Here is a 56,597-nt window from a genome sequence, read left to right as displayed (position 1 = left end):
TAATGTTAATAGCATCTGTAGTAGCTTCTTTACATGGGGGGGGGAGAGAGAGAGAAATGGGGTGAAAATAGGTAAAACAGGATGATTAAAAGATAGTACCTTTTTTGTTATTAAATAAAGGTGATGTTCCTATATTAAAGGGGGGAAATCATTGGTGCGTGTGTGTTTTATCAATGTTGAGTAACTGGGGGCGGGTAGAATTAAAATATTATCCAGGTCTTAAGAGTTATAACAACAATCAAGCACCAAACAAAACATATTCCTGAATAAAATTATGGTCCCTATATGTCAAAACAAACAAACATTGGCGTGTGGCTGGGTGTTATTAATCTTCAGTAATAGGAAAAGGGAGGGGGAAATTAAAGCACGATTCCCAAAGACCCAGCTCTCGAGATAAATTATTTACCATTAAATTCGCCGCGAAGCACAAAACCAGAACAAAGCAGATGACTTTTCACAGCATTTGTGGTAGCTACTCCCCACCCCCACCATTTTTTTAAAAAAATAAGTAATTACCAATAAAATGTCCTTAACTATACTTATTGTGCCAAACACACAAAAACAAAACGAAGCAAGAGATGATGTTTAGAAGAGTGGGTTGTCGTTTTTTGCTAGCTTGCCAGGTTTTTTCAAAATAAATATAGCTGCATCCACTCTTAAGGGTGCCAAACACACAAAAACTGGACAAAAAGCAGATGTATTAACCAGGAATTATAAATGCTTGGGGGGGGGGGATGACACGTGCGTGTGTCAATCGCGGGAAGGTGCCCATCCGTGAGGCAGCCTCAGAAGAGCCACAGAGATGGGAGAGGAGTTTTCGCTCTCTCTCTCTCTCTCCCCGCGAGGTTGCAGCAAGGCCCCGCCCCTTAGTTACCAGAAGCAGCAGAGGCGCCTTAGCAACACGGAGGGAGGGAGGGAGGGAGGCAGCCCGGCAGCCGTAGCCGCAGATACCTCGGCGCGGAAGTCTCGCGTGCTGCTGCTGCTGCTGTTCGTTTTAAATTACACATCTCGCGAGAGGCGAGGTTGGGCCGCTTTGGCGCCGGCGAAGTGAAGCGGCGCGAAGGTTCGGCATGGAGCGCGCGGCGGCGGCGGCGGCGGCGGCGCCTGCGGGGAGGACGGTGGCCGGGAGGAACGCGAACTTGCCCTGGTATAGCGCTATCAATCGATGAAGGGCGGGCGGGGAGTGTGCTGTTGTTGCTAGGAGGCTGCGTGATGGGGGCCATTAGTCCCCCCCCCCACTCCCACAGTTTCTTTTCCAGAGGGCAGGGGGCTTATATTCTGCGCCAGGACTCCGCTCCGGAACCTGTTTCCCAAGCTAGGATTTTTCCCTTGGGGGTGTTCTGTGTAAATCATGCCGAGAGTGTCCCAGAGCATGTGCAGAGTGTTCTCCTCGCTCACCTTGCTGTTCTCTTCATTCGTTCCGCTGCATCTTCATCCACGGAGCTCAGGGAAGCAATGAGCACGGTGCCATAGCTGTCAACGTTTCCCTTTTTTTTAAGGGAAATTCCCTTATTCCGAATAGGATTCCTCGCAAGAAAAGGGAAAAAGTTGACAGTAATGCAGGGTGCTCTCTTTCCACCACCCCCTCTTCCTGGTGATGGTGGTGGTCATAATAACAACAAGAATAAAAAAGTGTATTCCTGTGTTGTGTGAATACATAATAACTGCAGCCATATATTGTAGGATTCGTTTCGGTCCCACACTTGGGATCTTCTGTCGAAAGGTAGTAAAGGCATATGCGCAGTGCCAAAGAATGAGGGGGTAAGTGCCAGCCTCAAGGGATAAAATGACCCACTTTGATATGGCGGTAAGCGTCTGGGGTGGGGATTCTTGTTTGGGAGGTCTGTGCAGGGCCATTCTCTGCTGGGGTGAGTAGAAAGTGGTAAGCAAGCAAGGCAGCCTTTGAGCTCTTAGGCAGTTCTCGTCGTCAGGTATGGGGTACCTTTGGCCCTCTGGATGTGGTTGGACTAGAACTCCCATCATTCCTGACGATTGGCCACACTGCCTGGGACTGATGAGAGTCCAGCCACACCTGGAAGCCCACAGGTTTCCCATGTCTGTTTTGTGTGTCTGCGTCTTATAAGATCTCTGTCCCCACCCACGCAACAAGACAACCCTCACCTCCAAACTTAACTTGAAATCCGAAGTTGAGCAGTCCTGGATTCTATCACTCTGTGGCCCCTTCATTCTGGCATGGTCACTGTTAAAGGCAGTATGCCCCTGAATTCCATTTGCTGGGAATCGCTAGTTGTAGGGAGAGTTGTTGCCCTTGGGGGCATCCCATGGGCACCTCTACCTGGCCACTGTGAGAACAGGATGCTGAACTAGATAAGCCTTTGGTCTGATCCAGCAAATCCCTTCTCATGTTCTCCTGTATGTGTAGATCAAGCCTACACCACATGTAGACAGGATTTCATCTGCATTCTGTCTTTTACTGGCAGGGTAGAAAAATACCGACCTCAGACGCTGAGTGATCTGATTTCTCATCAAGACATTCTGAGTACCAGTAAGTATCAAATATTTCCAGTGCTTTTATATATAATCTCAAAGCCTTTGGGAAACACATAGTTTATTTTTAAAGCAGGTTTCCCTGATAGTGAGCCTCCCCAAGTCAAGCTGTCTCAAAAAGTAACAAAGGAAGGAAGGGCTGTTTAGCTTGTGATACACCTTGTGATAACAAGTGTGATGACAAGAAAGGAAGAGGACTATATGGCATAGATGAAGGGTCATAAGCTGTGAAAAAGCATGTAATATCCGTATTCCTTATTTGCAGTGCATTGACAAATGCAGTTGTTGCCTTTGGACATCACAACAAACCACAGTTTATTGTGACAGGAATGAGTCTTTGCAAGCGTCTCATCCTTTGGCACGGCCACGAAGAGATCTGACTTACCCATTTCAGATTAATCATATCTGATTAATCTCAGTGATGTTTCATTTGAACAAGTCAGCTTGATAACACATGGTTTGAACTTCGTTTATTTCAAACAAGCTGCAGTTAAGGTACAGCCACAGTTTTGATTTCAGATGATGCAACAAGCTCCATTAATAAAATAAAGCAGAAGCTTTTGCTCTCATAGCCAAAAGGAGGGAGAGTGGAGTGACTTGTACCAACAGCTGTTTGGCCTTTCACCATCTGGTCGTTTGGTAATTTCAACTTGATTTAAAGGTTGGAACCTGCTTATTTCTTCCCTCCCCGTCCCTTTTGCCTTTTGCGTCATGCCTATCAACTTGTAAAAATTAAATTCTTAAATTGTTACCTTGAGCATCAGAAATGTCCTTTCACCTCTCCTACCAGTTCAGAAGTTCATCAGTGAAGATCGACTGCCTCATCTCCTTCTCTATGGACCTCCAGGGACTGGCAAGACTTCCACCATTTTGGCCTGTGCTAAACAGCTTTACAAAGACAAAGCATTTGGCTCAATGGTCCTCGAGGTAAGGTAACCGAAAGAGCTCATCATCTTCTCTAGACTCTTGTGCCCATTCTCTGTGCAGAGGAAGTGAAGAAATCACGATGCACGATTTATATTTTGTTAGCCTGCCCTATCCCACTACTCAGGAGTGACAATACTTTTCTTTGTTGCTCATCTTCCAACAAACCTGTAAGGCAGTGCTTTTTTCTTTTAAAAAAATGTTTAGGGGTACTCTCATTTTCCTACTCATATTGAAATACTGCCCCTCAATGAAGCCAAACCTAGATTCACAAAATGTTTAGGGGTATGCGTACCCCTGCATCCCCCCCAGGAAAAAAGCACTGCTGTAAGGTATGCTGCTGACATTCCTGTCATAAAAAATGGGATGGAAAGTCAGAGTTTATAATGAGAAACCTACACGGGAGAGGTGGTGGAATAACAAGCTCTTGAACCAGCTTCACTAGGTGCCTGTTTGTCTCTGAGCTCTATGCATAGTGCTGGTTTTGACTTAAAGCTCTGTGTGACCTGGGAGCAAGAGTCTTTTTTTCTTTAAAAAAGAGTGTTGGCTTTACAGAGTTTTATTTTAGCAAGCTTCTGCAGATATGTGATCATAGGATAAGCCCTGCTGGATCAGTTCATCAAATCCAATATCGTACATCCCACAGTGGCCAAGCAGATGCCTCTCAGAAATTCATAAGTAGCTTGTGCAATATTTTATAGGCAGGGAGAATATACAGTGGTACCTTGGTTGTCAAACTTAATCCATTCTGAAAATCTGTTCAGCTCCTGGAACCATTCGAAAACCAAGGCACAGCTTCTGATTGGCTGCAGGAGCTTTCTGCATTCAGTTAGAAGCCGCGTCGGACATTCTGCTTCCGAAAAACATTCGTAAACCAGAACATTCACTTCCAGGTTTGCGGCGTTCGGGAGCCGATTTGTTCAGGAGTCAAACCATTCGACAACCAAGGTACCACTGTACATTTTGGTAAAAAGGAAATAGGAGTGCTGACAACATACTGTGTTAAGTGGTATATACATTGTTGAAGCAAATTTTTAAAATACTTGTATCTGAACTACAGGATAGGAGAGTGTAAGAGAAGAAACAGGTCAAATCTCTCCATCTTTTCTGGCAAGAGGAAGTCCTTTATAGCAGAGCTGCACTAATTAACTGATTTTAAAATAGCACTTTCCTTAACTGAAACGGGGTTTCCCCAGCCAAAATTCTTAGGAATGTAAATGCAATAAAGTCAAGAAATATATATCTATATATATTAAAAACATTTATTAATCATCAGTCATCATTACTAAGAATCACAAAATGTGAAAAAGGAGGAGGAAAAACAATAAAACAGCATGTTCTGAGAATACTATTGAATTGTGGAATTATTAGATATGGAAGTTTCTTGGTGGCAAGGGAGGGACATGCCCTTTATTTCTGAGACTCATAGCTCCTAATTATATTTCTCACACTGTACCTTACAAACTCCTCTCTGTCCCCAGGCCCTTTTTGACATGCCACCGCCCCCGGTCTTTATTCACCCACCTACACCTTCCCATTAATCCTGGGTTGGGGGGGTGAGGCAGTCAATACAGACCACATTGGGATACCCTGAACTAAAATGCAAAAACAGAAATGTCACCCACCCTCCATGAAAGAATTGCTGCATACCTGCATCATCTGAAAACAAATGATGGGTTGCTGTTTTTTGCTTTAGAACCACTGTTGTTTTTTTCTTGCCTACAAACCAGTTGACTAACACTCATATGATTTTAAATCCGCAAAGATTTCGTTAATTGGACGAGAGCCCTGCAGTTTAGCAGTTGGTTTCAATGGCGTCTATATGGTGTTCACATCTATTTAATTGTTTTGATATGATAATAAAACAGCCTCCTCCCTGTATCCTTACTTCTAGTTTGTTAAATCCCACTTTCCTCGCTTTTCAGCTCAATGCTTCAGACGACAGGGGAATTGACATTGTCCGAGGGCCTATCCTGAACTTTGCCAGCACGAGGAGCATCTTTAAGTAAGTGCCCAGGACCCTCCGAGCCCCTCCTGAAAGTTCTCTCTCCCCCCCCAAAAAAAAACCCCTTTTGAAATAGTGTGGTCAATCCACCCACAGCCTTAATAGCCAGCACATAGGGCTCCTTGCCACCATGCGCCTCAATTGAACATAGAATAGGTGCCCTGGGAGTGATGTGGGTTGGCGTTCTGTTGCTTCCTGATGGAACTGAACAGAAAAACATACTCAGACCACTTTGTAAGTAATGCTTTTAACTGGGTGCTTCCAGACTGGTTTTTAAGGATTTTCCATTCAAAAGCTTAGCCCTGTCCCATCTTAAAACCAGGACAGACCAGGTTTCATAATAAGCTCCTCCCTCCCTAATACCGTGTAAAATTACTTGCACAGTTGATAGAAATAACATTAATGTGAACTTTTACAAAGAAGAACGTTGAAGCATGGTTGTATAACCCAATACAGAGAATACTTCTTAAAAGGGCTCTAGTTCATCTTTCAATTATAACAGCAAAGTAGAAAAACCCATTCCTTGCCCTGAAAAGACTCGAATAAGCTAATCCAGTGGTCGCCAACGTGGTGCCCTCCAGATGTTTCCAGTCTGGTCATCCTTGAGCATTAGCTATGCTGACTGGGGTTGATGGGAACTGGAGTTAAGCAGCATCTGGAGGGAACTAGATTGGCTACTCCTGGGCTAATCTTCAAGGCCAGGGCAACCAATGTAATGCTCTGCATTGCTTGCTGGACTACAACACCCATCACTCTTAGTCGTCTTGGTTCGTGGCCAGGGATGATGGGATTTGTAGTCCACGAAGATCTGTGAAACACCATGTTGGCCCCTCCTGTCTTACACCCCAACCTGAGTCTTTGGTTTCCAGGTCTGTCACAGAAAGATTCTGAAAGGCGACATTTTGCATACCCTGTGCCGTGTTTTTTAACTTAACCTTGCCACATTGTCACCTAAGCTTGTCACTTTCAACCGTAGCCCGCAGTCATTGTCCCAGTCGCCTGCTGAAGGTTTAGCCAGGGCTATTCAAAAGATGTTGCTTGAAAGCTGAGGTGTATCCATAGAAAAACCTCTTTGCCAGGCTCGACTCCGCCTTTGTTTCTTGAAGATGGGTTGCATCTGTGTCTTTGTGGTTTGCTTGAAGTTCTGTGTCAAACGTCAGTCATCTTCTCCTTCCCTCCTGCTAGGAAAGGCTTTAAGCTGGTGATTCTGGATGAAGCAGATGCCATGACGCAGGATGCCCAGAATGCCCTCAGGCGTGGTAAGTTTACCTTGTGCTGGGGGGAGTAATAGTGTTGCAGGTACAGCGAGCTCACGAGGGTAGCAGTTCCTAAGGCTGTATCTGCAGCATCTCGAGGTTGCACTGAGAGAGACTCCTGCTTGGCCCCCTGAAGAGCCTCTGCCAGTAGTGTAGGGTTCTCCTAAACGTGGACCACCTGTGTTCAGTGTAACATGCAAAGAAGCCGGTTGGAGGGAAAGGGATGAGGAACATGCGACCCTCCAGAAGTTGTATGCCAACTCCTGTCTGCCCCAGTTGCCACGACCAGCAGTCAAGAATGATGGGAATCACAACTAAGCAGCAAAGGGGAAGGGCAGCAGTGCAGGGGTAGAGCATCCTTTGCATGCAGAAGGTCCCAGGTTCAGTCCCCAATGGTGTCTCCAGGTAGGGCTGGAAACATCCCATCTTGAACCCTGGAGAGCCACTGCCAGTCCGTGTAGACAGTACTGAGCTAGATGGACCAGTGGTCTGACTTTGGTGTAAGGCAGCTTCCTATGTTCTCAGCCTTAACTGCATTCAGTAGGCCTCTGTCCCTGCTTCAGCCTCACATGAGCTCATCTCTCTTCCCAATCCTTTGCACCACCTCTCCAGTGATAGAGAAGTTCACCGAGAACACCAGGTTTTGCCTAATCTGCAACTACCTCTCCAAGATCATCCCAGCCCTGCAGTCGAGGTGCACCAGATTCCGCTTTGGGCCCCTGACTCCTGAGCTCATGGTTCCTCGGCTGCAGCACGTCATCGAGGAGGAGGGGTGAGTAAAAAAGCGCAGCTGGGTGGCATCGTGGCATCGTGGCTCTTCCCCTCTGACTGCGCCTGGCAACCGTCTTCCTCCAATTTGTGCAAATGTTGGAACTGTCGATCTAGCATTGGGAATATCAGCCCTAGAGTAATTGATTACAGCTCCTATATCTCCTGTGTACTGATTGAGTTTTGAGGAACTGCGAGATTGGTGGGGACCAGAAAGCCCTTTCCTTCTCTGACCCTTGAGACTCCACACACACACACACACACACACTGCCGACCATACCTGCCTCTGCAGCCATGCCCCTTCCCAAACCTCCTTGAGAGTTTTTGCCTGTCTGGAATGTGTCCTTGAACTCTTGACAATGCCTCTCGCTTGCCCAGCTGGTGTGTTTGTAGAAATTAGCCTTCCGTACAAAGGTAGAATTCACATTAGTGGGCTGGGGGAAAAGTACATCTGGCGACCAATGTGCCACTTTGGTTTCAGATAGTACATGAATAGATGAGTCTAAAAAGCCTGGGACACAAATTTTCATGACCCTCTATCTGTCATGATGGCTCATTTGCCAGAAGTAATGTATTAAGCATTAACTCTGGAGATGTATAGTCGATTGTGACCACACTAAGCCTCTTATCTAAGCCTCCTAGGAGTTAACGCTAAATACATTACTTATGGTAAATGAGTAATAGCCACTAGAGGGCAGTGAAAATTTCTGTCCCATGATTTTTAGACTCATCTACTATCTGAAACCGAAGGGGTGCCTTGGTTGCCAGAAGTGAAATACCTTGGCATTTTTTTCAGCTCTCCCACTACATTGCTTGCTCCTTCTGCTTTTGCCTTTGGCCCTGCCCACCACCAGCATGTGGCCCTCAGAAAGTTGCCCAGAAAGCATTGTGGCCCTCAGGCTGGAAAAGGTTCCCTTCCCCCTGATTTATTCTGTCCTTTTTCTGTCTTTCAGAGTTGATGTAAGCGATGATGGGATGAAAGCCCTGGTGACGCTTTCCAATGGTGATATGCGCAGGTCTCTGAACATCTTACAGGTACGTATGGCTTCGGATTTCTGTAAAGAGCTAGCCATCAGATCAATTCCCTACTCTCACAAGAACGAGTCTTGCTGGATCGAGCCAAAGGTTTGCCAACTCCTGGTGTGTTTTCACCCAGTGACCAGACTAAAGGAGGATGTGAAGACAATGGCTGTGCTGTGCGTCCCCCTCCTATTGTTTGTCCCCAGCAATGGAATTTGGAGGTGGAGGACCTTCGCTTATTGTTAGAGCACCTGCTTTCCATGCAAAAGGTCCCAGGTTCAGTGTGTGGCCTCTCCAACTTTAGACTGGGTAAGACTCCATGTCTGAACAGCCTGCAGAGCAGCTAGCAGTCAATGGAGATGATACTGAGCTCGATGGAGCAATGTTATGGATGGTTAAAAGAGTTTTCTATGTTCCTACTTAATTCAACCCTTTATGGCTCTCTGAATTCAAAATACACACTGTCCTGTGACAGTATGTGAAGAGGAGTCAGCGAAAGGTGAAAATGGCCCTGAGGGTTTGCAGCTCAGTGCCTGCCCTGCAACCCCTCTGCATCTTTGCAGCAGCCTCTTCTGTTTTGTAGCAGCCTGTAGTAGAGGCTCATCATTTCTTCCTAGAGCCATGACTTCATCTGCAGCCACCTGTTTCCTCCTTCACCCCTTGGATGAAGCACCCGGTTGGTGCCTCTCCCCACCCTCCCAAGTAGCATCTAGCTCCCTCCTTCCCTCTCTCTCAACTGGAGTTGCCAGATTCCTCCTAATTCTTAACAGCATTTTGTATTGACACAGATTCACTAGCCCACCTAACTAACACACCTCCATAGTTGGAGGCAGTAAATGATTCTGAAGCCCCAGGAGGGGAGCGGCCTCTTGTGTTTGACTCCTGCTTGAGGATTCCCCCCAGGCATCTGGTTGGCCACCATGAGAACAGGATGCTGGACTAGATGGGTCATTGGCCTGATCCAGCAGTTTCTCCTTAGCTGTCAGTGTTCAGGAATGGTGGGAACTGGAGTGCAGAAGCTTCTGGAGGGCCACAGCTTCCCCTGCCCTTGTCTTAAAGCAGAGGCTGAATCAGCTTTGGTTGCTGGTGTCAATACCTTAGTTCCTTTGCTGCACAATGGTTTCTCTTCTCTTTCCCTGCCAGAGCACATCCATGGCCTTTGGAAAGGTGACCGAGGAGACAGTCTACACCTGCACGGGGCAGCCGCTCAAGTCTGACATTGCCAACATCCTTGATTGGATGCTGAACCAAGATTTCACCACTGCCTATCGCAGTATCCTTTGAACCCCATGCCGAGTGGAAATCCACCTGCAAAGCACTGGGCATAAATATTCCTGATATCGGCTGTTGTGTTTGTCTGCCCTTTCCTTCTCCAGCTGCACTGGTCTCTCCTTGGGGGCTTTCAGATCTGGGTTTTCCATGGGCACTCCAGTTCAGTAAGCAGGGATTCAGGTAGGGAATTGCATCCATTCTACAGAATGTACCCGTCGTGGACTTGCAGGTTGCAGAGGAGTGGTGAGAGACAGCAGCCGGGGAACCCCCTAGGGAAGAAGGCTGCGGGCCAGGGGATTGGGACGATGAGAGATCAGAGGGAGAAGCAGCAGCAGACTGGGAGATGTTAGAAGCTGAAGAGGCAACAGAGTTTAGTGAACAGGGAGAAGCTGAGGCAGAGAGCAGTTCAGACTCTGAGGCTGAGGTGGAGGGTGGCAGAGGCAGAGTGGAGGCAGGCTGCTGAAGAAGCCATAGGGCCTCCCCACTCCTGCTGCAAGCAGCTCGTGTCCCCTCTGGTCTCAAAGAACTCTGAGAAATGAAACTGGCAGAGCAGAAGTTAGTTGTGCGCAGACGCTGCCCGAGACCTTGGGAAAGACCCTGGAGAGGAGGAGTCTTAGTGGACACTGGGAAAGCAAGGACCTTCAATCCTCGCAAATGCTTCATTGGTGGAAGACCTAGAAAGAGTTGCTGAGACCTCTAGACCTGATCTGTGTTGTTTCCTTGAATAAAGGGTTAACTTCACCTGCTTCAGGTGAGCTACTGCTTTGTTGATGACTCCTACCCTGACAGTACCTCACCTTGACACTCTGCCCAGATATCATGGAGCTGAAAACGTTGAAGGGTTTAGCGCTTCAGGACATCCTGACAGACATCCACTTGTTTGTCCATCGAGGTAAAAAAAAGAAGAAAAACGCCTGGGGGTTGGAGGCTTTCTCTATGTTCTGACACAGATCAGAAAGGCTGATCCAAGAAAGCTGAGTGGTTCAGAGTTCTGAAATGACTGCTGAGCGTGCCCAGTAGCTCTGTTGTGGTATTTCAACTGTAGATCACGATAAAAGGGGGACATCTCTGCCTGTGACTGTGTGTCTTCACGTGTGCGCAGGTCCTGCATTTGGCAGAGAGGGACCTTAAGAAGATAGCACCTTTTCCCAGCAAAGTGGTCCTAAATGAGAACTTGGAACCCTTGTGGTGCAAAGCTCACAGAGTTTTCCAAACTGTGTCGCAACACGTTAGTGTGTCAGCTGCAGTGTGTAGGTGTGTTGTGTGAACGCTCCCTGCACTTCTCCCAGGGCTGGAAAGGGGTTGGCTTAACCTCTGGTTTACTAGTAAAACTGAATTACTGTGTCACGAAATGATATATGTCTAAAAAGCTTGTCACCAACATGAAAAGTTGGGAAAGCTGTGGGTTAGTGTGTTTGACTAGGAGCTGGGAGACCAGGGTTCGAATCCCCACTGAGGCATTGAAGCTCACTGAGTGACCTTGGGCCAGTCACTGCCTCTCAGCCTAGCCTACCTCCCAGGGCTGTTGTGAGGGTAAAATACAAAGTGGGGAAGATGCATGTACACCCACCTTGAGCTCCTTGGAGAAAAAAAAGTATATAAAAGTGAGAAAGAAATCAAATAACTGAGCGTTGAAAGCCATATTCGCAGGCCTGCATTCTCCTGTACGAGATTTAAATTATGATCACCAATAAATCAGCCTTGTGTTTAACCACTAGCCTAGTAGCTATAGGTGGCAAATAATAGCTCGCAGGCAAGTGAATGGGGTGGTGAAAGAATCATAGAGTTGGAAGAGACCACAAGGGCCATCGAGTCCAACCCCCTGCCAAGCAGGAAACACCATCAGAGCACTCCTGACATACAGTTGTCAAGCCTCTGCTTAAAGACCTCCAAAGAAGGAGACTCCACCACACTCCCTGGCAGCAAATTCCACTGTCGAACAGCTCTTACTGTCAGGAAGTTCTTCCTAATGTTTAGGTGGAATCTTCTTTCTTGTAGTTTGGAACCATTGCTCCGTGTCCGCTTCTCTGGAGCAGCAGAAAACAACATTTCTCCCTCCTCTATGTGACATCCTTTTATATATTTGAACATGGCTATCATATTACCCCTTAACCTCCTCTTCTCCAGGCTAAACATGCCCAGCTCCCTTAGCCGTTCCTCATAAGGCATCGTTTCCAGGCCTTTGACCATTTTGGTTGCCCTCCTCTGGACACGTTCCAGTTTGTCAGTGTCCTTCTTGAACTGTGGTGCCCAGAACTGGACACAGTACTCCAGGTGAGGTCTGACCAGAGCAGAATACAGTGGCACTATTACTTCCCTTGATCTAGATGCTATACTCCTATTGATGCAGCCCAGAATTGCATTGGCTTTTTTAGCTGCCGCATCACACTGTTGGCTCATGTCAAGTTTGTGGTCAACCAAGACTCCTAGATCCTTTTTACATGTACTGCTCTCAAGCCAGGTGTCACCCATCTTGTATTTGTGCCTCTCATTTTTTTTGCCCAAGTGCAATACTTTACATTTCTCCCTGTTAAAATTCATCTTGTTTGTTTTGGCCCAGTTCTCTAATCTGTCACGGTCGTTTTGAAGTGTGATCCTGTCCTCTGGGGTGTTAGCCACCCCTCCCAGTTTGGTGTCATCTGCAAATTTGATCAGGATGCCCTTGAGTCCATCATCCAAGTCGTTGATAAAGATGTTGAATAAGACCGGGCCCTGAACACGCAACATAGAAAACAAGAGGCCACCTAGAGGGGGGAACCCCCCACCACCATTCTTCCAAGTCCAGCACAGAAATACGGCCATCTTCTGCCAGCTCTCAGCAGGCTAGAGAACAACTTTGCAGGCTAGTGACTTTTGCAAGCTTCTTTGCAAGGTTGTAATTGACAAGCATGTCTTCCATGACCATTGTGGTAGAATAACAGGGATTGTTGCCTTTTGGAAAATGTCAGTGATGGCCTTTTCTTTTGCTCTACAGTTGACTTCCCATCATCTGTACGAATCCAGTTGCTGATCAAGATGGCGGATGTTGAGTGAGTGTCACTGGACCATAAAACCGTCGTCTCTGGCAGGCGGGGGTGGGGATAGCTGCTCTTGAGCAGTGACCCAGAATATTGCATACATTCCCCTTAGTGTTCAAAGCCCTAAACTCATTTTCCCCAAGCCCAGAACTCCGTTCCTTTCTTTCTTTTTAATAAAGTGTTTCAGGGTAAAATAGGCATAGCTCACTTAAACTTAAAGCACCAATTAACTGTTTTCCAGTTGTAAACTTAAGAGGTATATATAACCATGCAACATTAGCTGTGGGCAGTTTCTGGAAGACGGGGATAAAGTTGCATTTGTTAAATATTTTCCCTGCCCCATGAGGGCTAGAACCCTGCATGCTCTCTTCCTCACTGTAATGAAAGCCAAGATTGCCTGGTCTGCTGGGTGAAGGCTCATATGGGGTACGAATTGGCAAGGTCCTGGATGAGCTGCTATTAACAGGCTTGTCCTTAACCAGCTCCCCCTCCAACCAAAAGCTGCTTTAGTATCCACCTATTTTCTTGTACATGTCTGCTGCTTTAAAAATACAACTGACTGGTAGGAAGACTCATCCTCCATCCTCTCTTTTTCAGGCACCGCCTGGCTGCAGGGACAAGTGAGAAGATTCAGCTGGGGGCCCTTGTTGGTGCCTTCCAGGTCACCAGAGACCTGATCACAGCAGAGGCTTAGAAAAACCCCCTTCTCTCCAGCTTCTCGTCTGCTGTCCGGTCTACAACTTCCGCTTCTGCAGCTCCAAAAGACAGAACTCCTGTTTGGCTGTGCATCGGCGTTTTTGGCAGCTCTTTACTGAGCTCCCTCAGAATTTAGGGTCACCTTAAGGCAGGGGTGGGGAACCCCTACCCTGCAGGCCAGATTTAGCCTTGCAACACCATTCCTTGAAGCCATGCCCACCTGCGGCTCACCTGCCATCAAATGTGAGACAGGCACCCAAGCGGCTACAAAGGAGCAGTAAGGAGCTTGAAGTGAGTTTCAGGTTCTTCTTCCCTGGAGCAAGGCTGACTCCCCCCTCCCCCCTCCCCCCCCCCCCGCTTTTAGCAGCTGGTTTCCAGTGAAAACTTTCACCAAGTAGGCAGGACAACCCCACCAGTCAATCATATGATGTCACGACGACATCAGACGATTGACAGGTGGGTAGCCTCACCCACCTGCCATGGTTCATAAAACAAATGTGCTTTGGGGCAGAGGAAGGCGATTATTCAACATGGTCTCCAGGTCTAGATGGGTGCAGCAAGGTGCCATGCAGGAACAGAGGGTGAGCATCCTTGGCTTCCAGAGTGCGGCAAAAAGGAAAAAAGCACCTGCCCGTGTCAGGAGCCAGTAGCTCCCTGGATGCTTCCAGACCACTTAACTACCGTCAGCCCCAGCAAACAATCAGAAATAAGGGAAATCGGGGTCCAGTACCATATAGAGGGCCACAGGTTCCCCTAAGTTGCTTGAAAGCATCTCTTGAAAGATTCTTGAAGTGTTGCCTTCCTCCTATTGAAATGCAATAGTGGGTTTTTTGTGTGTGTATTGTAATAAAGCCTAATTTTATTAGCTCCTAGCCTAAGTGTCTTGGTTCAATACAGTTCTACATCCAGGGTGATAAGTAACCTCACCTAGTTTTTCTGCCTGGCGATCCAAGGCCAAACATGCTGCTAGTTGTGTGAATGGCAGGTAGCAGGCATGCTTTAACATCAGTAGAAGCTGCAGAGAGGCTTGAGCAGCAGGAGAGATGCAATCCAGGTGCTGGGAGCCAAAGTCACCTTGCCACCCACCGGCTTCTTGTGTGTTCCGGAGCAGGATCTGCTCCACCATGTCAGCCCTCCAGATATTTAACAATGTCATCTCTGTGCTAAACATGCTCCACTCTTCCAACCACTTCCTTATAGGACTTGATTTCTAGACTGGTCATCAGCCTCTAGCCACACTTTCTCTACTGTAGTTAGGCGTGGAAACCAATTGGCTTCATTTATTCTCCCCACGACAATACGTTCACTAGAAACCTTGATAAATTAACTCTCTTTCAGTCCAAAATTTATGTAGTGTACAGGAGTGGGGAGAGACATTTCTATGGGACACGCCTTGGAAGGTGGCTGCATAAGGAACGTGGCTTCCAGATTAATTGAGATCTGCTTTCGCTTTCAGCTCCTAAGCCAGCCACATACTTCCAACCAGCGTCCAGAACTCTGATCTCTTTGACAAGCACTCTGCCTAACACATCACATACATAAAGAGGCTAGAAGAGGAGAAAGCCCATACCAATGCCTTAAAACGTCTTGCACCATCATAGTGTCTCAAACTGAAGCTTTTAACACCTCTGCATCTTTAGGGGGACCTGCCACCCTGTTGGGCCTCTTACCCTTTCAAAATAATTTTATCCAGGGCTAGGAGCAGCTGGTGCAAATTGTATAGCAGCGACAATAAACCTGTGGCCCTCAGAGGCTCCATCTCTCCATCAGCCCTAAGTCCCACCGTTCCTCCAAGGAGCTCAAGCTAGTATAAACAGTTCTGCCTCTCCCTTTTATCCTCACAGCTGCCTTGTGAGGTACCCTGGGCTGAGAGATGGGTGATTAGAGCAGGGTCAGCCAGTAAGCTTGAGAACACAGCAAGAAATGGCTGGATCAGGCCATTGGCCCTTCTCATCCAGCATCCTGTTCTCAGAATGCCTAAGCAGATGCTTGTGGAGGCCATCATGGCTAGAAGCCATTGATAAGCCTTTGTGAATTTGTCTAATCTTTAGAAGCCATCTGAATTGCTGGCCATCACCGCCTCCATGGTTCAAATACATTCCATGACTGAGCAGAGATTTGAATCCTATCCCTTCTTCCAAACACGGTTGAAATAGTTTGTTCAGGGTCTTTACACAGAACAGCCAGGGAATGATGGGAGTTGTAGGCCAGGCTGCCTCCGGAGCGCCACAGTTTCCCCTGACCCTATTTATGCAAAATCTCTTTGACTGGATAGGTTGAACCTGGGATTTTCTGCATGCAAAGTCTGTGCCCTAAGCCTTGATCTCCCATAAACCTTGACCAGTATCCATGCTGACTGGAGCTCACAAGACCTGAAGTCAACAACAGCTGCTGAGTCAGATGTTCCTCACCCCTCTGCTATTTCTCCCTCTTCCATACACTGAATTCACTCAAATTATTACTTCAACTTCCTGCATGATTCTGTTGAAACTAGCATGAGGGAACCTCCTACCATATCTCAACCTCAATTCTTTAAGGGGGGGGCAGAAATGAACTATTAGCTTTGAAATACAGTGGTACCTCTGGTTAAGAACTTAATTCGTTCTGGAGGTCCATTCTTGACCTGAAACTGTTCTTAACCTGAGGTACACTTTAGCTAATGGGGCCTCCCGCTGCCGCTGCACGATTTCTGTTCTCATCCTGAGGTAAAGTTCTTAACCCGAGGTACTACTTCCAGGTTAGCGGAGTCTGTAACCTGAAGCATTTGTAACCCGAGGTACCACTGTAGTCCTCTACAGCCATAGCACCTGTGTTGAGGACATTCTTCCAAACCTGTTCCTCCCCATCCTAAACCAAGAGACGTTCAAAACATCACTTTTTGTCCATAACAGGACAAAAAGGTTAATCTCCCTCCAGGGTATAGCAAGACCCCCTGCCTCCTGGCTTCACCATTAATGTTGAAGGCTGTGATCCAGATCCAAAGAACAGCAGCCAGATCCAGGCCTGAGATACCTTAGTCGGTAGCGCATGAGACTCTTAGTCTTAAGGGTCATGGGTTCAAGCACCATGTTGGGCAAAAGATCCCTGCATTGCAGGGGGTTGAACTAGATGACCCCCCATGGTCCCTTACAATTCCATGATTTGCAGACTAACACCTGCAGGCAACAGTTCTTTCCTGGAGGGTCCCGTGTAAGGTTTCAGCTCCCGATGTCCAAAAGGGAGCAGCTGCATTTAAATCCTACAGGACTGCAGCAGTCAAATCTCTGTAGGGCTGACACACAGAAGAGATTCTTCCTACAGCCCATCTGTGCTTGTCCAGATATAAAAGTCACTTTAACCACGTAAACCCACACAAATGGAGCAGGGGGGAACCAGACGGTTTGGGCCTCCCTGCACCGCAAAACACCAAAGCTTATCGCACGAGCGATTGGCGAGGCCAGCCGCCCCCTCCGTCCAGCGGACCGCAGGCACTGCTCCATCAAGCCACATCACAGCCTTACAAAGTCCTGTAGGTGAGGAAGTCCTTCATCTTCTTTGGAATGGGCAGCTTCAGCACCTGGTACGTCGTGAAGCAGCTGCGGAGGACCTTGCGGCACAAGTGCTTGAGGGAGGAGAGGGCCTGGGGAACCGTCCAAAACTGAGCGTGGCCATCTCTTGTTCTACGACGAGAGGAAGGGATTGGGGAGGTGAAAGGAGGCTGCAGAAACTGTTCACTGAGCAAAGAGGTGGTGCAAACATCAGGCCAGGTGATAGCAGGTTGCATATTACAAAGATCACCCCTTTTTCATAATCAATTAATTGTCTAACCTGCCCTTCCTCCCATAGGAGCCCAGGTTGGCAAACATCAACAAGCTAACACCGTGCAATGTAAATCCATCTGTAGAGCTAGGAAACATTAACAAAACAATGGGTGGGATCTGGGGAAAGCCCCCTTTCCCATGCCTACCAAAAGCCACTCTTCTGCTGTTTGTTTTTGGAATGTAAGAAGTTGCTATATATGGGGGAAATTGGATCCATCTAGCTCAGTAACATCTTCATCTGTGGGTTCTCAAAATTTGGGGGGCCTCCACCTTCTCCTCGGCTGCATCAACTCATCCCCAGTGCAGCCCCCTACCCTATAAAAAGTATTATTCGGAATAGGAGACCCACTGACACAAGAATATTCAAGTCATTCACAATGAATTGCACGTTTGTTAAAAATCCAATTAAAACTATTTCATTTAATTAATTCAACAAAACAGATTATCTTGATCCAGTGACACCAGCTCTTCAAAGTCTGCCAGCCACTTACACCCCCCTGCCGTCCCCTTGCCTCTTAGCACCCCCACTAAGCAACCCCACCTCTCTCCAGGAGGTGCAGCGCCAATTTGGAGACTACTAGTTTACACTAGCTGGCAGCTGTTTTCTGAAGTTTCAGGTAAGGTTCTCTCCTAGCGGTACCTGGAAATGCCAGGGGTTGAACCTAAGTCTTCCTCCATGCAAAGGTGATGTTCTGCCACTGTGAAAAGGCCATCCTGCCCTTCACTCTCCAAGCGTGAGGGCCAAGTCACATCTACGCCACACATTTAGAACACATGGCTCCCTCTCAATGCATCCTGGGAACTGTAGTTTGTTCTGGGAGTGGGAGTCCTGGGAGGGGCGAACTACAGTACCCAGGATTCTTTTAGGGACACAATGGCTGTTGAAGTGGTACTATAATGCAGAGGTGACTCGAGAAGTCTGGAACACAGGAAGGTGCCTTCTACTGAGTCAGACCATTGGCCCATCTCACTCAGTACTGCCAACACTGACTGGCAGCAACTCTTCAGAGTTTCAAGCAGCGGACATTTCCTTTTTTTTTTTTTATTAAGGGTTTTCTTGTTTTACAGTGTAAGTGTAATGCCTCATATTTCCCCCCCCCCCATGTAACATTTTTACAAATCCATTTCATTTGTTGAGGCATTAGGGGGAGAAGAAAAAAAAAGAAAAAAAAAGAAGGAAAAAAAAAAAGGTGGGTGGAGGGAGGGGAGATGGATGGGGGTGGGGTCGGGTAGCGGTGTTTCTATTATGCTTAATGTATGTAGTTTGGTGTCAGCGTGCTTGTGTTGTTCACTTGTGTTCCTTTGGTGGTGAGAGAGGTTGGGGTTGGCCTAGGATGTGATTGTTTGTTTGTGATTGGCTGTGGTGATCTTTGTTTTCGTGTGTGAGTGAGGTGGGTGGGTGTTTTGGATCAGGTTAGCCATATTGATTTGTATGCTGTTGGTGGATTATTGTCATTGTCCTGTTGGGCTGTGTATGTGATAAAGGGGAGCCATACCGGGGTGAAGGTGTCTTCTTCTGTTTGTCCCCGTGTCAGTTTCAGTTTATTAGTTAATTTTTCTAGTAGGGCTGTTTCCCATACTATTTGGTACCATTGGTCCATGCTTACTCCTGACAGGTCTCTCCAGTGTCTGGTTATGGTGTTTCTGGCTGCTGAAAGTAGGTGGGTTATGAGTTCTTTGTGGTGTAAATGGGTATTGTTGTCTTGGAAGATGTTTAGTAGGGCCAATTCTGGGGTGAAGTCTAATACTTGCTTAGTTATTTTACATATTTCTTGTATGGCTGTTGTCCAGAATAGTTGGATTTTGGGACACTCCCACAGCAGCAGCGGACATTTCCAGGCCTGTCTGGAGATGCCACAGATTTAACCTGGGACAGAGATAAGCAGATGCTATACTACTGAGCTATGGCCCTCCTCGAAAATGTGCTTTAACAGGCAACTGCCACTCACTTCGCTCTAACCATGAGAGCTAGAAGCATGACTTCATCTTCCCAGGTCAGTCCATGCCAGTTTCTTGGACCCATGCCCAGTTGGAAGTTAGCTCAGTTGGCTAGAGTGTGGTGCTAATTAATGCCAATGCCATGGGTCTGATCCCCCAACCTGCCACCTGCGTATTTCTGCATTGCAGGAGGTTGGGCCCACATTACCCTCAAGGTCCCTTCCAACTCTACAATTCTACACTTTGGAAAAAGGAAGCTGCCCTTTGGCTTCCTTGCGAAGAACTCACCCTGTAGCAATGATCCCCCCATGGGGGAAATAGGTGCAGCAGAGCCCATTCTTCACTGGGGCAAAGGCAACTGGGCTCCCCAGCTCCAAGGCCCAGATCCTCAGGAGCCTAGAAGAGAAAAGAGAGGAACCCTTATCTGGAAAACTAGTCCAAAGAACATCAGAAGAGTCCCGCTAAATAAAGCTGGCCTTTGATACCATTGGCCATGACATCCTTCTGGGCCGTCTAGAGGAGCTGGGAGCTGGGGGCACTGTTATGCAGTGGTTCCTCTCCTTCCTCCTGGAAGGTGTTCAGAAAATGGTGTTGGGGGATGAGTGTTCAGACCTGGGCTCTCACTTGTGGGGTGCCTCAGGGTTCCCTCTTCTCCCCCATGCTTTTTAACACCTACATGAAGCCGCTGGGAGAGATCATAAGAGGGTTTTGGCTGGGTGTTCATCAATATACGGATGATATCCAGCTCGACCTCTCTAATCAGAACCAGTGAGGGCAGCAAAGGTTCTGTGTGAGTGTCTGGAGTCTGTTGGAGGATGGATGGTGGCTAACAGATTGAGGTTGAATCCTGACAAGACAGAAGTACTATTCTTGGGGAACAGGAGGCAGGCTGGTGTGGAGGACTCCCAGGTCCTGAATGGGGTAACTGTGCCCCTGAAGGACCAGGTGCACAGTTTGGAAGTCATTTTGGACTCACAGCTGTCCATGGAGGCACAGGTAAATTCTGTGTCCAGGGCAGCTGTCTACCAGCTCCATCTGGTATGCCGGCTGAGACCCTACCTGCCTGCGGAGTGTCTCACCAGAGTGGTGCATGCTCTAATAATCTCCCGCTTGGACTACTGCAATGCACTCTACGTGGGGCTACCTTTCAAGGTGACTCGGAAACTGCAATTAATACAGAATGTGGCAGCTAGACTGGTGATTGAGAGTGGCCGCCGAGACCATATAACACCATTCCGGAAAGGCCTACATTAGCTCCCAGTACGTTTCCGAGCACAGTTCAAAGTGTTGGTGCTGACCTTAAAATCCCTAAACAGCCTCAACCCTGTATACTTGAAGGAGTGTCTCCACCCCCACCATTCAGACCAGACACTGAGGTCCAGCTCCGAGGGCCTTCTGGGGGTTCCTGCACTGCGAGAAGTGAGGTTACAGGGAACCAGGCAGAGGGCCTTCTCGGTAGTGGTGCCTGCCCTGTGGAACGCCCTCCCATCAGATGTCAAGGAAATAAGCAACTATCTTACTTTTAGAAGACATCTGAAGGCAGCCCTGTTTGGGGAAGTTTTTAATGTTTAATGCTGTTTCATGTTTTTAATATTTGGAGTGGCTAGGAAAACCCAGCCAGATGTGCGGGGTATAAATAATAAATTGTTGTTGTTGTTATCTGCATCAGGGGTGGGGAACAACAGATAACTGGGGGCAGGCAACAGGGCAGACTATGGCTTTAATGGCAACCTCGTGGCCTTCCCAGAGGCAACTTGCTAGCTGTTGAGAGCGTCAGAAAATCCTAGCTGTTTGGATCAGGCCAAAGGCCAAGCAAAAGGCCAAGCAAGCATCCTCCTCACACAGCGGCCAGCCAGGTGCCCATGGGAAGCCCCCAAGCAGGACTCAAGTGCCGCATCTCTCCCCACTTGCAGTTCCCAGCAACTGGTATTGAGAGAAATACACTGCCTTCAACAATGGAAGGTAAAAGTTGGCCCCTGTGGGTTGTAGCCATTCTAGCACTGTGGCCACTGACCACTTTATCCTCCACACAAGCCATTTCCACTCAGTGTTAGAAACTCAGGTATATAAGCTAGGCACCAAATGGCTCCTAAAACCAAGATTACAGTTGCCAAAACGGAATGTCTAGTTGACATTTTGGGGCAAGACGGCCTGAAAGTCTTATTTTTCAAAGGATGGTCTGACAGTGATTGATTCTCAGTTAAACATCTGGCTAGTTCAGATGACAACCTTGAGCTAAGTTAAGAACTTTGGGAACTGAAAGAAGAAAAGTCACTTGATCCAGGGACAGTCCACATATCTATCGGCCTATTTCAACCGCTCTCTTTTTTAATGGCAACATGGACCATTCATAACGTAAGAATGTTCTTCACAACTGTGAGCAGTCAACAGCTTGTTCAATGCTCATGCTCAGGCTGCACAGAAGAAACATTTTGGTTCCTGAAATTCATCCTGATTGTGCAGTTAAAATATAATGGATAGAATTATACAGGATAGGGTATTAGTGTGTAAAAACAGGCAAAATGCGATGATCCCCAGGCATGCACCTCCAGATGGTGATGTCAGAAGCCATCCTGGAGCCCAGGTGTCTTCACTTGGTTACAAATGGCCACTAGCCAGGTGCAAAATGCGCCTGGATAATTTCAAACACTATGTGCACTACCACCAAGACACATTTTAACAAGGCATAGTGCCTCTCCCTTCTCTCAACCCTAACCCATGCATCTTGGTCCTGACTGGAAGGCCCCCCATGCCAGGCAAAAGTACCTTTTTTTAAAAAAATATTTTTTTATTAACCGGCCAATCAAATCAAATTAAATCACATCACATAAATTCCGAATTACAAAGCCGAATTTTAAATTTTGTTGGGGGGACCCATATTTCAAGATCCGAAGGGGGATTCTGATCATCTTCTTGCTACTGCGTTAATGTCCAAATCAATCCAAATCAATCCAAACAGAGTTCATAATTCTATCCAGTCTTATCTTGCTGTTTCCACATCACATCTTGTTCATATATTTTCTCTTTTTTCTTTATGATCTCTTCTGATAGTCTCCTTAAGCTGATAAACACCAATAATAATCCTGTGTGAATTTTTCCGTTCTTCCAATCCTCAAATCGAGATGGTTTCCATATATCATCACCTTCATGGATAACATCGCTCTTTCCATCATTAATCTTGCAAAACTGTCGCTCTTAAGTCCCACTGAGGAGTTTCATCCACAATATAAAAACAGCTCTATTTCTCTATTTCTCCTCTCAGACTTAAGTCCTCCGACAGAACTTCCCAATATGGTGACAGCATTTTTAACTGCGTCATTCCAAAGCTCTTATACATTCCATGCTCTTCTTAAAACATGCTTTGGTTCGAAAGTTTATCTCCACAGAGCCTTCAATCCACAGCTTAAGTCCTTAAAATGACATTTCTGACTCGTGAGGGGAGGGGATTCTTATTTAATCACATAAGGAAAAAAAGGAAAGTTTTTTTTCCCCTCTCCCATCAGTCATTTGCCATACCGAGTCTTGGCGTATCTTCTCATGATTTCTCTTGTTCCTCCGACTCGTCTTATTTTATCAGAGATCTCTTCTGTTAGCAGTCTTTACTCCCCCTTCTTCCTTGAGATATGTGCATTCCTTCATCCAAATTGTTTCTTTTGAAGTTCTTGCAGCTAGTGGCGCGGATCAGGGACGGCATCCAGGAGCACCGGAATCCCACAGGAGGGCTTTGTGCCTAGTGCCCCCATCCCCACAAATTCAGGGGTGGTATAGGGCACAGCAGGCAAGGCAGTCCCCCCCACCATCCGGGGGGGTAGGGAGGCTAATTATTCCCATCATAGCCTTCAAATTACCTCATGTGGGTTGGAGAGATGTTATTGTCAGCCATCTTCCGATGCGCCCCCTAGTGGCCCCCGCCAGGCAAAAGTACCTGGCCATCACTAATGGCCATCATTTTGCATGAAGAGCGCACCATGAACAGGAAGGCAATAGAAACTCACCTGTCATCTGCCACTGTTGCCAGGTAGAGGCCTTCAGGTGAGAAGCAGGCCGATCGCAGGGAGCTGGCATGGAAGTCGGCGCCATGGTCCAGGGCCGGCTGCAGCGGAACGTGGCTGCAGAAGAAAGGAAAGGTTGGTCTGTTTCCCTCCAGAAGTCAGGAGAGATACCTTCAACCTAAAGGGGTCATTCTGTTACCCATCTTTGAAGGTGGCTATCCCAGAAGAAAGAAACTTGGAAGGGAAGATCCAGCATGAAACGGCTGAACTGCAGCTTATTAAAAAGGTCTGTTCAAATCTGAATAGAAACCATGGTTTCCTGTGCTGCTACGGTTTACTCAGCAATACCAAGGTGGCTGTGTTATCGCCAGTTAGTGCTACTGGGAAGGCTCATTTTGCACACACTAAAGCTTTCAAATACAATGAATCGCCCAAGGCAAAAGGTTTCTGCATTGCAGGGTGATGGACTAGAAGACCCTTGTGGTCCTTTGCAAGTCTACAATTCCTAAGATCCTAAGATTTCTTCTCAGTGGCTAAAAAGCTCCTCTTTCATTCTGGCTGGGCAGCTCAAGGGCTTAGGGCACAGAGACTCTGTTGCAGAAACAGTCGAGGGTGTTTTGACACACCGGCCACAACCCCAGTCCACTTCACTTCTCCCTGCACACCAAACATCAGCCTCAGCATTACGCTTCAGTCAGTCAAAACCAGCATTCCCCTGGAGCAGAGTGGTGTTTTCTTCTCCAAACAGGGGTGGGACAGGCAACAAGTGCCAACCAAAACAACCGCTTCCTTGGCAAAGCCAGAGGCCTGCACCCCTTCCAATAGCTGACTCCCTTACCAGAGGGATTTCAGCTGCTCCCCTGTGCAAGGATCCCAGAGGATCACATAGGTGTCGTACGAGGCAGTCGCAAGAAGCGCAGAGTCCGGGGAGAAGGCGCAGGACACGACACAGCCCTGGTGCCCCTCCAGTTTCCTGAGGAGGATGTAGGAATCCATACTCCATAGCAGGGCCTGCAAGGGAGGCAAAAATCACTTTAAAAACAAACAAACCAGACTGTTCTCAAAGGCCTGCCGGGATAAAACAGCCTTCACTTACTGCCCAGTGTGGCCCCCAGAATGTGGTCTAGAAGGGAATGCGGTCCTCAGGCCGGAAAAGGACCCTCACCCCTGACCTTGAACTTAGATATTTTGCTGTTGTTTGCTTAGTACAGGGCATCTGATGGGGAATTTGTTGGAGAGCCTGTTTCTTTTTAAAATGGCCTGGTAAGAACACACCCCAGGTAGAGGTTGACTGCTGCTGCTGCTGCTGCTATGGGGTCAGAGGGGCCACTCACTGTCTTCACCACCACTTAGGCAAGACCCACCGATTTCTCTCCAGCTGCAGAGCACAGCATCCGACCATCAGGGGAGGTGCAGCAGCAGTAGACCCAGCGCATGTGTCCAGACAGCACCTTCAGTTGTTTCCCTGGGGAAATTGAGAAAAGCATCAGCACGTTAGAATCATAAATCGTAGAGATCGAAGGGTCACCTATTGCATCTATATGCAGAAGACAAATCACATTGACTCCCACAAGCCAACATAGAAAAAACAGATATGATCCAGAGTGGTCTGGAGACAGGGGGCATGGCCTAGGGAGAGTTCCAGGGGCCAGACAGAGGGGCCTCAAGGGCCACGTTTGGCACTCCTAGCGTAATCTGCTTTTCCCAATTTTTCTCAGCCAGCCTGAAGAGAAGCAGGAAAATGCAAAGGCGTTTAGCTTACAAAAACATTAATAACCCAGAAGGCACCTCTGAAAATGTGATCTATATGCCCAATTGCCATGCCACTAAGTCTCCTGCCAAACTGCCCTGGGCTGCGTACACAGCATACAATGAAAGCACATTCCACTGCTGTGCCCAAAGAATTGTGGGAATTGTAGTTTAAGGGGGCTGAGAAAGGTGAACCACCATTCCCAGGATTCTTCAGGGCAAACCAATGTGGTTTAAATGCGCTTTACGCTGTACGCCCATTTCCCAGACCCAGACAAAGGACCACATCACTCACTCTCTCTTACCGTTTTGACCCAGGTCCCAGACGCGCAGGGTTTTGTCACGCGAGGCGGAGATGAGGATTGAACGGCTGTCACCGGGTGCAAAGCTCAAGTCTCTCACCACATCCTGATGTCCCGAGAGGTTGAACAGCAAGCGCCCTGGAAGGAGCAGCAGATGGCAAGGCGTAATTACCACCACCCCAGAACCAGAACCATATTGTTCTAAAGGTAAAGTAAAGGGACCCCTGACCGTTAGGTCCAGTCGTGACCGACTCTGGGGTTGCGGCGCTCATCTCGCTTTATTGGTGCACAGAAACGCCATTTACCTTCCCGCCGGAGTGGTACCTATTTATCTACTTGCACTTTGACGTGCTTTCAACTGCTAGGTTGGCAGGAGCTGGGACCGAATAACGGGAGCTCACCCTGTCGCGGGGATTCGAACCGTCGACCTTCTGATCGGCAAGCCCTAGGCTCTGTGATTTAATCCACAGTGCCACCCATGTCCCATTGTTCTAAAGAAGATGGTCAATTGCTCTTGATGGGCCTAAAGAGGATGTAATTCAGGGGTGGGAAACCTGCAGCTCTCCAGATGCTGCTGGAATACAACTCCCATCATCTCCACCCTTGGCCACGCTGGCAGGGACTGATGGGAACTGGAGTCTAGAAATACCAGGTGGGACATAGGTTCTACCACCCCTGATGCTCTTGTTTATTTATTAAAGTGGTTTACAACAAACATACGATTTATCCAGAGCTGATTCAGCTTCTCCTGCTTCAGAAGTTACGGAGAAATAGAGCTGCCTGTCATCAGCATACTGGTGTACACCTTGCTCCAAAACTCCTAATGGCCTTTTCCAGTGCTTTCAGGTATGTTAAATAACACCGGGGAGAGGAGAGGAGCCTGTGCCAGGGGGAGAGACACACATGGACCAATTTCCTTCACTTCCTCGTGCTCACGTTCAGACCTCACGTTGGTAAGAATGGGCGGCAGGTTCAGCAGACATTATGGGCTAAAGGGGAGTGATCGTAGACTCCTACAATTGCAGACTTGGGACACCAAGGGTCATCTAGTCCAACCCCCTTGATGCAAGGACCACCTTTGTTTTTTCCAGCAGAGAACAACAGAGCGAGGTTACCTGTCTGCACCTCCCAGACTTTGATTTGCCCGTCGTTCAGGCCAGTGGCGAGGACCAAACACGCAGAACTCGGCGCCCACAGGATGTGTTTCCTTGAACGGGAAGGGAGCCAGGAGCTGAAGGCCAAGCCCCAGACGATCTGCCCACACTCCAGCGTCTTCTCCTTGGCCCTGCCACGGCCCCTGGCCTCGGCTTTCGTGCACTCCGAAGATTTGCAGTTCCTGTGGGGAGCAGGCAGGCAGGTCACCTAAGGCAGTAGTGGTCTCTGTTCCCAAGGAGCTTACAAGTCCAGCATAGGCCCCGTCTGCACAATGCAGTTAGAGCTGCACTTTAAACAGTCATGGCTTCCCCCAAAGAATCCTGGGAAGTGTAGTCCACTAAGAGGGGGTGAGAGTTCTTAGGAGACCCGCATTCACCTCCCAGAGCTACAATTTCCAAAGTGGTTTAATGGGTGATCCCTCTTCCCAAGGAATTCTGGGAACAGTGCCAGATTGAGGGCAATGCAGGGAAATTGCCCAGGGCACCAAACTGAGGGGGCACAAAATAATAATAAAAAGGTAAAGGGACCCCTGACCATTAGGTCCAGTCGTGGCCAACTCTGGGGTTGCGGCGCTCATCTCGCTTTATTGGCCGAGGGAGCCGGGGTACAGCTTCAGGGTCATGTGGCCAGCATGACTAAGCCACTTCTGGCAAACCAGAGCAGCGCATGGAAAAAACCGTTTACCTTCCCGCTGGAGCGGTACCTATTTATCTACTTGCACTTGCTTTCAAACTGCTAGGTTGGCAGAAGCAGGGACTGAGCAATGGGAGCTCACCACGTCGCGGGGATTCGAACCACCAACCTTCTGATCGGCAAGTCCTAGTCTCTGTGGTTTAATGGGCGGTACAGGGAAATTGCCCAGGGCACCAAACTGAGGGGGCACAAAATAATAATAATAATAATAATAATAATACCACCTTTATTTATATAGGTACCTACTGAGAAGATCCATAAAAGAGCAACTGTACCAAAAGGAATTATTGTGAAAATAATAAAAAAAATGGGGGGAGGGGGGTGTTGCCAAATTTTGTCCTCGCTCAGGGCACCATATTACCAATTCCACCCCTGCTGGGAACTGTAGCTGTGTGAGGAGAATAGGGTCTCCTAACAACTCTCAGTAACATAACCCACCCTAAGGTCCCAGGGCGGGTTACAACAATTAAAGCACAATATTAAGAACAGTTTAAAAAACAACCGACACCCACAGAAATCAAGTGGGTCCTAAAAATAAAAGAAGCCAGCACAAAGAGGCTTGCCTCCAGCATTCACCAAAGACTATATAATGAAGAGTGCAAGACGCACCTCTATGAGGAAGGAGTTTCACAACTTAGGGGCTGCCACAGAGAAGGCCCTCTCCCGGGGTTGCCAGCCCCATGAGTTGCTGGGGGTGGTGGAACAACCTAAAGTCCCTCTCTGCCTTTCTTAATGACGAGTCGTTTATGGCTTTAAGCACCTGAAACTGGGCCCTGACATGAATAGGCAACCTTAACAGACTATACTTCCAGGATCTGGGGGGCACGGGGGGGGGAAAACCATGATTGTTTAAAGCGAAACAACGCTGCTTTAAATGTATAGCATAGATAGGGGCTTCACCTAGCAAAGAAACAACAGCTGGAGAACCAAAAGTAGCTCCAGACACCCCACCCCCACCCCATCAAGGTGGCTACTCACTGCTGGGTTCCCTCCAAAGGCCATGGGAGCAGCTTGACAATGCAGTGGCCCTGAGACCAGGCAAACCATGTGCCGTCCAGGGAAAAGGCCACGCTCCACGTCTCGCAGCTGGATTTCCAGTCGTATTGCTGAGGCTGCCCTGGCTTCAGCTCGGCCAAGAGGATGGGCTCTCCTAAGGCATAAGACAGAAAGTGGGGGAGAGAGAGCTTCCATCATTACCTGCTGGACCCTGGAAGACACTAAACGCTGTGTATGCGCTGGGTGGCAAGGAGAAGAGAGATTGGGGGGCCAGCAAATCCATGTGAATGTCTCTAGCTGGCAGCTCTTGAGGCCTCAGGACTGAGAAGGGGAGAGAAACGCCACCTGCGGATTATTGCCCTCCCTCCCACTCTTTTTTTGGGGGGGGTATGGTTTTTGTTCTGTTGCTGCTGTCGGAAAGGGGTGGAGGGTCCTTGCTGCGGATGCTTGTAGGCAACAACTCATACTACCACCCCAGGGTGAGAGCTGGATGGAATGGAGAGGGAGGGGGAAAAGACGCTGAGTTACTGGGGGGGGGGCTGCGAAGTAAGTTGGCACAGAGTGGGGCCCTCTTTGTGTGAAAGACAGAGAGGAAGTGGGCTGCCAAAATAAAATAAATGAATGAATGAATGAATGAATGTGAAACACGGGGTGAGAACTGTCATTAAAACCACTGGTTGCTTCATCTGTTTGAATGCCCTACTTGTTTTTAACCTAGGGATTTGGCCAAATTGGAAATATTAATTTTTGCTTCCCTGATGACAGAATTGTTACGTCATTTATTGGCTGTGTTTATGCAATTTTTGCATATTTATCACATTTCTATCTCAACTTTTTTAAAAAAAGTTTTTATTTATACTTTTCAAGTTTATACATTTCATTAGTTTTACAATTGTATTAACATTTCAAATTCTGACTTCCCCCTCTTTCTGCATATCCAAATTTATTTAATTTGCTCATTTAATTATCTACTTTAAATATGAAACTCTTATGAAACTGCTAGTGTTTTCATCTGTTTGCAATTTATCTGTAAATATTCAGTAAACCATTTCTATTCTTTTATAAAAAGTTTGTTATCTTGATTTCTTATTCTTCTGGTAAGTTTTGCCATTTCTGCATATTCCATAAGTTTTTGTATCCATTCTTCCTTTGTTGGGCTATCTCAACTTTTTCTTCAAGGATCCCAAAAAGTGGTTACACATGGTTCTCCCCCTCCTCATTTAATCCTCACATCAACCCTGTGAAGTAGATTAAGCTGAGAGGGGATTTGAACCCACTTCTTCCAGGTCCTAGTCTAACCACTACACCACACTGGGTGCTTTTCCTCTGTTTATTTTTATAACTTTGTTACCTGCTTTGGGATTGAAAACATACAGTGAAGAGCAGTTTATAAATTCTGCTATTAATAATCATAAATGTTGGCTGTTCACTGTCCATTTCAAGACCTCCCAAATCCTGGAGAGGCTGAGGTGCTGCCAGTCAGTGTAGACAGCACTGAGCTTGATGGGGGCACTGGTCTCACTCAGGCAGGTTCCTATGGAGCAACTGTCCTTTCAGAAGTTCAAAATGCACCTTTCGCAGCTGAAGCGTTTGACTCAATAAACAATTCACTTTAATTACCTTTATATCCTCCCTTTCCTCCCAGTTGCTCAAGGTGATGTTCTGAGTTCTCCCCTCCCCATCCCATCCTCCCAGCAGCCCTGTGAGGTGGGTCAAGCTGAGAAACGGGTGGCAAGCTCAAGATCACCCAGGGCGCTTCCTGGATCTATGGGGATTTGAACCCTGGCCTCCCAGGTCCCAAGTCCGGCGCTCCATTACACTATACCAGTTTGCGTTAGTTGCGCAGGTCTGAACGCTGCACAGCTGATCTGACTTTGGACGGCTCCTCTTGAGACGCGCTCATTGGGTGCTTTTTGTACAGCGCGAATCTGGACATGCCTACTCAGAAGTAAGCCCCACGGAGTTAAATGAACAGGACTGACTCCCGGGTAATACACCGGCGGAGGCGGGCAGTTATCCCTGGGCGTGAGAACGGAGATGCCACCAGGTCCCCATTTCTCGGCGGCGAAATGTTGGACGGGGCGGGGAGGGAGCCGCGGCTGCTTTTTCCTCTCACTTTCTCTCTCTCCCTTTCCCACCCACCAAAGCCAACCGCCCCCGGGGGTTGGGGCTTTCACAAAGGCGGCATAACACGCGTGCGATCGCCCGCCGAGCCCGCTCACCCTCCGCCGCTTCTCTCTCCGCCGCCGGCGGTGGCTCCCGCAGCGGCCGCTGCTGTCCAGGCTCCCCCGGAGGCGCCTCCATCCGGACCGCATCGGAAGCGGCCGATCCCGGCGACAAGGTGGAGGTTTCCTCTTCCAGTTCCGACGGCCGTCACCAGTCACATGACAACACCGCTCTGTGGGGGAGGGGGAGGGGCGCGCGGGGGAGACATTCCTATCCAAGCGCGAGGGAGGGGTCACCCCTTTGGTCCTCGATTGCCCCCGCGCCGCCGCCGCCGCCGCCGCCTTCTTTCCTCTTTGCGCCCTGGGCGCACCACCCACTGAAAGGCGAGGCGCGCCTGGACGGTCGGTGACTCTTTTATTATTGTGTTTTAATTGCTGTAACCCGCCCTGGGACGCATATATACACAGAGAGAGAGAGAGAGCGCGCAATTAATACATTTTAAGAGAGATGCGTTTCAGCTGATGGGCGGGCTCTCCTCGGGAAATTTACTCAGAATAAAAATGCTTTGCGTTGACGCGGCTTGCAGCCTCTCGCCTTCTCTCTGTGGCTGGAGCGCACGGATCAGACTCGAGTTTAATGTGGCCGACTTCCAAGTCAATGAATGAGTAGCGCTGCAGGTTTCTATCTGCTTAAATCTGTGGGTATATTGGTCCCTCCAGAGGGCTGGTGCTTCCTGCAACATGTCATCACTAAAAACCTTGGACCAGTCATTGTTTCTTAGCCTAACCTACCTCACAGGGTTGTTGTGGGGATGAACAAGAAGTGAGGGGGGGGGGCACTTGGGACTCCTTGGAGGAAAAGATGGCACATAAATGCAATGAACAATTGGGGAGACACCTGGAGAAAACTCCTGCCAACCTAGCAGTTCAAAAGCACATCAAAGTGCAAGTAGATAAATAGGTACCGCTCCGGTGGGAAGGTAAACGGCGTTTCTGTGCGCTGCTCTGGTTTGCCAGAAGCGGCTTAGTCATGTTGGCCACATGACCTGGGAGCTGTACGCCGGCTCCCTCGGCCAATAAGGCGAGATGAGCGCCGCAACCCCAGAGTCGGTCACGACTGGACCTAATGGTCAGGGGTCCCTTTACCTTATGCAGATCCAGGAGAAGAAAAGTCACATGACAACTGGCTGAGGGCTCTCAACAAGATATTAATGACGTGATTAACACGGAGCTCAAGGTGGTGGGTGGCTGGACTATATTTTTTTTGGGGGGGGGGAATGAACAAATTCCTATGACTCACAAATAACCCAGAGATGCATTTTAAATAAAAGCACACGTACTACTCATGTAAAAACACGCTGATTCCCGGACCGTCCACGGGCCAGATTTAGAAGGCGATTGGGCCGGATCCGGTCCCCAGGCCTTAGTTTGTCTACCCATGCTCTAACCGCTACACCACAAAATGATAAACTGCTGAAGGAAGCCACATTCAATCATGCACTCCAGAAAGCCATTTTGGGGTCTCTACAGACTGGTTTTGTGTATGGTCTTCAACATATCATTGAGGTGGTAATGGTGTATTAGAGGTTGATTGAGCCAGGATATTGTTGGGGGGGTGTTGTTGTTGGAGGAGGGTTGTGGCTGTTGGTTTTTTCTATCTTCCTTTTAGATTTTGTTGCGATTTACGTGGAAATTAACCAGTTTGGTTTCAGATTTTTAAATTGTTTAATTTATTGTCTATGACTACTTTTGTCCTGAAGTAGTTATGTATTTTTCCCACGTTGTAAGCTGCCTTGAGCATGGTTTGAACTGTGGAAAAGCAGCATGCAAATAAAATTATGCATGTATGGTACAGGCCTGTCCACATATCATTCAGCTTCATTAGTTCTTCTGTCATGCTTCCTCACGTGTTCCCAAATTCTTGCTGCCTGGAGGGGCACTTTTACGCTATAGTGCTACAAAATGGGGACACAGAAAAACCCAGAATGCTTGCAGTGGGAAAAGTTACAGCTGGAAGTTGCAGAGTCTGCATTGATTGCAAAGCAAATATGACCGTCCCAGAACTTTTGCAGGTGCAGATAACACCAATGTTTACGTTCTTACGTCATTAGATAGCAAACCAGGAATAAACTGCCCTGGCCATCCAAAATCTGGGAACAGATATCCAGACCTCTCTTACTTAAGTTAAAAAATATACAAACGCATCGGATGCAAAATACACATTTTTATTCCATAAGCAAAAGATCACCTCCACAGTTAGGTTCTCCAGAAGAAAAATCTGTGTTTCTACAACTCTTTGGAATTGAGTTTGAGACCAGCTGTTGCCTCCAGGTAACAATTCTTTCTTAAGCGAGCAGCTTACCAACCCCCACAGCCCAAGTCAGCCTGTGGCACACACAAACACACAGGTACCTGGATGGGCTGGAAAATTGATTTTGGAAAGGGGCACAGTCTACTCAAACAGGCCCCACCAAAATGAGTGTGAGCCGATCTGTACTCCTAGATGACTCCCATTTGCTTCAGTTGTGCTTACTCAGGAACCCGTCCTGGAGGTCTGCAGCTACCATGAACTGACAACATCATTGGGGGTTTTTAACCCATCTGCAAAATGGGCTTATGCAGCAATAGGGCACAATATTTATTTCATATTAACTACATTCAGTGTTTTATTGGGTAAGGCCTCCACTGGCATAACCCAGATTCATGACATCCCCAGATTTTGTCTGAAAGACATAAATAAGATTCCTATCTAGTGTTTTTAGACCAGGGCATCTAATGCTTTAGGATCTTAGGATTCTACAAAGGAGATCTGAGAAGCCTACAGACTTCATTCTTTCTTCATAGGACTTGCTTTATTGTACCACTCCGCAGCTCACAGCAGCCTGGTACCTTTTCAGGTTTACATTGCCCCTAAACTTGAAATTCATTTACTGCTGACAACACGACACAGGAGGCAGCCTTATGCAGAATCATGCCTAAACAGACCAGCAGTGGCTCTCCAGGATTTAGTCTCTCTTAGCTACATGGAGATGCCATTTGCGATTGAGCCGGGGACCTGCTGCATGCTCTTCCACTGAGCTACAGCTCTTTCTCTAAAAGACACAGGAAAACAGTCACTTGTCCATCCAGCTCAGTATTGCCTACACTGACTGGCAGCTCTCCAGACAGGGAGTCTTATTCCAGTCCCAACTGGAGATGCCAGGGACTGAACCAGGGACCTCCTGCATGCAAGGCAGATCCTCTAGTCCCTGAGCTACAAGCCCTTCCCAAAAGAGAATCCCAGAACAGAAGGGGTTAAGAGGGGTACATTCAGCTTGCTTAAGGCCACAGAGGAAGCATGTTGTGCCAGCTGCCTCCACTTTGCTGTAAATATGCAAGCCAATGAATCACAGAATTGTAGAGCTCAAAGGGACCTCAAGGCTCATCTCTTCCAACCCCCTGCAATGCAAGAATCCTGCCCATAGTCATGGACAAAGATCAGAAGAACCCAATTCATTTTCATGCCAAGCTGGGCAAACAGAACTGGGTTCAAGACAACCCCCTCCCTCCAGCCCTTTGAGCTGCCCTGGAGGATCTCTTGCCCAGCGAAGCTCCTTCCTAACACAGCCTGGATCTTTCCCTCTTGCTCCTAAGGAAGGAAACTGCCCTGCTCCTGCCCCCCTGCCTGCACATTTCCTGTATCGCTGCCATGAAGTTTCAAGCTCAGTCTTTTTTTCTTTAAAGGACGACAGAGGGAGGAAGAAAGAGCAGGCGGGAGAATTATGAAAAATGTGGAAGGGCATGATCAAGACGGGATGAAGAAGGCCTCTGAGAATGATCTGGCTGCCGAGTGAACTCCCTCCTTCTCCCCGGTCAGGATCAGAGCAGAGTTACGTTGCGGTGAAGCTTTGGTTCCTAGCACACACAGAAAGGCAACGATGAAGAGAGCTCCCTCTACATTTTGGACCTGGTTTCTCTGTTGGTGTCCTCCAGGGAACTTTCACTAGGCACGTCTGCCTGGGGGCCTGAAACAAAACACAAGGGAGTGAAACTTGCACCAGCACATCACCTTCAGCTCTTGCCCCAAGTTTCTTGTTTTAATGGCTAGGTTCTTTTCATAGGATCAGTTTACTGCATGCTGGCTTTTTTTTTTTTAATAAGTACAGTGGTACCTCGGGTTACATGTGCTTCAGGTTACATACGCTTCAGGTTACAAACTCTGATAACCCAGAAATAGTGCTTCAGGTTAAGAACTTTGCTTCAGGATAAGAACAGAAATCATGCTCCGACGGCACGGCAGCAGCAGGAGGCCCCATTAGCTAAAGTGGTGCTTCAGGTTAAGAACAGTTTTAGGTTAAGAATGGACCTCCGGAACGAATTAAGTACTTAACCCCAAGGTACCACTGTAAATTTAATTTAGATACCATAAAGTAAACCAAAACACCATGAAAGAAATAATCACCCCATTACAACAAGTTGAAAGCAGCACAAACATTATTGTTAGACTTACTGTACTACAAAACATTACCAAAAAATGCCCATTTCCCCCCAAAAAAACTATTAGGTTATATCAGTGGTTTTCAACCAGTGTGCCGTGGCACCCTGGGGTGCCTTGAATGATGGTCATGGGTGCCATGGGCAACACTGGTCTCTGTCCCTCTTTCCTTCCCTCCCTCCTCTGATGCCCTCTCGTGTCTCTGCTTCCCAAAGGCTTGCACAGCTGTTTGTTGCAGCAGCCCTGGCTACAAGCTCCATAGGTGAATGGTGCTTCTGGGGCTGGTTGGGGGTGCTGGGTGCTAGGATCTGAGGCAGCCTCAGAATAAGCAAGCAAGTGGGTGAGGGAGCCCAGCCAGCCAGTCCACCAGCCCTTGTTGGGAATGGACAGACAAGTAGGAGGCCAGGCAGACACTGTTCTGGACTTCCTTGTGCTTGCTGTGTGCAGGGCCTGCCTGGGAGCTGAGTACCCGATTCTGAAGGAGAGCCTTTCCACCATGCTGGCTGGCAGCACCCACTGTTGCCACTGCTGCCTTCCAAGGTAAGCTGCTGGCCTCATGTTCACCTTTGATCTGTCTCCATTGGACCATTAAGGCTGGGGGCATCCTCTTCCCAGACCCCTGTGGGGCAGTGTGAGGAGGCACCTCTCTTTGGGGCAGGGGAAGGAAGCTCAGAGACCAGGGGTGGCAGCAAGAGCTGCCCGGAGGACTCCCAAGGAGAGGGGAGAGGAGAGGAGGCTGAGGGAACGTTCCACAAGGGAGGGTGTTCGGAAAAGGGTGAGAGGCTGCCAGCTCTGCAGGCAAGGGGTGACATAACTGGGCTCCTGAGCCCTACAGGGGTGCCACAGAAAGAATGCAGTTTGTCAAGGGAGCCGTGGGCTCAAAAAGGTTGAAAATCTCTGGGTTATATGTATTCTTTTATAATTAAGTTAACTTTTTAATTATTATTTTAAAATTATTAATTTTATTAGTATTCTCCACACAACAACAACAACAAAAAACAACAATACACAAAACACAAAAACAAGCATACAAAAAAACCAAATCCAAATCTTACAAATTAATAATATAAACACTAAAAAGAAAAAGAAACATTGACTTCCACCAATCCCACAGCACCTCCTTTACCTCTCATTGTGTCTTCCAGTTTTCCTTATCATCTCTATCTCTATCCTTAACTTAATCTATGTTACTATAGACCTTTCCCCCCACCCAAACCATTTACGTACAGTAGGAGATAAACTTTTCTCCCTCCAATTTTTAGCTATCATGCTCTTTGCAACCGCAATAAGGTTGATTGCTATTTCTCGATCCTTTTCCAGAGTCACGCCATTGCTGTAAGTTTTACTGCATGTTTTAATTATGATCCGGAATACTACTAGAGGCAGCGATGGCAAAAACAGCACATAGCAGCCCACTAAAGGCATGACTCAGGCTGTGAAGGTTCACAGTTACCTCAGCAGGTCTACCACCCTTGTAACTGTGAACCATGGATCTGAAGAGATTGTTAATAAACAGAGGCTTTTGGTTACAGATTTCTGAGAGCTTCAAGGAACTGCACTGGAATTCTCAACCCATCATGCACTGGGGTGACCATACCTCCCTTGTAATGCTATTCTGGGGGTGGTAAACTATTCCTAAATATATAGGAAGACTTTCTCTCATACCCTCCAACATTTCTCTGGTGAAAATAGGGACGTCCCATCCCATAATGATAAATTTACTATTTATACCCCACACATTTTTCTGGGTTGCCCCAGTCACTCTGGGCAGCTTCCAACGTATATATAAATATATATATATATATATAATTAAACATTAAAAAAAGCTTCACTATACAGGATTGCCTTCAGATGGCTCGGGGATAGGATAACTGTGCACCCTCCAACATTTCTCCAGTGAAAATAGGGACGTCCTGAGGAAAAGTGGGACATTCTGGGATCAAATCAGAAACCGGGATGGCTTCTCTAAATCAGGGATGTCTCTGGAAAATAGGGACACTTGGAGAGTCTGTTCCCTCTAGCAAGTTTTTATGTTCTCCCCTCTGGGACCCTAATGATCATTTTGCTACAGGATTCCAACAAGCTTGACACAGAGCAAGTGGCAAAATTTTTGATTATAGACCTCTTATGATTGTTGTGTCTGTGTGTGTGTTGAATTGGTTTCTCAGCAGAGGCAGGTGTCAATTGGGCCTTTTAATTAGGAACACATGATTCGGCTGGCTGGTTGCCAGATCCCCCTCCCAGTTACTATAAATATCCTGTTAGTTTAACCTGCCTGGCTGAACACCACCTCTGGGACTTCTTTTGCATTTTACCTGTTTGGTATTTTAATCCCGAAGAAGGTAAATAAAAGCCTGGTAACGGTTTGTGTGCCATCTCTTTTAACCGGTTGATGAATTTGGACAATATATACACTCTGTGTGTGTGTGTGTGTGTGTGTGTGTGTACATACATACGTATGTACGTACACACATATACACATACACACATACACATGCATGTGCTGCTTTGTATAGGAAGACAGGCTCTGGCAGATTGAGCATGAGAGACCAATAGTGGGTCCAATGGTCCAGAAGGTGGTTTCTGCACGTGCAACAGAGGGAAGCGAGGGGCAGATGGGGCTCGTCAACTTGGGAAGCGAGCCCATCTAGGAGAAGGAAGACACTGATTCTAAACCTCCGCTGCCTTGTGGGACAACTTTGGGAGGAGAAAAGGCTAAAGAGTAAACCCTGCACAAATCTGGAGCAGAGTCCCGAAGACGGTTGGATGGCCTCTTGTACGCCTCCTTCTGGCAACTCCTGCAACCCAGCTGGTGCCAAACACATTGCTCTGCTTTCCTTTGGATTACATCAGCGAGACCAAGACCTTCTTGCGCCCCGGGGTGGTCACTTTGGTGCTGCTAACACAGCGGCTTGACTTCACCCCCCAAGGGCCACCCCTTTGACTCTCAAGGCAGACAGATGCCCAGAGACACGACAGCATCTGAAGGCAGCCCTGTTTAGGAAAGTTTTTAATATTTAATGCTGTATTGTTTTTAACACTTGGTTGGAAGCCGCCCAGAGTGGCTGGGGAAACTCAGCCAGATGGGCGGGGTATAAATAAATTATTATTATTATTATTATTATTATTATTATTATTATTATTTGCTTATTGTCTAGAATTCTAATTCTGTGGCTTTTAGCTGCATTACTGTGCATTTTTATTAATGTTATCTACCGGGTATAATTGTCAATCGCTATAATATTCTGTAATGGTCTGCTAATAAAGAAATTAAGCAAAGCTTACTTTGGTGAGGCGTGGCAGACCCTCCATTAGCCAGAGCAGCCCCCTGATCTGAAGTGGGCTCCCCGGCTACTTCCGACAGCGGATCCTCTTCCTCCGAATCCATCAGCACAAGGATATCACTTGCATCTCGATTCCTACGGCAATCAGAAGGATGGAAAGTTAAGAGAACAGTCAGCGGGACCTTTCCCTGCCTCCTCCTCCTCTTCAACAGGCAAGGAATTTTACGCCATCTGCCCTCTCAACTGCATCTGCGAACAGCTCCCAGGGTTTATCTCTCGCAGCAGAAGGAAATGGACTGGGGTTGGTGGCAGACTTTGGGGTTTCAGATTTCAATGGTGCCCTGTGTGATGCCAAAATTCGGCACCCCCTGCCTCTCACCCCTGCCTCTGTGTTATATTTGTGGTGGCCCCTATGCCACCCTGAGGCTCTGCACCCAGTGCGACCAAACCAGTTGCACTCCCCTAAATCCGCTTCTGCTGGGGTTTTTATGCAGCTATATTGCAACTTGGGGGTGGGGATCTTGGTAGAGGTTTTTTCCCCATCAGCACAGATGCCTCTGTTGAATAATGCATTTCACCAGGTAGACCGGACCACTAAAAAAAGTCCATGTGTTAGCAGAAGCCATTGCAAGGACTCTGGCTAGCACAATGGAGATTTCTCCCCTTCCCCAAGTCTCCTCTGAATCTGTTCTGAGAGAGGGTTGGGAGAACCCCCCACACGATTCAATGGGTAGGCCTGGCCACCAAAAAACACCTCAGGCATGTCAGCTGCCCATTTGTCCATCCAGCTCCACATTTGTGACTCCAACTAGCAGCAGCTCAAGCAGTGAAAGGTCCTTGCCACAGCCTGCTACCTAACTCTTTTAACTCAGCACTGGTGAACCTCAGACCTTGGGGCTGAATGCAGCCCCCCAGGCCTCTCAATGTGGCCCTCGAGATTTTCCCCAGCCACACCCCTCCCTGCCCTGGCTCACAACTTCAAGGGCTTCTGTTCTGCCTGGCTGGAACGTGGGCTTAATCTCCCATAATGCCTCTTGCTTGCTGGATGGAGGATAGAGAGGTGGGTTTGGATGCAGGTACAGTGGTACCTCAGGTTAAGTACTTAATTCGTTCCGGAGGTCTGTGCTTAACCTGAAACTGTTCTTAACTTGAGGTACCACTTTAGCTAATGGGGCCTCCCGCTGCTGCCGCACCACCGGAGCACGATTTCTGTTCTCATCCTGAAGCAAAGTTCTTAACCTGAAGCACTATTTCTGGGTTAGCAGAGTCTGTAACCTGAAGCATATGTAACCTGAAGCGTATGTAACCCGAGGTACCACTGTACCTCAGAAGTCGAACAGAATCCATTCTGGAAGTCCATTCAACTTCCAAAACATTCGGAAACCAAAGCGCGGCTTCTGATTGGCTGCAGGAAGCTCCTGTAGCCAATCGGAAGCCCCGTCGGACATTTGGGTTCCAAAGAACGTTCGCAAACTGGAACACTCACTTCAGGGTTTGCAGCGTTCAGGAGCCAAAACGTCCGAGTACCAAGGCGTTCCAGATCCAAGATACAACTGTACTAGCTTACTATACTGTGGCAAAATGTATGTTTCCTGTTCCGTCCACTTTTGTCCCTTGCCCCTCCCAAAAGGGGTTTGTGGCCCCTGGAAAGTTGCCCAATGAGGTTCCCCATCCCTGGTGCAGACAGTGCAGGGCCGGATGTGCCAACCGTCTGGACAGCTTCACATACTCTGCCCAGTTTGCCTCTGACCGTGCCCACCACTGGTATGCAGCCCCTAGGTGGTTGCCAAGAAGGCAATGTGGCCCTCTGGCTGTGGAAAAATAGTTCCCCATCACTGTTCTAATTAAGAGAAGCCAGGGATTGAACTTGCATACAAAACAAGTGACGCTGGTTAGGACTTGCCCACTTAAGGAGACACTCACCTGAGCATGTTGGCTGGAAAAGAGAGAGAGAAAAGAAAGAAGAGGAGACAGTTTGAGATCAATGGGTAAACATGCACTTGCTCAGAATGTACAATATGCATCTGATGTGATGTCGAAGGGCATAGAGCTTGTGTTTCGCTACATTAAACTTGTGGTGTTTCTACAATTCTGGCCCAATCCGAGAAAACCCAAATCACATGAGATACGGTGGCTTTTGTTAAATCTTTTTCTTGTATATGCACATGTGTGCTGAAAGCCGCTGACTGGGTATCATATAAAATTAAATAGAGAGCCCAGATTTTGGTACTGGAATGAAGAGATTCATTGCACAGATTTCAATCCTGCCTTAAGTGGAGTTTCATAAACTGGGGTGCCATCACTGAAAAGGCCACATCTTTGACTGCTCTCCACTTCACCACTAAAAGGTGCCTGCATACTGTTCAAATACCCCTGTAGCAAGTTTTAGCCCAGGAGGGGGGGGCACCTGTGACCCTCCAGATGTTGTTGAGCTACAATTTCCATCAGCCCCTGCCAGGTCAGGGATGATGGGAGTTGCAATTTTCATAGTTTGGTTTTCTTTTTAATTTTTTTGTCACCTGGAAGGGTTATTAGAGCTATCTGCTTCTTACCTTTTGGGCACCAACGGGGTCCAGCGTATAAGAGGACTCCAGAGAGGACTAGAACACCCAGCAGCAAAAAGACCACAATTGCACCCACTATGCCTGCGATGTTCACTGGCTCTGTGGCAGGAGGAATGGTTTTGGGGATGGGAAGAAAAGCAGTGAAATAGCAGTTCTGGCCTATTTAACATCTTCATTTAAAATAAATAACTCAGTCAATTAAATGTCTCAGGGATGCTTGCACAGCAACCCAACGGCAAATACCACAAGAGTGTAAGAATTTTTTTTAAAAATTAGAAAACTCTGGAGAAATAAACAGGTAGTAATTATTATTGATAACATTATTAATACCAATATAATCAATCAATCCTTGTCAATAATAATAATAATTGAAAGGAGCAGCACAAAGCAGCTTCCAAAATGCTGCTCCTTTCAACCTCTGATTTCAACCTCATGGGCCAATGAGGCAGAGTTTATTTACCCAAATGGGGCAGAGTTTATTCTCTCCTGGGGCAACCAAGCCAGATGGACAGGGTATAAGTAATAAAATTATTATTATTTATTATTATTGTCTCCCTTTATCTTATCCCTTTCCAACACTCAGTAGTACCACGTTGCCTTTCCCTCATATTACTTCTCAGGTTCTAGACTCTTTTAAGAAACAAAAACTGCCAAGAAGACTTCTTAAGAAGTGACCTGCTGGATTAGGCCCAAGGCCCACCTAGTGCACCACCCTGTTCTCACAATGGCCAACCCACAAACAGGACCTGAGAGAAATAACATTCTTCCCCACGTGTGACTCCCAGCAGCTGGTATCCAGGGGCAAACTGCCTGCTTCCGACCATGGAGGCAGAACATGGCCATTGGCAGCCTTCTCCATCGTGAATGTGCCTAATAATCTTTTGAAAACCATCCAAGTTGGAGGCCATCATTCTACACTGTGGGAGCAAATACCCTGTTTAACTATGTGCTGTGTTTCTTTCGTCTGCCCTCGATGTTGAGCTTCCCTGGACAGCCCACAGTTCTAGCATTATGGGTGGTTGTGGAGGCCCTGCCTTGTTTTCAGTTCAGGGTTTCTCCAGCTGCTTTTGGACTACAGCTCCCATCATTCCTGGCCACTGGTCTTGCTAGCTAGGGATGATGGGAGTTGTAGTCCAAAAAACACCTGGAGATCCAGGTTTGGGAAACACTGTTTTAGTTGATTGTTCTTAAGACACTCTGTGCTCCTTCTGGGCCAAAGCGCAGGGTACAAATGCTCTAAAAGAAAGAATGAATAAATAAATAAAGCATTTCCCACCCACCCTGTTACTGGCACAACCTTCACCCCACCTCGTTCCTTAGCATACCAGCGGCCTGCCATTTTAAAGGTTATCTGCTTACCAATCACGGTGAGGTAAACATACGCCTCCTTCAGCCCCAGGGGGTTCTCAACCTTGCAAATGTACAAACCGCTGTCCGCGCCGTGAGAACAGTTCTGGATGACCAGAGTGGAGACGTTGCCCTTTTGGCTGACCAGAAACCTCCCACCGGAACGGATCTCCGTCTGGGTCCGGGAGACGTTGCGCAGCCAGGAAATATTGGCAGGGGGGTTTCCGGCGCTGGCCTGACACGTCATCCTGGTGGCTCCCCCTACGAAGCAGCTCCTCATGGGGTCGGACACAAGCGAAGGGGCCTCTAAACCAGAGGAAACACAAGGCAGGAGGGGAAAGAGTGATGAAACAGGCGTATCAGAAAGCAAGGAAGGCAAACACAGGAGGCAGTGATGGTCAACTTGGGATGGCTTTAAAATAGGGTTTTATCAGTCTGTTGACTCACCCAGCTTCACGGTGCAGGCCTGGCTGGTTTGCTGCAATAGGTGGATCCCGCGGCACACAAACTCCTTCCCAGAGAGCAGAGGCGAGCCATTCAAAGTGGCCACATTGGTGTCCGCAATGCCCGTCACGTTACTGTCCCGGCTCAGGTTCCCCAGATTGGTCCACTGAAGCGTGGGGTGTGGGTAACCCCCGGTCCAGCTGCAAAGGAGCTGCACCCCTCCAGAGCCTTCCGCGGAGGTTTGAGCCCAACATCGAGGCAGCGATGGCGGAGGATCTGAGGAAGGCATAGAAATTCACAATAACAGGTGGAAGTGTTATGCAATCTTTAAAACCTTACAGGCCGCAGCTCAGCGGTAGAGCATCGGCTTTGCAGGGCAGCTTTAATCCCTGGTGGCATCTCCCAGTAGGGCTGGGGGGGAAGACTCCCTGCCTGAAACCCTGGAGAGCTGCTGCCAGTCAGTGTAGGCAATACAGTGGTACCTTGGGTTACATACGCTTCAGGTTACATATGCTTCAGGTTACAGACTCCGCTAACCCAGAAATAGTACCTCGGGTTAAGAACTTTGCTTCAGGATGAGAACAGAAATCGGGCTCCGGCAGCACGGCAGCAGCTGGAGTCCTCATTAGCTAAAGTGGTGCTTCAGGTTAAGAACAGTTTCAGGTTAAGTACGGACCTCTGGAACGAATTCAGTACTTAACCCGAGGTACCACTGTACTGAGCTGGATGGGCCATTGGAAGGCAGTTAAGCAGAACATCTGAATCTGTGTCAGATCCATAGCACACTGTGTGGATTGTTTAATATGCTTTTTTACAATTGGTATCCCCCCCTTTCCATTTTTTCCGCTCTGCTGTTTCTGCAACCTGCCTCAGAATTTTGACATGACATCAGAACTGAAGATATTCAGCTCTCTCCTTAACACTGCCTGTTAAAACTTGGGGTACGATTTCTTGTTTTGTTTTTGTAATAACCTCCAAAACAAAATAGCACATGCATGCACCCAGCTGAAATCCCAAGATATGCAGTGAAAATCCAGCATGAAAACACAGTCAGCTGTCCGAAGCATAGGATGTGATTTAACCTCGAGCCACCCAAAAGGTCTGGATGTCTGCAAAAGTTCAGGATTGTTTTTCTTAATTCTTGCAACCCATTAAAAAAATGCTATTAACCCAGAATGACTTTCAGAGGCTTTGGACAGGTCATTTGAGAAATAAGGCAGACGGCAGAATGGAAGAGCTGAACTGAGCTGCCTCCTCCCTGGGCCCCAGAACCTGTTTTTCAACACAAAAGCTCCACAGGCAAAACAAATAAGATTCCTGTGTGCATTATTGTAATAAGGGATGGGCAGGGCGAGCTCTCTAGGTGAAGCTGGGTAAAGGGCAGAGCCAAGGAGACCAAACATTCACCTTCTCTTCTGCAAATTATATCTATACAGTCATACCTTGGTTCTCAAACAGAGTCCGTCCGACTCCCGGAACTGTTCAAAAACCAAGATGCAGATTAATTTGAATTAATTTTATAATGAAATGATTTTAGAATGTTGTGTTATTTTATTGTTGTTAGCCGCCCTGAGCCCGGCTTCATCTGGGGAGGGTGGGATATAAATAATAAAAAATTATTATTATTATTATTATTATTATTATCCTGCAGCCAATCGGAAGCCGTGGAAGCCGCGCCAGATGTTTGGCTTCCAGAAATCGTTCAAAAACCAGAACACTCACTTCCAGTTTTCAATCGTCCGGGAGCCAAAATGTACAAGTTCCAAGGCGTTCGGCAACCAAGGTACAGCTATATATAAGCCTGAGAGGGTATTTAATTTGGGGGCCATTGTGCATGTACAAAACAATCTAGTGTTCACATACAAAGGTCCCTCCCCATTTCATTCTCCGTTCTCCCAAGCCTAATATTCATCAGTGTGTCCCTTGAAGCAGAGGTTAGGAACCTACAGCCCACAGGCTTGATTAGGCCCGCTAGGCCTTCCCATTTGGCCCAGCAGGATGTTTGGGCCAAGCCATGTCCAACTGCCCTACAGGTTATATATGTTTTTGGAGCAAGGCAGGCCATGGAGGGCTGGGATGTTCAGGCTTGAAGCAGGCATGAGCAATCCGCACCCCACCAATTTCACGTGGCCCTCAGCAAGCGAACAGTTCAGACTGTTGTAATTGAAGCAAGACCACCTCCATCTTTGTTGTAGGTGAAGCAAGAATAACGCCATCTTGTTGCAGGCTGGCACCGTCATCATGTACAGTGGTACCTTGGGTTACAGACGCTTCAGGTTACAGACTCCGCTAACCCAGTAATAGCTCCTCGGGTTAAGAACTTTGCTTCAGAATGAGAACAGAAATCACGCAGCAGCGGCACAGCAGCAGCGGGAGGCCCCATTAGCTAAAGTGGTACCTCAAGTTAAGAACAGTTTCAGGTTAAGAACAGACCTCCAGAATGAATTAAGTTCTTAACCCGAGGTACCACTGTATTCTCCTTGTATTCATGCTGAAATCATGTGAGCTTGAGGGACAGAGAAAGTGCAAGCCACAAGGGGTGTGTGTAAAGGAAAATTTTAAGGCCATGACCTTTAAAACAGGGGTATAAACAGGAAAAATGCCTAGCTAACTGAAGTGTGGAAACATCAGCCTTTGCAGTTAAGACTCTTATCACTGGGTGTCTGGCAGGTCTAATCTATACGACTATCAAAACTGTGTGTAAACAGAGATCTGGGTTCTGTCTCCGGTCGCTTCCCTGATCGCTTGCAGTAACCTTTCGTGCAAGAAATAAAATTTTGCTTTTAGAGAATCCTCAGGCGTCACTCAACATTGTTGGTGACTAAGGCACTCGGTTGCAACAGACTTTAGGTGGGGGTTTTCCCCCATCAAGACCTCCAGCAAGAGCAATCTGTCCCTTTCCTGGCACTGGGTGGGGAGCAAAGATGAGAGAGAAAAGTGGGTGTTGGGAAGAGAGAGAATGAGAGAGGAGGGGTGTCAAGGAGAGAGAGAGAGAGAGAAGGCGAGAAAAGGGGGTGTTGGGGAGAGAGATGGAAAGAGAGATAAGCAGAAGCCCACCCTCTTTTCACTCTGCTTTCATCCACCCTATGCTTTCGTTTCATAACAGACTTCCCTCAAGGGCTGCATTCCCTCAGGAGCCTTAAAATACCCTTTCAAGGCCTAAGTAATTTAGGATCAGGATATATGAGGAAACGCCATCTTTGACACTGAACTTGACAGCCCATGGAGATCATCACTGGGGGGCCCACGGCAGCCTCCCTGCCTTCAGAGGTTAGGTGGGTGGTGTTGTGGTTAAACTGAAGGCCTGGGGGTGCAAAGGAAGCTGCCCTCAGCTTACTTGGCGAGCTCAGTGGTCCAGTATCTGCTTTCCTTCCTGGCATAGAGGAAGCTGTCTTATGCCGAGACCGTTGCTTCATCTAAGCTCAGTACCATCAACACCAGCAGCAGCTTTCCAGGCAGGGCCTCTCTCTCTCTCTCTCTCTCTCTCTCTTTTAATTTATTTAATCAATTTTTCAATACAAACATCAACCGCATAAAACACATACAGTGGTACCTTAAGAACTTAATTCGTTCTGGAGATCCGTTCTTAACCTGAAACTGTTCTTAACCCGAGGCACCACTTTAGCTAATGGGACCTTCCGCTGCCACTGTGCCGCCGGCGTGCGATTTCTGTTCTCATCCTGAAGCAAAGTTCTTAACCCGAGGTACTATTTCTGGGTTAGCAGAGTCTGTAACCTGAAGCGTCTTTAGCCCGAGGTACCACTGTACAACAAAAACCATAACAACAGTAATAACACAATTTGACAATTCAGATTTGGATACACTGATATACCTATGACTACACCTTTTAAAACAATATTTTCCCACCTCTCTCTCCTCCCTCTACTTCCTACTACTATCCGCCTTATCGCTTAAATATTCGTTCCAGATTTCTTCATATTTATCCATTCTTATTTTGCGTCAACATGCAATTTGTTCGTATGTAGCTAATCAGGCAGGACCTCTCTCCCAGCCCTGCCTGGAGAGGAACACAAGACCTTCTGCATGCAAAGCAGATGTCCTGCCATTGAATCACTTCTCCTGTCCTAGGAGACTTCCCTATTGTCCGTACAGACCGGCAGCAGCTCTCCAGGGTTCCAAGAAAGGGCAATTCCCAGCTAGGGCTGGGTGATATATCAATATAGCCTCCAAAACTGGTTTAAATTCCATATCAAAATATCGGTTTCATAGTTTTTGACCTGGCAATGTATCGCAAACGGGGGGTTGTTGAGCAGGAATTCAAGGGAAACTGAGTTCCCTAACCTTTTAAAAATCAAATAATTATTTTTTGTCGGGGGGGGGGGGTGAGGTGGGAGCTGGAATGGATATACACCCAATGCCTGAACCAGAAATCCACCCTATATCTGTAATCAATAAAGGTGTAGCCATTTCTAACCCAGATCATTTTCTGCTTCAATTTATTCATCACATATTACATTTAGCCACTGCTGGGGAGGCAGGGAGTACTGTGACTGGGCCTGCAACAAACAAGCTTACTTTGTTGTAAGTTTCCCCACCTTTTTTCCAGAAAAAAAGCATTGATCACAAATCATGGTGTGGGTGGGTGTGCGCTGTGCAAAAAATCACAATGTGGGGAAAACCATCAAGCCAGCCCATGCCTCTACATAGCTCCATCTTTATTTCAGACATTGTGATGTATCAGAATATCACAACGTTTTAGCTGGTGATATACAGGGGATGCGGGTGGTGCTGTGGGTTAAACCACAGAGCCTAGGACTTGCTGATCAGAAGGTTGGCGGTTCGAATCCCTGTGACGGGGTGAGCTCCCGTTGCTCAGTCCCTGCTCCTGCCCACCTAGCAGTTGATATATTGATATCTCACAATGTTTAGCTGGGCCATCATGTTCTATGGGATGCAGGCCACTGTACTGAGTGCTTTTAAGGCCAAACTCTGCAGTGACCCTATGCAAACGTTTCCTATTAGTATACGTACAGTAGATCAGGAGTTCACAGGTGACGGTCTGCTGCCGGTGGCTGAGCAGGTTAGTTGCCGAGCACGAGTAATTTCCTTGCAAGGTGGGTGACAAGTTGTAGAGGGTAAAGTAGCTCAGGGAGCTGTTGACTTCCGTGAAGGGCTCCTGCCCGGAGCCAGACTGGGAGAAATCCCATTTGGTCGCAGAGGTTGGGCGGGAGTCGCTGGTGCAGGAGAAGTTGAGGGTCCCGTGTCTCTGGGCGTAGAGGGTGCCGTTTGGTAGCGCCGTGGCAGGACCAATGTTGACATTCACCTTGGTGGGGCCACCTGGAAAGCAGGTGAAAGAGACAGGTACTTAAAAAAAAGTAAAAGGATATACAGTGGTACATCAGAAGTCGAATGGAATCCATTCTGGAAGTCTGTTTGACTTCCAAAATGTTCAGAAACCAAGGCGCAGCTCCTGCAGCCAATCAGAAGCTGCGCCGGACATTCGGGTTCCAAAGAACGTTTGCAAACCGGAACACTCATTTCCAGGCTTGCGGCGTTCGGGAGCCAAAACATGTGACTCACAAGGCGTTTGGGATCCACTATACTTTTAAAAGCTGTTTAACTATCTCATATTGCTTCCAACAAATCACCAAATTGTTGGAGAGGTTGTGGGAACAAAGGGGGCAGCTTCCTATTTCTGGTGGCAATGCAAGGTACTTTATTCTGGAATGAATTTTATCAAGGGATACCTACAGCTGCCAATAAGTATCCTATCAAGGGATTATCTCTCAAGTCCATATTACCCTCTGCAAATAAATTTTGTAAAACTCAGCCAGATCTTCCAGGACTTTTCTGAGAAACCTTGGATGTTTGACCTTGGCTGTAAAGGGCACTGTCCGTGGTCCTGAACCCAGACCTTGCTCTCCCTCCACTGGGCTACAAATGCAAACAACTGATTTAATCATAGAATTGGAAGGGACCCTGAGTGTCATCTTGTCCAACCCCCTGCAATGCGGGAATATTTTGCCCAATGCGGGACTCGAACCCACAACTCAGGCAGTGGAGGTAGAGCATAGCCACTGTGGCTAGCAGCCATTGATAGCCTTCCCATCCACGATTTAATCCTTTAAAGCTTAGTATTGGCTGCACCGCCTGGGAGCAGCTGTCCAGGGTTTCAGTCAGAAGTCTTTCCCCAGGGCCCTGCCTGCAGATGCCAGTGACCAAGCAGATACTCTTGCACTCTGCTTTCCCTAGAAATAAAGCAGGATTCTAGTCCTCATGGCTCCAATTAGGATTAAACAGGAGCATAGGGGGCTGCCTTACAGAGCGTCAACTCACTGGTCCGTCAATCTCAGAACTGGCTGTGCTGGCATCCCAAGCAGCTGTTCTACCACTGATCTCCCCCAGTGAGTTTTGCTGCTGAGAGGTGGGGAGGAGGGGTTTGCCCCACATGCGGGCTAGAGACAAAGGAATATAGGAAGCAGCTGTCTCCCAACTCCTGCTCCTTTTAGCTGGAATTATGTGGGGTGGAGCTAGCCGACCAAACCGGAAGAGTCCGCGACCAGAAGGAGGAGGAGTATCAGGAAGGGTGGAATAAATTTAATGATTATCTAGTTAAATTTGTTAAGTTAAATTAACTGAAAATAGCTTGCAGATACTTAATTGGCTTAGGATTTTATTTATGTTAAGTGATGAATTAATATGCTTAATTCCATAAGGTGAAGATTTAAGGATGTTAATGTTTAAGTTAAATTTCATAAGAATTGGGATTTGGAAAACCGTTAAAAGGGCATGCAATGAAATTCAACCAAGGGGAAGCGAGGAAGTCACTTAACAAAGTTAATAAGTGTAATTTTCAATAAGGCTATGGTTTATGTTTGCTTGTCTTGTGTGTGTGTGTGTGTGTGTGTGTGTGTGTGTGTGTTTGTTTGTTTGTTTGTTTATAATATTGTGAAAACTAATAAAAAAATTGAAGGAAAAAAAAGGAAATATGTGGGGTGGGGAGAGGGTCAATACACACAAACACCCCACATGAAAAAGAGCCGCTCTGCCCTAAAAGGGGATGCCAGCTTCCATCTGCAAAGATTCCTAAAGGTTCAGCAATTTCCAGTTTTGCTGCAGTGGTTCATCAGGGCTTTGGAAACAAGGCAAGCAGCCCTCTCCCTGTCCCTCCCTGCATGGCAGATATCTGGACTTCGGTCCAGCCTGCACTGACACGCTTCCCCTTGCTGGCCCCCAGCCTCAAGGTCGCAGCCTTTTGGAGCTGTAACGTCCTGCAACGAAAAAGGTGCCACCCTCTGTTCAGCTTGCTCATGCTTCACAATGACCAACAAAGCACACCTCAAAAGCAAACAGGGTGCAGTGCAAGGAACGAAGCCAGGAAGTAAGGAGGCGGTGAACCAGTTAGTAAGAAAATACCAGAGCTCCCACGAGGGGGGTGGCAGCTAGGGGGACTTTGCTGAGGAAGGATGAGGAGGAGAGGTCATTGTGAAGTTGTAATGGGTATCTGTTCTGCAAGGGCTGGGTACCAGACCTTTCTGGAGCAATCTAGTCATCTCCTGGGCAAAAGAGGCTGCTGGCCATTGGAATCATAATAGTAATAGTAATAATAATTACTAAAATTGTTGTTGTTGTTGTTTGCATCCTGCACATCTGACTGGGTTGCCCCAGCCATTCTGGGTGGATACCAACGTGTATACAGTCATACCTCGTGTTGTGTTTGCTTCAGGTTGAACGTTTTCAGGTTGCATCCCGCGGCGACCCGGAAGTACTGGAAAGGGTTACTTCCAGGTTTCGCCGCTAGCACATGCGCAGAAGCAGTGAATTGCGGCACACACAGACGCGGGTTGCGAACGGGGCTCCAGAACGGATCCCGTTTGCAACCAGAGGTACCACTGTACAAACATAATCTGATAAAAACAAGTCATCTGACCTATCTTCCTATATTACTACAAAGACCATTTGGTCAACCAAGCAAGCTGCTTGAAGAATGCAAGAAGAGCCTGTGAGACCAGGCCAATGGTCCATCTAGCAACCTCTTCTCATGGTGCCCCCCCCCCGGATGCCCGTAGGAAACCCTCAAGCAGGACCCAAGCACAAGAGCCCTCTCCCCTCCTGAGGGGTGAGAAACCGTGTTGTCTAGCAGGTAATGGCTTTCCCCACCTGCCTTGTCCTACCCTTCAACCCCAGGAGCCTTCAAAAAGGAGCTGTTTCCAGAGGAAGATCCCTGAGGGAAGAGAAACTCGTGTTTGCCATCAGGGGGTGGTTGGTTTTATTTGGGCTGCCCCACCTCCAGCCCGAGGAGCATTCAGAAGGGAGTTGCTGCCACAGGCATCCTGTGTATTTTAATAAATGGAGTGAAAGTTTATGAGTCATGGGCGTGTGGCGAGTGTGTGTATGAACTTAACAGTGCTTAGTTCATTCTTTAGTTGCTAATTTATTAATGTTGTTAGTATCATTTTATAGATTATAAATGCTATATTGATTTGTTAATAATATACAGTGGTACCTCAAGTTACAAACGCCTCAGGTTACAAACGCTTCAGGTTACAATCTCTGCTAACCTGGAAGAGTTACCTTGAGTTGAGAACTTTGCCCCAGGATGAGAACGGAAATTGTGTGCCCTATTAGCGAAAGCACACCTTTAGTTAAGAACAGTTTCAGGTTAAGAATGGACCTCCGGAACAAATTAAGTTCGTAACTAGAGGTACCACTGTAATACAACTTTAATTGTGATGTTTAGATTGGTTTTTTTAGTCACTTTGTTTTGCTGATGATTTGTTAATTATTCTATTCGATTTATGCTGTCGTTGTGATGTCCTGTTATGTTCCATCTTGTTATTGTTATTTATTGTTTGTTAGCCACTTTCATTCATTTGAATGAAAAGAGGCCTAGAAATGTAATCAATCTATCAGCGCTGCTTGAAGAAATGTAGTCTCAGTAAGTCAACACAGCGGCCTCCTGATTTTGTTGTGCTACAACACCCCGATCTAACGCAACCAAGTTGGGAATTATGGGACTTGTAATCCAAAAATAAATGGAGAACACCATGCAATCTACCCCTGAGCTGGCTGAAGAGCAAGAAACGCCAAGCAAATTGGAAAACAGATTTAAAATTCACGACATGTTGTACGCTGAAAGAAAATTATATGAAAATGATGTACAGGTGGTATTTGACTCATACGGGTGGCGCTGTGGGTTAAACCACAGAGCCTAGGGGTTGCCAATTGGAAGGTCAGCAGTTCGAATCCTCACGATGGGGTGAGCTCCCATTGTTCGGTCCCAGCTCCTGCCCACCTAGCAGTTCGAAAGCACATCAAAGTGCAAGTAGATAAATAGGTACCACTCCAGCAGGAAGGTAAATGGCGTTTCTGTGCGCTGCTCTGGTTCACCAGAAGCTGCTTAGTCATGCTGGCCACATGACCCGGAAGCTGTCTGTGGACAAACGCCGGCTCCCTTGGCCTATAGAGGAAGATGAGCGCGCAACCCCAGAGTTGTCTGTGACTGGACCTAACAGTCAGGGGTACCTTTACCTTTAAGTTAGCAAAAACGTATAGAACAAGCACAAATATCTGCTTGAAATGTGAAGAAAAGAAAGTACCTTTTACCATATGTGGTGGTCGTGCGAGGTAATAAAAACTTTCTGGGAGATGATATATAATGAAATGAAAAAAAAAATGTTTAAAATAGCATTTGTTAAAAAACCTGAAGCTTTTTTATTAGGAATTATAGCTACTGAGATACCAAAGGATCAGAAAAGTATGTTTATGTATGTGACAACAGCCGCAATGTATGTTATTAGCCCAGAGACTGAAAGAAGAAACAGTCCCGACCAGGGAAGAATGGCAAACCAAGTTGATGGACTATGCCAAAACGGCAAAATTAACTGGAAAGCTCAGGAACCAAGAAGACAAGAACTTTAAAAAAGAATGGGAAAATTTATAATTTATTTAGGAGACCATTGTAAGCAGATGAAAACATTACCAGGGTTTTAATCTCACTTGTAAGGTAACAAAAACTATGGATAACTCAGATGGATTAAAAAACATGGATAACGGATTGATATGCAGTTGTAAATGTTGATATTCAGAGCAATCTCTTCAAATGGATTTGCAATTGATTTTGTTGTACATTTACTTTTTACTTTTTTTTAACTCAAATAAAAATTATTATAAAATAATAAAGAGAAAAAGCCAAGCAAAGAAGGAAGACAGCAACTTACTGGCAACAAGCAACTGAATCCTGTGTCTGTGGTCTGTCTCGTTCAGGACCTCTCTGCAGGTATAGTTGCCTTCGTCCTGCAGCCGCAAGCCTGAAATGTGGAAGGAGCTGTTCCTCACCAGGGAGAAGCGAGCGTCGGAAGGGAGGCTGCCGTCCGACGAGAAGAGGATGGGAATCTTTCCCGGGTCCCCATGAAACCATTCCACCTTGACCGCTCGCGGAGACACATTCCGGCACACGAGGGTGACGTTTCCTTCCACCTCCCCAATCACCACCTCCTCCGTCCCTGTGAGTGGCCAAAGGGGAAAGAAAAATCACTGCATTCCTTCATGCAAAGCAGTGGCATATTTATTTCCTACATTTGTATGCCACTGTTTCCTCTGAGGAGCTCAAGCAGCAGGAAAAGGTAGAAACCAGCTCTACCATCTTGCAAGACAGGGATAGCTGTAACACCAGAAGGGAGGGGAGACTATGGCCCTCCCCAGAGATTTGTAGGGCTCCAGCTCACATCATCCCTGACCATTGGCCATGCTGACTGAGGCTGAGGAGGGATGGAGTCCTGCGGTGTCTTTATACCTGTCAGTATACCTGAAGGAGAGTCTCCACCTCCATCGTTCAGCCCGGACACTGAGGTCCAGCTCCGAGGGCCTTCTGGTGGTTCCCTCACTGTGAGAAGTGAAGTTACAGGGAACCAGGCAGAGGGCCTTCTCGGTGGTAGCACCCGCCCTGTGGAACACCCTCCTGTCAGATGTCAAGGAAATAAACAACTATCTGACTTTGAGAAGACATCTGAAGGCAGCCCTGTTTAGGAAAGTTTTTAATGTTTGATGTTTTATTGTATTTTTAATATTTTGTTGGAAGTCACCCAGAGTGGTGGGGTATAAATAAATTATTATTATTATTATTATTATTATTATTATTATTATTATTGAATTATAACTTGAAGAACTTGTGCTTGAGCTGGCTTCATCCTCCTCCCTCCCCTTCCTTTTTTCCTTGTGCGCCATGTTTCTATTTTATTTTCTTGAAGATCCTGAGTTTGAGAACAAGGACCATCTTGGAACTGTTTTTTGTAAGTCACACGGGGAGTTGTTTCCTCTACTCTAAAGGATGGGGAGTAAATGCTCTAAATAAACAAACAAGCAAAGGTGTTGAGGGCAAACAACAAAGGAGACACAGATTGTAGACTTCTTGGCCAGTGTGAGGAACAGGATACAGGCCAAAATGGTTCCTGGGTCTTCTCCATCAAAACACTTCTTATGGGTGGAGAAGGTTTCCACTGAAACGTGACTTTGCATTCGCCCATTCCTTTCCTCAGCACAATCATCTCAGGGCACTCGTTTATCGTGCTGTTCGATTTCTGTCTGGCACCGTCTTTCAACACAGCAGACCCATTACTGTTCCTTGGACTGCTGCCCTACGACTGCCAAACCATCATTTCACATTTATAAAGCGTCCACCCTGCTGCCTACGTGGATTCAAAGGCTGCGACGGACCAGGCGGACGATGACTCATCTCCAAAGTAATGCTAAGCAGGTCCAAAACGCTGCAGCCAGATTGCTGGCTGGGGTTCCTTCGAGATCTCACATAACCCCTGTTTTAAAGCAGGTTGCCCGTTCATTCCCAGGCCCAATTCAAGGTGCACATGTTAGTGCCTAAAGCCCTACACGACTCAGGCCCCAAATACCTGAAAGACCACCCCCTTCCCTACAAACCTGCTCGGTGCTAAGATCAGCAGAGGGGGCCGCTTGGTAGTTCGACTGCCCTCAAAATCTTGGAGTGGGTTGGTGCCTAAATGAGGGCCTTCTCGGTGGCATCCCCCAAGTTGTGGAACTTCTTCCCCACAGAGATGCATCTGGAACCCTCATCATGCAGCTGTCAGAGGATGTTGGAGATGCAACCTTTTACCCCTGGCCTTTGACACTAGAGAAGTACATTTGGGGAACCCACCTTATTTCTGCGATTGTAAAGGTGCTTTTAAACTGTTGTTCATATTGTGTTTTAATGCGCAATAGAGCTTCACTCCCTATCCTACCCCGTGCACCCCCTAAATCTGATCTGGATTTCTCTCCAACCACTGCTGTTTATTAATACTGTATTAAAAAAAACAACAGCAGCAGCAGCCCCAAAGTTAAAAACAACAGACCAAAAACAATTCCAACAGATTCCAATTAACAGGAGCCAGTTATTGCCAGTGTTTTGACGGTCAATCAATGTGGGGTGCCGTGAGCAGAAATTTGGCCTTACTGCAGAGATCTGGGTCAGTTTGTTGGTTATAACTTTGGGTTTTAATTTTAATTTTTACCTACCGCATTTTCCTTTTTACTGTAAACTACCTTGATCATTATTTGGCAGAAATGAAGAATATAGATATTAAACTCTCTCCCCCTCTCTCTCTCTCACACACAGAGGCTACTGGAGATATGATAAAGTTTGTTCAGTTATTTATCTTCATTTTTGGCAGGCAGTGAGGTTAGGAAAAAACAGCACAATCCCAAGTCTACTCAGAGGCAGAAGTCCTGCTAAATCCAATGGCAAGTACTTTTAAGTACAGGACTGTATATGTTCTTACATACCGGTACTTGGTTGTTGCAATGAACTAAAGAAGGTGGAATCTAAGAGTGGGGAGCATGACTGAGATAGATGATGATGATACAAAAGCAATTACTTTGTTTATGGATAGTTCCTACAGTCCAGCGTTGAGCATTAGGTGAATTTGTACCACTGTTTGTTTGTTTTATTTACAAATCATTGTTTTTAACTGACTGCACGCCACCTGGGCAATCTAGATGACAAATCATCAGTATACACAACAATATCAAATTATGTATGGTATGATTGTATATCACACTTGGAACACTTCAGAAGGAAGCGGGGTTTATTATATAGTTATAAGTAACTATAAAGTCGTTCCAGGTCGTTGGCAGGGCCAGAACAGAGCTTGTGCCCTATTGCCAGAAAGACTGCCATAATAAATCTTGTAGTTTCTTTTTCCTCTTAGCTTCTGTTACAACTGCAAATTGGGGGGAGGGGGGAGATGAGGGAAGTTTTCTTTATTTTTAAAAAATAAAGGGCCACTGCCCTTAAATCTGCTACCAGCTGAAGTGGGGGGGGGGCGATGTCAATTGTTTTAATGCTGTATTTAACATTTTTGCAACCAGCGCCCTGGGATATTAGGCTACTAATAGGGGGGAACCTACTTATCCCCCTGACCCCACTAGTAACTTCGGAAGTAGGGAAGGTGTCTCGGGCTGTTTGTTTCAGGCAAACATTCTCCGGGCGCGCCCAACAAACGCGCAAAACAAGCCCCGCGGCGGGACACGGATCGCCCCGTCCCCACGTGCGCCCAAGCCTGGACCTCGCATACCGACCTGCAGCGATGCCTCGACCCAAGCAGAGGAGCAACGAAAAGGAGGAGAGGAGTCTGGCGGCCAAACCACACGCCATGGCAGCCTCGGCTGCAGCAGCCGAAGCGACCCGGCGGTGCCCCGGAGGCTGCGATGGGGAGGGACGGAGAAGGGAGGCGGGGGAGACCTTCGGCGGGTTCCCCGCCCCGTCGTGGGCGGATCCGGGCCTTGACCCCCTTTGCAAGAGGCTGCGATGCTCGGCTCCATTTCTCCGCCTAGCGTCGGCTCTGGAGAAGGACGAAGCTACTGGGGAACTCCGATGTGCGCTTCATCTGACGCTTTTATGTCGTGAACCCCCTTCGGCATGCAATTTATTAGATCCCAGCATCGTAGAGCTGGAAGGAACCTAAGGGTCATCTAGTCCAACCCCGTGCAATTTATTAGATGAAAAAATAAATCATAAATACACACACGCAGGGGGCGGGGGCAACTCGAATCAGTGCCGGATTAAACCCCGTGGAGGCCCCTAGGCAGTCGAAATCTGGGGCGGGGGGGGGGACTCGCAAATGATCTCCTAATACGTTTTTGGTTTTACCAACCAACAATTTTAATAAACCAATTTCAAGATCAATATTATTTTAATCGGTTGTCACAATTTTAATAAACCAATTTCAAGATCAAGTCAATATTATTTTAATCCG

At 47.3% G+C, this 56,597-nt stretch overlaps 3 protein-coding genes across 7 annotated transcripts; 1 reads left to right on the top strand and 2 right to left on the bottom strand.

The window, feature by feature from the left end:
- The first annotated feature begins 1,001 nt into the window (after positions 1 to 1,001).
- On the top strand, positions 1,002 to 14,338 carry RFC5 (replication factor C subunit 5). 3 transcript variants are annotated; one of them, XM_081842046.1, is made up of 11 exons: positions 1,002 to 1,147; positions 2,442 to 2,506; positions 3,299 to 3,435; positions 5,358 to 5,437; positions 6,623 to 6,696; positions 7,306 to 7,465; positions 8,415 to 8,496; positions 9,625 to 9,754; positions 10,568 to 10,645; positions 12,728 to 12,782; positions 13,368 to 14,338. In XM_081842046.1, the coding sequence occupies exons 1-11, from the start codon at positions 1,071 to 1,073 to the stop codon at positions 13,462 to 13,464; spliced, it is 1,035 nt and encodes a 344-aa protein (XP_081698172.1). In that variant the 5' UTR covers positions 1,002 to 1,070; the 3' UTR covers positions 13,465 to 14,338. The 3 variants fall into 3 exon arrangements, with proteins under 3 accessions (XP_081698172.1, XP_081698173.1, XP_081698171.1); XM_081842047.1 differs by having other exon boundaries at positions 1,104 to 1,147; positions 3,304 to 3,435; XM_081842045.1 differs by lacking the exon at positions 1,002 to 1,147 and adding an exon at positions 1,585 to 1,761.
- Positions 14,339 to 16,700: 2,362 nt separating this feature from the next.
- On the bottom strand, positions 16,701 to 30,456 carry WSB2 (WD repeat and SOCS box containing 2). Of its 2 annotated transcripts, none has more exons than XM_081841981.1 (9): positions 30,314 to 30,456; positions 28,074 to 28,245; positions 26,363 to 26,583; positions 25,251 to 25,385; positions 24,561 to 24,661; positions 24,035 to 24,207; positions 23,200 to 23,313; positions 19,493 to 19,600; positions 16,701 to 17,125 (listed from the first exon to the last, which is right to left on the bottom strand). In XM_081841981.1, the coding sequence occupies exons 1-9, from the start codon at positions 30,393 to 30,395 to the stop codon at positions 16,963 to 16,965; spliced, it is 1,269 nt and encodes a 422-aa protein (XP_081698107.1). In that variant the 5' UTR covers positions 30,396 to 30,456; the 3' UTR covers positions 16,701 to 16,962. The 2 variants fall into 2 exon arrangements, with proteins under 2 accessions (XP_081698107.1, XP_081698108.1); XM_081841982.1 differs by having other exon boundaries at positions 28,074 to 28,242.
- Positions 30,457 to 32,465: 2,009 nt separating this feature from the next.
- Positions 32,466 to 56,076, bottom strand: VSIG10 (V-set and immunoglobulin domain containing 10). 2 transcript variants are annotated; one of them, XM_081841942.1, is made up of 9 exons: positions 55,921 to 56,076; positions 52,551 to 52,835; positions 47,362 to 47,667; positions 42,373 to 42,645; positions 41,938 to 42,231; positions 40,567 to 40,677; positions 39,938 to 39,950; positions 38,016 to 38,149; positions 32,466 to 34,260 (listed from the first exon to the last, which is right to left on the bottom strand). In XM_081841942.1, the coding sequence occupies exons 1-9, from the start codon at positions 55,994 to 55,996 to the stop codon at positions 34,190 to 34,192; spliced, it is 1,563 nt and encodes a 520-aa protein (XP_081698068.1). In that variant the 5' UTR covers positions 55,997 to 56,076; the 3' UTR covers positions 32,466 to 34,189. The 2 variants fall into 2 exon arrangements, 1 of the variants encoding a protein (XP_081698068.1); XR_014151410.1 differs by lacking the exon at positions 39,938 to 39,950.
- Positions 56,077 to 56,597: the final 521 nt, after the last annotated feature.

The sequence above is a fragment of the Podarcis erhardii genome (genome assembly GCF_964252035.2).
Source record: "Podarcis erhardii genome assembly, chromosome: 15".
Classification (NCBI taxonomy): domain Eukaryota; kingdom Metazoa; phylum Chordata; class Lepidosauria; order Squamata; family Lacertidae; genus Podarcis; species Podarcis erhardii.
Note: the sequence above shows the minus strand (reverse complement) of the source record. Positions and strands in the feature narration are given on the sequence as shown.

Excerpts from the sequence above, each read along its gene's own strand:
- RFC5 (XM_081842045.1), top strand. The coding sequence starts at position 1,598 with ATGGTGGTGGTCATAATAACAACAAGAATAAAAAAGTGTATTCCTGTG. Across the intron at positions 1,762-2,441 it reads CAGTGCCAAAGAATGAGGGG|GGTAGAAAAATACCGACCTC; the intron begins GTAAGTGCCAGC and ends TTTTACTGGCAG. Across the intron at positions 3,436-5,357 it reads TTGGCTCAATGGTCCTCGAG|CTCAATGCTTCAGACGACAG; the intron begins GTAAGGTAACCG and ends CTCGCTTTTCAG.
- WSB2 (XM_081841981.1), bottom strand. The coding sequence starts at position 30,395 with ATGGAGGCGCCTCCGGGGGAGCCTGGACAGCAGCGGCCGCTGCGGGAG. Across the intron at positions 26,584-28,073 it reads CCTTTGGAGGGAACCCAGCA|GAACTGCAAATCTTCGGAGT; the intron begins GTGAGTAGCCAC and ends TGCTCCCCACAG. Across the intron at positions 24,662-25,250 it reads CTGGGACCTGGGTCAAAACG|GGAAACAACTGAAGGTGCTG; the intron begins GTAAGAGAGAGT and ends CAATTTCCCCAG.
- VSIG10 (XM_081841942.1), bottom strand. The coding sequence starts at position 55,996 with ATGGCGTGTGGTTTGGCCGCCAGACTCCTCTCCTCCTTTTCGTTGCTC. Across the intron at positions 52,836-55,920 it reads GGGTCGAGGCATCGCTGCAG|GGACGGAGGAGGTGGTGATT; the intron begins GTCGGTATGCGA and ends GGCCACTCACAG. Across the intron at positions 47,668-52,550 it reads GATTCAGTTGCTTGTTGCCA|GTGGCCCCACCAAGGTGAAT; the intron begins GTAAGTTGCTGT and ends CCTGCTTTCCAG.